Raw genomic sequence first — 72089 nt, forward strand, 5'->3', positions numbered from 1 at the left:
CCCTGCTGTGTATACTGCTAAAGACATTTATGTATCTCCTGGACATGAGAGGCAGGGGCAGAGAGGAGGAGGGGGGGAAAGAAAAAAAAGAGGGAAAAAACTGCAGAAGGAAAGTGTGAAAGAACAGGCGAAGGGGAAACAGTAAAGACAGAGAGAGGATGAGGGGGTGAGCACAGTGGAAGGTAGATGTTCCACTCTCCTGCTCAGTTCTGCCTTAATGCTGATGTTTATTGGAACTGTCAGTCCTGCTGCGGCACAGTGGCACACACATGCACACACTCACGCATGCATAGAGAGATCTAAGACGTGCCTGTACTCTTTAGCACTTAATACACACACACATAAATATGTGAATACTTTAGCTATATGAATATATATAAGCACACGTGTGTTTTATGCATACTTGTCACATATGAAAGCATACAGACACATAGAGGGATGCCGATAGTCTAGAAAGTAGTGGCAAACAAAGACGTCAGCTCTATCAGAACTTCAATGTGGATGCACACCGAACATTGAGAAAGAAAGTTGATGTTTTGGTGTGTGTGTGCATGTGTGTGTCTGAATTGCATTATTTTAAAGGTTTTTGCTGCAGTTAGTTGTGCCTATCTAATCATATGCAAAGGTGTTGTATGTTTTTAAATGTTGAAAAGTTGTTTAAAAATATATGCTCATTAAAAAAAATCTAATTACGTATCTAAAATGAAAAAAAAAAAACACCTCATTATTAGCGCAATATAAATGTTAATATTCATAGCTATGGACTTTCAAGAGCATGAGCTTCCAGCACAACAAAATTAAGCGTATTTACTTACCAGCTCATAATTTATCTAAATGCCTCCGTTTCCTCTTCTCCATCTGCCATATTGCAGCTGTTTCACATATTTATGTTTCCAGATTTCATCTTGAATTTGTCATATTTAATTACCGTGTTGATAAACATTATTAGAGTGAGTTAGGGACAAAAATAGCAGCAATTATTCTTCATAATATAATTTTTGTTATATGACCAATATCGCATTCTGGAAGATAATCTACTTTGTTAGACACACATTTAATTTCGCTTATGATGATTATTGAAGCAACGCATTCATAATTAGGCAAGTTTTTCTTTCTACTTGCTAAGCTGACATTGTGGTGAAAGGGATAAAGTTTTCATCAGACAGGGATGACTCCATGTTTGCGGGACTATCGGCACACAAAGCTCTTGTAGTCGTTTTCATGCATCTTGGCATTTGCTGCTGCAACGAGTCAATTTTCCCCCACAGGGATTAATAAAGTTTCATCTTATCTAAACCTTTGAGCACCACGGGATTTTCAGTGTGGTGACTGGAAACCAACTGGTGCCTTCAAACACATGGAGACAGACAGTAATTTGACATCCGGATTATTTTCCCTGGATCTGTAGAGCAGTTTTGTGAGGATATCTTACAAATAATTATGTAACTTTTTAATCTTCTTATGCCCTGCAAGTCTGCCCAGAGTTTAGCTTATCAAGCAGCATATAAACAAACATCATATGACAAGGACCTCTTGTGGTTGTGTGAATGACTGCTGTCCCTGAGAGGTAAAAGCTTGAGCATTTTTAGTCTTGAGGCAGCTAAACACCGCACATGGACAAAAATAAAAACATAACATGCACAAAGCTTCATTGTTCAATTATTCCACTGATGCAGCAGGATGGCTGGCAAAGTGGCCAAATGTGAAAATGCATGCTGGTAATTTAGATTGCATCATAAACTGCAGAAGTTTAGGCTTTACATTAGAAAACAGTAACTCTGCACACTCATGACATTCTTCTTTGCCAAAGAAAAAAAATCATGTGCCCCTTTAAAGTCACTGATCTGTTACACAAACCTAACTTCCTGGGCTGCCCTTCTTCACCTTACCTATAAGAAATGTCATGCTTCCACTAATGCAGAACCATGCAATTTGTTGTCTGCTGTGGGGCAAGGAGGAAGGGCAAGTGTTCCTGTTTCTATTGATAGTGACAGAGAAACAGCAGGAAATGAAGAGAGAAAGAACGACAAGCAGAAATTGTGACTGTTCAATGCATCCAAGGACATTGTGGTTCATGGTCAAGGCCAGCATGACAACCTACTTGTAATCCATGTTAACTATTAGCTGTTAACTATGAGAAAAAAACACTGATACAAAGCATCAACCATGGCATAATTGTTCCCTAACCATAATCAACTAGTTTTACATTTATGGCATTTTGAAAATTAAGAGCATGGTGTTATTTATTTTTCAAAAATGCCACCTCGGATATGCTACATTAACAGGCATACACAGAGTGGCATGAGCCCTCTCTGTTATAATACACACCATAAGTCATTATCCGGCCAGCTTGGCTGTGTCTCTCTCTCTCTCCTCCTCCCGCTCTCGCTCCATTACTTGCTCCTGCTTCTTAAAGACGGGCTAAATGTGACATCAGTACCGTCTCCCCATCCCAGAGCCAATTTAATGTCTCTGCATGGTGCAACACCTGCCTATCTGGTCAACTGTTACTTCCCATTAGTCAGCTCATTCCCTCCACTGTAAGAAACCATGTGAAAACCTAAATGTGTATGCAAATGTCTTACTTTCCTCTCAAACTCATGAGATTGAAATGCATACCAAATATTACATGGAAATACCATATAAGACAGCACAGGCACACACCTCGAGGTAAAAAATAAATAAATAAAACATATTACAGTGCATTTCACATGGACAGAAAACATAAAAACACCAATAAATACACTTTCATACTATGTGCAACGTGAATCCTCACATACACACTCACATGCAAACATTCATGAGCATGCAGACCTCGTTTTCCAGCTTTGATTCCAACTGCGAGACATCAGAACATTGCATGAATAAACCAATAAACAGCAAAAGAGGGATTAAAAAAAAGAAAGTAAAGGGAAGGCAGTGATAGAGCGAGAGTGACTAACTGAAGGGAGAGAGAGACAGAGAAATAAAGCGGTAACAGTTAACAGAGTGAGAGAGAGAGATGTTGAGGAGAAGGCTCCTGACATCACTCGTCTCCGTTGGTTTTCAGAGGCGAGACAGCTGGACAGACTGCTTATGCAGCAATACCCTTCTGTGTCGGACTCTCTTCTCTCTTTCTCTCCTTATCCCCAACACACACATTCACACAAACACTGTCTGCTGCCTACCCCCCAAACCTTCCTCCTCCTCTTTACTTATCCACACCTCGTCTACCTCTTTAAAACCGCCTCTCTTCCCATTTCCCTATTCCCGGCTCGTCTCCTCTATTGTTTGCGTGTCTTCCTTCTCTCCCCAATTCTTGTCTTCCTCATCCTCACCTCTAGCAACCTTACCTTCTACTATTTACTCTCTTGTTCCCCTTTTCTCCTCTTCACTCAATCAAAGCTCTCAGCCTCTCAGTATTTCACTGCTTTTTGGGGTTCTTATATTTCCCTTCTCACCTCATCCTCATTGTTTTTCCTGTACTCTTGACTCCCCCTGCTTCTCTCCTCACCTCACCCAGCTGCACTGCCTCTCATCGCACTCTCTCCCTGCTCATCTCATCTTCTGTAGATGCATCTCTTCATGTTCTCTGAAGGAAGTGATGATGAGGATAGACCCCGCAAGTGACCCAGCTGCATCATTCCTCCACCAGTAGGCAGAGAAATCATTTCACATAGAAAAGAAGCATATGTAGAGATGTTTAATCACTACAGTCAGGTTGTTTTAACCTTTTCTGTCTTGTATGGGCAGGAACATCACTGTTTTTGATACTTGCCTAAGCAGCCATCTAAACCCAAAGGCACGTTATTTTGAAGCGTTATCTAAATTCTGTAATGTCAATGGTCACCTGGGGATAAAAACTCTTTTTTGAGTTATCTTACCATGTCTGTCATGTTACTAAAGTTTAACACAGCATTTCCTGTTTCCTCTTGTAAATTATAGGAGCTTTGAGGTGTAGGCTTGTTGCTGTTCCAGGTTGCTGATTGACAAGGTGTAGTTATTCAGGTCAAATCAGCATAACAGTGTAGCACATTAACTGCTCACACGTCTAAAAATTCTCTGCAATTCCAAGATTCAGCCAGAGGCGTAAAGAGTTTAAATGTTAAAATGCTGCACCCCATTTTACAGGGTAACTCATGGCTGAGTTTGGTGCAAAAGTCCCCCAGTCAGCTCGTGACATTTGCAGCATGACATTTCTCCCATTTTAACCACAGACTGTACATAAAAGATGGGTGTAGCTACCATGACATCACCCGCCAGGTTGTGAAGTTCTGTTACGGATCGTTAACTTCTGGGTTAATTTTAGATGGGCTGAGTGAAAAAACTGAATAAACATGAGCCTGCTTTTTTAAATAATTGATACGATAATTTACAACCTGAGCATATTGTTCAGTTAAATAAGACCTGAAACTATTAATTAAAATGATAAGGTCAGAAAGTAAGTTAACTGAGGTCATAAATCCAAGGAACCTTTTCCCATAGGCTTCTGTACAATCAGAATTCTTTATGCTATTGAAGCAGTCTCCCCCTACTGGACATTAGAAAGAATGCAGGTTATTTTTCAAACAACTTTGATAATCACAACACTGACTAATGTGAAGTATTATTTTTTGTGAAGAGGTTGTCCAGGAGTGTGTCCTGCTGTTATTTCCATTTCAACATTTCAATCTGTAGCACACTGCATTTCACTTCTGCTTTGAAAAGTGCCATTCAAAACAGGTATAAACACTTTAGACATTTATACAACACTACATACAAACAACTTTATCCGGAGAATGCCGGTTTTTCTCTGAGGTCCCGCCACTTATTTTAAATGCTGCAGCAACAATGAAAAAAATGACACTTTCTCTCAATTCATTGAAAAGGCTTTAAATATTACAATATGTTCTAGAGCTGACTTTAGGGCTCTCTTGTTTATCCACAAAACACTGAACGGCTTTGCACAGCACGCCTGAAAGCTAAATTGCTGAATTGAAATCGATGAAATTTCAGGCAGCCTGAAAAAAAATCCCATTACGGCTTTAACAATGGCCACAGCATTAGTCAATGAAAGAGGCATGTGCAAACTTCCCTGTTTGTTGAAATATTGATTGCTGCAATTTTTCTTTAATTTTCACTAGAAGATGTTTTTAAATGAAGTTTTCCTTGCTGGTAATCTCCCATCTGTTAATACAAGTCAAAGTCAACCTGCAAACTGGGGATTTCTGGGATCTGTTGCAGAAATCAAATTAGTGTATTTGCAGTATAGTATATGTTAAAATAAACTTATGGAACTCAATAGCAGGAGATGGTAATGTGATGTAGACATTTCTATAAATTTAAAAATGCATCAGTCACTCAAAAACTTTTCTGCGCTCCTTTAAAGCTGCGTGGTACACTTTTAGAAAATATATGGAGAAAGTTGGTGAAAGGGTTTTCTGAGTGAGGTGTTTAGAGGAGGAAGACTGAATTCCTGAACACAGCTTGAAAAAGAAGGTGCCGTATTTGCCTGTAGTAGTGCTACCTTCCCCTCCTTCCTATTTACAATATAAAGAATATTTCTGGTTCACTATCAGTTCATTTTCTCTGTGTCTATATGTCTGTGCATTTTTCCCCTCTCTTTTTTGGATAGGGGAAGATAATTGAATGAAATTACCAGCCATTTGCAAATCAAGCAGGTTTCATTCCAAAGTGAGATATCTGGCATTTGAAAAATAGTCGTACCTTTCAGGAAATAATTGCTTGCATGACAGCAAAGTATATTTGGGTGGAACTATTTTCAATCATTTCTGTGTAACCATGATACCTTTCCCACTTCCAAAAGTTATGTATGAGAACAGAAGAATCCTTTATTGTAAACTGACACAAGATATCCCAAAAATAAATAAAACCACTGCAATTATTACTATTTCCTTTTGTTCTTTTTGTAAATACGCTTGCAGCTTCACTGAGATTTAGGAGTTTTGCAATTCATTTTTTTTCCTGTCACATTCATTGTCCTTGGAAACATCTAGATGATCCTGATTTTGATCCAGCAGTTTTCTACAGTCAGCTGAATCTGCTGCGTTTGTGCTTCTGACGTTTTCTCCTTCGTCTCTGAAGATTTGAACCTTGTCAGATCTCAGGGCAGGCGATGACCTTGGCTTTGTCATTGAGATATGCTGACAAAGTCTAAGCTAGTAGTAAAATGGATTTTACTGGTATCGAAGCCGGAGACGTTTTGTGTTCCAAGTAATCTGCAGGTGTCCTTCAGAAATTTTGTGTATCTCATGAAATCAACAAACCACAGCTTTAATCAATATTTCTTTAATCACACAAATACTTGTCTTTCAAAGTGTGACTCATATTGAAACCATGAAAGAAAATTCAAACCCAACTGTTCTGTTTTTTGGGGGAGGGTTTTAGATTTGTGATGCTTTTACTTTACTGTTTGGGTACTCATAGCACTGAATAAAGAGTAGACCTAAAATGGGATAGAACAGGGATGCAGAGGTTGAACTCCATCAGGTGGGGCCTTTCTGTGTCGCATTTGCTCTTGCTGTACTTAAGTCGGTTCTCTGCAGGTACTCCTGTTTCCTCCCATAATCACAGTCCCGCAGACGTGCATGGGTAAGGCTAACTGGCAATTCTAATTTGGCCACATACGTAAATGTGAAAGTGCAGGGTGGTATCGGTATGCTTATCCCTGCAATAGATTGGCTACCCCACCTTTCACGACAGATGGATGGATGGAAGTAAAACGCAAGAGAACACTGAAGTTCTGTACACCAAGCAGACACAAACACGGCTAAGAATTGCTGCACTGCATCTGCTTGATATCAAAACAGATGTTCACAAACAAGCTGTCAAATTACCTTAAAAACCGATAATATGTCAGTAATTAGTACCTGTTTCTGCTGCCCTCAGCAAGCCCAAAAATCTGTTATTAAATATCTGAATGAGGTGCTCAGTTTTTTTTACTTAGAAAGGTTAGGTGCCAGATTTAACCATATACACTCTTTTAAATCCCATGAACACAACTCCTACAACAACTACGACAATGATATAATCTCTACAGCTCATTACAGTTTTAGTGTTTAAGGATAAACTGTTGGGCGGATGAAAGGTGAAATATATTCCCTCACTGCAGTGTTGTAGATCCCACACGTTAACCCCCACACAGGCTGTTTTCACAGTAATTGATTCAGACATGCTAATCTTTTAACCCATGTCACTAACTCGGGCTGTATTTGAAGTTATGCTGACATAAGAAGGGAATGCATTACTTTTACGCTACGCATTGTCCAACTCTATTATGTTAATAACTTGCTACTCTGTGCTCTGGAGGTGAGCATGTGCATGTGTCTGGTGTGTCTGTACACGCAGAGGGTACAGGCTGCAAGCCTGGCATTATATTTAAATTTTAGCTTGTCATTTTGGATTTGTCGTAAATCTACCTGCAGAATACATTGTTTCTCTGCTGCTGTGCGCACGCATGTGTGTTGGTGGATTTGAGAGTTTAATTTTAGCAAGCGCACAAGGACATTTGGAGCGATTACATGAAACAAAGGACATCAACAATGGCTCAACGTATTGATTGCTACCATTATAGACACGCATACCATATGCCAAGCTACCTGATTAACCACTATGGCTGATTAACAACGTTTCTCCTTTTGTGGAATTTTATTGTCGGTGCCGTTGTTTTTGTTTGCATTTGTCATCCAGGACACAACAAAATCCCAGCTCGGGTAGTATTACTATTGTTCCTTCTTACTTTTTGTGTCCCTTTTTTTGTCACTCTTTCCATCTCGCTCTCATTCCCTGCACTGCAGTGCAAAGATGTCCACGCAGCTGCGAGAATTTTTAATGAAGGCAGCTTTGGATAATACAGCCTCACCCAGGGGACCACTTGTTTGGAAATAATTATCTCTTACAGCTGGCAGAGAGAGAAAGGGACAGAGTTAAAGAAAGAAAAGAGAAATGTGTGAACGGGAATTGTAAGGGGGAGGGGGGGCGAAGGGTCTCTTCATCTAAATGTAGGCACATGCCCGCACTGAGATAGTTGAGAGAGAACAAACAGTAAAGAGAGAGTTGAAACTCTGCTCCACTTGCTTAAATTGGCTTGTGCAATTATTAATATCCTGTATTTACAGTGAGCACTCACCTTTGTCTCATACACGCAGGAATGCACAGAGTTAAAAAGCTCTAATGGAAGCCGAGCTTAGCTAAATTCAGCTGTGTCTGAGCACGCAAAGCTGGGCTGATGAAAACAAAACAATAACAGTGTAAGGATTTGTGATTACATTAGAAATGGTGCGGTTGCATGTTGGAAACGGAGCTGAAGAGGTTTTATCTTTGTGTAGCTTCTCTGTGCGGCTGGTTATTATATTTAACCCTCCTGACTTCAGTGTGTGTGTGATAGCACGCTACATTTGCTTTATCTATTGCCGGTTGCCAAACACAAATACAGCCACAGCATGCCACATCAATCCCCTGCTGCTGGTTCCGTTACCCTAAATCATCTAAACACACATGCACGCACACACACACACACACACACCGTCATGTAAACACCCACTGATGCAATAGCATGCCAATACCTAGAGTCGCCCCACCCTTCCCCTCTTTACATTTTATCGCCTTCAGCACAGTTTTCTCTTTTATCTTGTTTTTCCTTTTTCCGTTTCCGGCCCGTGAGTGTCTTTTTTTTTTTCCAGGAGCCTTATAAAGCTGACAAAGCCAATAAAGAGTCTTTAGGTGAGATGGGTCAATGCTACAGTTTCATCTCTACACAAAGACACCTTCAAACACAGAGCAGGGGGGGAAGAAGAGGTCAGAGGGGTGGAGAGGACACCTGCCAGAGACGAAAGCAGGGGATGACTGAAAGAGAGGGGAGAATGAGGAGAATATTGAGGAAGATATCATGTGATAAAAAGCGATAACGCCAAGGACGAGAGGGAGAGCCTGGGCTGCAGAGGCAAAATGGCAGGACAACAGGAGCAGGTGAATAAAGACATGATTATGATAAACCAACAGGATGAGCACACACAGCTCACTCTCCCCTCCCTTCTCTGTGCATCATCTCTTTCCTGTGACCAGCCGTTAATTTATGACACGATAGCCGCGGCCATGTGCCCGAGAGCCGCACATAAATCTACCTCATCATTGTTAAACACAAGGGCACATCAAGGGTACCGCCTTCAGTGCACTGCAAAAAAAAATGTTCACCTCAACAAGTCACTAAAGACCTTCTTTTTCTTAGAACTGGTCAGAAGCTCTGCCACTGGGTTGATGAAAATGAATGTAATCCCAGCGTGATTTCAGTATCTTCAAAAAAAAAAGATTTGAAAAAAAAACAACTTTTTATTGGGTTTTTTGAAAGAACAAAGAAAGGCAGCCACTCCACTAGAATAATTAAATTATTATACCTGAACATTTTGGCAGGTTTTCCGCGTTTGAAGAAAAACATCAAATGCATAAAGCAGAAACAATTAGCTGATCAAAAAAGAATTAATTGGCATCCTTTTTTAGATAATCAGCTGATATATAATGTTTAAAGCAATGCAAATCATTCATTTTTCAAGCCTCTTAACTGTGAACATTTGATGATTTTACACTATGTTAAATATTTTGTCCCCCATTTTTTGCCATTTAAAGTTTGAGAAAAAACTTTAACTTTTTTGTATTTTTAAGGTGTAGTTTGCATTAAATGGACTGGATTGATATACTTTTATAGCACTTTTCTGCTCTTACTGAGGACTCCAAGTGCTTTCACACTACAGGCCACATTCATTCATTCACAAGCCTTTAAGCACTTTTTGCCTATCATACCCACACTCACACTTCAGTGGCTGCATCAGTTGCAATCTAGAGTTCAGTATCTTTGCCCAAAGACACAGTGACATGCAGACTAGAAGAAATGGGGACACAACCACTGACCTTCCTGTTAGTAGACAATCAGCTCTACCTCCTGAGTGAAAGCAGCCACTAAAAATGCGTTTTGACAGGACAGAGACCAGATCGAAGGGCGTCTGAGGGTGTGCTTATGTCGAGAGTTATACCAAAACGGCATTTCTTTAATGCCGTGATGTTTTATGACCTAAAATTCCAAACACTATTAAATAAGTTAAACTGAGATGACAACAAAATCCTAGAAAAACAAAACCGAGGCTCTTTGAAAGACAGGAACACAACAGCACCAAGGTTACTCAGCCTTGGTAAAGGAGTGAGATCAGACCAAAGAGGGAAGACAAAGTGGATTATGGGAACAGGAAAGATCAGTTGGTCTGATAAGCTTATTGTCTTCCCCTTCAGCGCAGTACACACTGCACCACAGCAGGAAACTAACAAAGGCAAGCCAGAGGCACTACATTCAAACACACTTCGTCGTATCACAAGGCAGTATTGATTCATCTACATACACACACGCACACCACACAGAGACATCATACAAATATGCAATCATACAGCAAGCATACAGCAGCCCACACACACACACAAAGTCATTTACATTTGATCGTGTATGTTGGAGAAACAAAAAGGCAATACCACCGCGGGCATCAGGAAGGCTTATACTATCCACAAAAAAAACAGAAGAAAAAAAAGCTTCCACTTCAGGCTCAGTGTGATAGTCAACACTATCATCACAGTTACACGGACTCTCAGTCTCAAGAGTAATATACAATACTCCCTGTCTTCCATTTTCCGCTCATGCCTCTGTATCGCTTCCAAAAGGCTCATGTCTATATGGTCTCCTCAGTACAGATAATCCAAGCATGTACATGTAATTAAATGTGCACATTAATCACTCACATACTACACAGATGCTCTTCGTCTTACCCCACTTTTCTCTTCCTCATCATCATCAACCCCCATCCATTCTGTCTCCATGTGAGGGATCCCTAATTGAGGCATCTCTCCTGAAAAAAAAAAATTTAAATTAAAAAAGAAAAAATCTTTGCCACATAGACAAATGGGGATTAAATTCTAAACAATCAACCAGCCTTTGGAAGAAAAGGCTCCCACAGGGCACACCTCATCCCATCTAATGCAATTTCTTAGATGTTCAAGCGTTAAATAAATAAATAAACTCCACTCTGTATGTGCTGTAATTAATTTAGAAGCGAATAGAAAATGAAATTACTGCTGGATCACAACCAACACAGAGGGGGAGCACTTTACATTGAGATGATGAAGGAAGTTTCATGTTCATGGACATGTGATGATGTACGTTATCAGGATGAGTGTGAGAGGCTGAGGTCCAATCAACCGACCGACTGCAGTGCTTGGTTTTGACTGTTGACAATTATCATGTAAATTCCCCTGCCTGTAACATTTGTCTGACAAATTGAACATTTGCACATTTATTGCTTGTTATAATCGAAATATTCCACATATCTTCCTGACAATAGATGGAAAGTTTGAGATGTATTAGCTGTTCTAATATTGTGGTGGTGCAATAGGCACTGGCATCTCTGTCTGACTTCGAGCTTTGAGTTGAGCTCTCAAGGCCTGTGTGGAGTTTACATGTTGTCTCCTTGTGCTTTTCTGTGTTTCCTCTGAGTGTTTTTTTTTCCTCTAAGGTTGAATGCTGATTCTAAATTGTGTGGTATGATGGACCTGTCCAGGAGGTCACTCTCTCTCTGCCCCGTGACAGCTGGGACAGGCTCCAGCCCTCTCCGAGTTCTATTAACCAATCATTTCTGAGCTTTTGGTTACATAAGGTTAAACAATCTGTGTGTGCAGCAAAAGACAAATTACATTTGCAAATCCAATCCTGAATCTTGTGGAAAAATAAATGAAATTGTACCCTTTTCCCCCCCATTTTACGGCATTGTAAACAATGACCAGCAGACAGAGCAAAAGGTTTTGGCTTAAATATTCACTAAACGGCAAAACAGATAAGCACAATATCAAACATAGTGCTGATTGATGTTTAAGTTCCACTGTTTTTTTTAAACACCGGCACAGTTAATTTGTTGCTGCAAAGAACCACGCAATTTAGCGCGAAGTCACAAAATAAGAGATTATATTCGGCTATGGCTAATTTGCTAACAATGCAGGCACTGAAGAGCATATATAAATAGACGTGTACATTAAATATAGGCTTACAGTGGCAGTCTGGCAGAAAGAGTCATTATAATAAAAACAGACTTTAGTAATTGACAGGCTCCAGTGCAAGTTATTGCATTCTGTAGCATTCGTATACAGACAACTTACATCAATTCAAGGGAATCCCTGACTGTTGCCGCTAATATTTTTGATATGGCAGCAGAGATTTAAAAATTAGGTGGCTTGGTAATGTGCACGTTTTTAATCACGTTTGTCCGGCATTCCGAGAAACTGGAAATATCTCACTCTTCTAACAGGCAGCCTTACATCTTTGCGATGTCTTTGCCATAAATGCAAACAGTTCAAGCACAAAAAAAATAAGACTTTTTCTCATATTGAAAAATATGAACTCAGTAAATTAGGTTGCACACTTGATTTCTCCCTAGATTTTGAACATTAAGAAAGGAACTCCCAGAAATGCAAATGCAAACGCATCAGTAACACAAATGAAGACTCCACACTTCTTACAATTTTGTCTCTGTGCTCTCTTTTTAAATACCAACAGTACTATTTTTTAACCCCAAAAACCCAGTTTGCTTTGGTGTATCATGTTAGCAAATCTAGCTCTTGACATTTTGAAATAGTGGTTAATATTTCTAGAGGATATGTGCACAGACCGTTCTACAACAAATAAATGCAGAAGTTGAAGTTCTGCAGGTTTATTTTTGACCTTAGAACATGATCACTTCATGATAAGTGTTGTGACCTTTCTTATATTATATGTATAATAAGATTTTGATGTAAAATTCAGCAACTGCTATTACTGTTATTGTATGTTTGCCATTCTAATACTTAAAAGAACATTCAGTTCTAATTAAGAGCTTACTAAACACATGAAAAAAGCGATGGGCGATGCTTTTAAAGACGTTGCGATGAAAGCTTTTAAACAGGATTTGTGACATTTCATTTAGAGCATTTCTTAGTTGCTTATTTGAATGCTTCCTTATTGCCATTTGAAAAAAGCAATATGCTTGGCGGCTATGTTTTACAGTGTTTTGACTTACCAATTTAATTGTCCTCGTGATGTCTGCTAGCCTTTCATACAAGAGTGCATATCAGCGTCAGCATCATGCAGAAAACCCTCACCGATGATTTTCCATTTGATTTACCACAGCTGATTGATGGTGTTGCCCCAGATGAGAAGGGGAATGAAAAATGTGTTTGGATTTTTTATTTATTTATTTTACGGCCGTTGGAAAGAGAGACAAACATGTCATCATCTTTTTGTATGTCATGCAAGTGCTCATTCACCCGACACCCACACACACACCGTCTGTCAAACGCACACCTACATATGTTGCTTGTGTCTTAATGGATGAAATGAGGGGAGGGCCTCGTTTGCCAAAGTGTCGGCAGTGGACCGATTGCGGCGAGGTGATGAATGGCTGATCGAGGCTCTGCAGGGGTGCAGAGGAAACAATTAGTGCCATGTTGATCTCTCCTCGTCTCCTCCACCCTACATCCATCCTTCACGGCCCTGTTCTCCTCCTTGCTTTCAAGATTTGCTTCTAGATTTCTTTGTCAGGCAGTCATTACCAGCGGTGAAAATGTGGCCACGACTGTTGTCATCGTCTAGCGAGTCTGTCTGTGTGTCTGTGTCTGGACAAATGTACCATAGTAGAAATTAGCATAAAGGAGTCAGGTAGTCAAAAGATTTTGTAAGTACAGTGAACTGATGCAGTCACCAGGTCTTCTGAACAGTAGAGGCAATCAAAATGTGCAACATTTTCTCAATAAGAGGAACGAGACAAAATGCTGAATAGTGCCACATAATATAAGACACCTAATGAGCCAAGGTCTGATCCATGAATACTCAGTAATAATGAAGTAATGACTACTGAGTACCTATGTAATCGTGTAATGAGGTAGTAATGACACAGTACCCGTGGGTCAGAATGTCAACATGTTAATGGGTGTCACAGTTGGAGAGATCCCATTACAACATCACTATCTGCCTCCCAGTTCCTTTAACTAAATCATTTTAGCATCTCTCTCTTGCTCTCTTCCTCCCTCTCCTTCTTCAGCTAGCTCACCGTTTTTTTTATACTTCAGTGAAGTTGCACCTTTAATGCCATTACTATTAATATGCATCTTGAGGGAAGAGAGGGACAGGCATAAATGAATAACGATGGAAATAGGGAACAGGTGGATGAGTGCTGGTGAGAGGACAATTAAGTATCTCATCCCGGTGATGCCAGCATCGTTAATGTTAGCTGCTGGTGAAGTCAGAGGGAGAGGAGGAGGAGGAAACGAGAAATGGGGACAAGTGAACAATAAATGAATTAGAAATATAAAGAAAGATGAAGAGCTGAGGCGGTTGGAGAAGCAGACCAGCCTCAATTTTTAAAGTCCGAGCTCAACATTTACAGTTTCAATGTGAGAAGTCGGTGAAAAAAACGAATCTCAGCAATGTCCTATGACATCCTTAGGAAAGAAAATTGAAGCTGATCAAAAAGTGAATCGGAGTCACCTTCAATTAATCCTCTCTGGTTACAGCAATAATGCTTCATGTACAGAAGGAAGCTTTGCATCTTTTTTTGGGAGGCCGTCAGAGCCAAAAAAGTTTCACTTTATAAATATTATCAGCAGCAACTCCTTTGAAGTGTAATCACACTTTTAAGTATTTAGTTCTCGTCACCACTGTGACTATAAGCAGGATTTCTGAGTGTCTGTGTGTGTTTTCAGCACCTGGCCCTCACATGGTGAGAGCGAGCTTATTTCTCAACTGGAAACAGCAAAAATGCATCGTAACTTAATCATATTGCAAATTGGAAACCAGGTTGATTAGACACCAGAAGCGTGCTGAGATCTAGGCTGAGTTAAGAGTGATGTGTAAATGTTACTGCAAACACTCTGAAAGAGAACCGCCACAACTTTTATGGAGGAGAGACCATGGTGCACATTCAGACAAAAACACATTCAGACATTTCATCAGACGACCAAAAAAGGGGTGCATGTCAGAATGAGGCTTTGCATTTCTACAATGCTATCACAAGGACAAACTCCACAGTCAGACGAAACAAAGGGGCTATTTTCCTGTTTTATTATGTAAAAACTTTAGAATTTAAATATTTTGTAAATATTTTCACCTTCTTAAATTTTTGGAGTCCTATTTCTTATTATTGCATGCCACTGTCTGTGTACTTTGTAGCTTTTTACTGTTTTTCTGTATTGTTTTCATTAACACAGCTTTGGTCACTAGAGTCCTCCTTCATTGTTATTTATTAGTCTAGTTTACTGATCAATCAATATGATGACAAGAGGTCAACCTGATAAAACACACATCAAACTATTTTAAATGGTCTGTTGTGTTGTGTGTGTGACTGTCGATTATTATTTAAATCAGGTTATTGCAGTTTTACATTTAGTTACATTTTAAAAACATACCTGGTTTTGACAGCAATGCTTAAGTACTAGTGTGGATACTGGAGCTCATATGTTGCACAGGACACACAATATAAAGTGTTATCTGTCCCACAACAAGGTCAGGCTGATGAATGGCCACTGTTCTCTAAAGTACAAGGCAGCACTGATCTGTTTATGTCACCCCACGACTCAGTGGAAAACAATCAGTACGTATGTGTGCATGCACAAGTACGTACCAATTATTATACATATAAATACAAGGTTTTGCATAGTATCTAAACACACGTTTAAACTAACGTATTAATGTTCTTTGTGTATTAGAGTCACGAGCGTGTGTGCTTGTAAACATGCGGACAATAACCACAGCAGGTGTCAGAGGATCCCTGCTTTGTACTTACAGTGCACAGGCAGATAAATCGCTCACACCGAGTCACCGATCATCACTGCAAATAGGTCATGACATAAACAGGCTAAAGAGGGAGGATGGGAGCCACAGAGACCGCCCCATAACTGAAAATTTAAAAGTCTTATAGCAGCAGGAGGAAATCAGCAGCTCATCGGGTTCATGGGTGCCTCAAAGTTTAATGTGAGGTGAGACACTGGAACTAATTCCTGTTTGAATTGGGGACATTGGTCTGATAATTACAACAGTGAATAAAAACGGCCTCACAGTCGAATCTTCAGCACATTATTGTTTAGTGATAAATAATTTGTGGTCTTAGAAGTTTTCGTCCGGCTGAGGGGTCCTTGAGAAGAAATATCGATTTGCTGTTTTGTATACTCCTCTAAATGAGATCCTTCATCAAAGTCTAACATTTTCACTGAAATAAGCATTGAACAAAGACTAGCCTGACCTCTGAACGTTCAGACTTAGATACCTCTGTACTTAACTTCTTCAGATTTTGCACAAATGTTCATTTGTACCAAAAGATTTTTTTTATATACAGTTAAAGGTCAAGTTTGCTCTGATCGTCCCATTTTTGTGAATGTGATATCAGGAACGTCTGGAGTGAATTTTATTACATCTTACGCCAACGTCCTCATGGATTCAAGGAGGAACTGATTAGAATTCATTTGCCAAAGGTCAACGTTAATGTGAGCTCACAAAACATAGTTTTGGCAATAATTAGAAGATAATTATGATGAAATATCACACAAATATCTGTTAGAAAAAAAACTCAGATATAAAAAAGTATGCACACACATGGATTTAAATTGCAATTTGACTGGTTTGAAGAGATTATAATTTCATATATATGAACAATGCATAGGGACGTTTGGCGGATTTAAGCTTAAACCTTACTCTTTGTTACAATGTCGTTTATGCCTCTTTTTGATAAAATCTCTGCGGTTTTGAATGAAACTGTATGAATAGTTTTCCGAGGTAGACGCTACGGTTTTCTGTTTTTTTTTTATCATAAGCCCTATAATCTTTGTTAAATGTTTTAACGCGACATGCAAGATTGAAATGGAAGTAGGTTAAACGAGAGGCAGACTCGGAGAGAGGGAGGCCCGCCATAATGAGAATCATGCCCTAATTCATTTCAGTCAGGTAGTTAATTCAATGCAATTCACCACACTTATCTGAAGAGCTTTAGAAGAATATGGTAGATATAAAATTTCATTCCGCTCACAAAATGAAAACGGCAGGATGGCAGGAAAAAAAAGACTAAAGGAAGAAATATTAAAACAAAACAAAACAAAAGACAGAAAATAACCTAGATTTTAAAGCAGGGTTTCATTTCAACACTCTGGTCCACTTATTATACAAATTACTTTTCATTGTCACTGGTTGGAGTTTTTGTGAGTATGTGCTTGTCACTCGTTCAGTTTTATTGCCCCACATCGGAGAGAGTGGCACAGAGAAAAGAAAACCCACACAAACATTGTGTCTCCTATCTTTTTCAGACTTTGTAGATTAAAGAGAAAAAAAAACTCTGGACTTGGCCATAGAAATCCATACCCGATGAATACGCAGCAAAGGTTAGGATGGTTTATAACACTCAGTTGGACTATTAGGCTTGTTTCCAGCAGCTTCCACTGGCACTAATGTGTCTGGATGAAATTGGCTGTAAAAGCAAAATAACCATGTGAAGCTACGGTCGTGGCAATGGCATGATTTGTATTATTTTATTTTATTTATCATAAAAGCATATTAGGTAAACTGTTAAGGCATATTTTATAGGGTCTCATTTTCAATTTCATGTTTAGTTACCTTGAAGGCATTATCAGATCTACAAGTTATTAGGGGCAATAAGCTTATTAGCTAAGTGGAGTTTAAGTAAAATGCATAAATGAATTCCAACAGCACTGTAAGGTTAAAGTAGAGAGCTTCAGATATACAGTTTCATAGCAGTTCCTTAAGAATGCTGAAAATTGTTTTGTTTCAGCTTTGAATTTCCTTTATTTCAGAACATAAAATCATATAACACAGCACAGCAAAAAAGAAGAAGTTTTGAACCATATTTAAAGGATGGATATAGCCTCTGGGTCTCATAAAAGTGTCTTAAATCAGAATTATTTGTAATGGCCATCAAGGGGCAACTTCTGTGGTTGCAAAAAGACTTCTAGCTGTATGGAAGTCTACAGGGAAATGACCCCTAGCTTACTTTCTCTGTGACCTCAGTAAATACTTTCCTGAAAGCTTTAGTTGCTAGTTACTGGTCATACTGAAAGTCAGTTTTGTAAATTGTGCTCATTCTAAGTGTCAGAAGCATGATCAATGGATGCTTTAGCAAGCGAGCATGAGGTTTCGCAGTCAGAGCCATCCCTGGTTTGTAACATCTGATGTCAAACCATCAGCATGGGGGCAGTATAAACCCTCAACTCGAGGTTTCATAATAGGATTTTCGCAAACCAGTAGGTGGCGTCACTGTGGCCATGTCCATCTTTTAATCCGTCTGTGGTTTCAACGTCTAACTGCCGATTCCCAGCTTTGCAGAAAATGAAGATTTTACTCGCAATGGTGTAAGCTGATTTAGTTTTTAATTTCAGGCCAGGATGTTAGTGTTGGTTCCATCATACAACAGTTTCCACTGCTTTTGCTTCAAAAGGTGGTTGTTTTGATAATGTCTTGCTTGTTCTATCTTATAAAAAGACTTTTTTAACCCTTTTATGCATAGTGGTCACTACAGTGCACAGCTATTCAAAAGCTGTTTTCTTGTATTTGTTTCAGTGTTCGTGGTATACTTGCGCATAAACCACTACGTTGGACACTAATATGTCACTCCATACCCTGCCACCCACTGGTCGTTTAGTGTTACTACAGATATATGACGCGTTTCATCGTAATTATTGTTATTTAAACCTGTTGTGCATGAATTATGACATCCTCAGTCAGGATTTTTCTTGAGTATTTTTATTCATCTTTTCATGCCTAAAGATGAATAAAAATCCTGATTGAGGTTGTCATAATTCATACATTAAAGGGTTAAACTAAGAAGCATGCAAGAAACATCCACCTTATCATTTTCGTTCCAAGTACACATACAAATTAAACCAGGCTTCCTATGTAGTGACTCATACAAGAAATAGAACACTTGTGTGTACATTTGTCATAAGTATTTTTTTTTAAATTAAGAAGTCTTGCATATCTTATAAATCTTTGCATTTTAAAGCCTGAAAAACTTTCAAACACATATACGAAAACACTGAATTTTAGGTTTCAAAGCTGACTGAGCTGGGTGTTCGTTAATGAAAGAGCTACAGAAGTGCTTGTAGAAAAAGCTCTCCGGACTTGTGCAGCCATTATACAGAGCCCTTCTGGAAATATAGAGAGGGAGAGAGGGGCTTGAATGGGCACTTGTCAAGGTAATGTGTAGGAGTGGGGTGCGCGTACCCGTATGTGTGCAAATACAGGCTACAGAGTGAATGAGTGAGTCAATGAGCGTGTGAGAATCACAGAGATAGATAGACAGCAGGGAGAGGGTAATCTGTGGGTAATCTTCACGAGAGTGCTGACCGAGGTCCCAAATGTTCCACCTTTCTCTGTGTGTGTGTTGCAATGAGAGTGTTTGTATATGTGCATATATATATATATATATATATATATATATATATATGGGTCATTTTACTCACTGCTTACCATATTGATCACCTGCACGTGTTTGTAACTGGCCCTGTGTCCCTGCGTGTGTGTTCTAGGCTGTGTTATATATATGTGTGTGTGTGTGTGTGTGTGTGTGTGTGTGTGTGTGTATCTGGTACCACCCAGTGTGGTTGCTGGGAGGGTTGCTGACAGTGACAGAGAAGCAGGACATTGGGTAATGGAGTTTGTACCAGTTGAGAGTGCATCACACTGACAGATGCTAGTCCCTTCGGACACTGTGGGAGAGGAAGTGCTCATTCACTCTCATTGCCACCTCATGGGAGGGCCCAGTGTACCACTACACACACACACACACACACACAGATACAGATAGAGACAGTGATAGGTTATACACATAGCCAGCAGAGAGAGAGAAGAGCTAGATGAACAAACACACCTATTTTTGACAAAAAGACACATATTGTACTGTGCACTACACATTACAGATAGTTATAGATAACTACATTTAGTTACATGTGAGGACATTGTATGAAATCAAATTAGCTCGACCCAATTACATAAAAACATATCTTAAGTTATTCCAATATACTAGGCTTGGTGATCTTTTTGTTTTTCTGTGTTGCCATATAAAACCATGGAGGTGAGTCAAATATAATTTGTAGTGAAAAAAGCAGGGAAATTTCCTCTAGTCTAATATTGAAGGCAATATTTTAAACACACTCAGCACCATAAAAATATATTCACTGCTGTTCTATAAGAGTGGAACCTTAAGTAATGAATAAAATCTAAACTATCTGCAGGGGTTTCTATCAGGGCATTTCACAGAGGAAATATAGTAGGAGAAACTGTAGGAAGTACTTGCAAGAATTACACTTTCTCCTGTGATCATCAATAGTGTGTCTACAAAGACAAAGCTGCACCCATGCAGTTTCACTCTTCCACTTGTGCCACGCAGCATGTTATACGGTGAGCAGAAAATGCTGTGTCAACCAAGTGTCAAAGATTTTGCTTATGGTTTGACTTGGCTTCCAGTATGTTGCCAGATGTACTGGAAACTTCCTACTGGTCCATAATTGCAATTTAAGGAATTTACATCACATAATCTTTTATAAATACTAGAAAAATAGGGAAAGAAACATAGTATCTTTAGAAATTTAAAAAGGAGAATTAACAATGTTATAACAGAGTAGATGTTGTTACGTTTATATAAAGAAAAGGATGTTGTTTATGATTTCAGCCTTTATGGTAAGAGTTAAGTGCCTGTTTGCTGTACCTTGTTTATCGCGGGAGTTAGGTGAAATCCGCAAAGTAGTCAGCTTTTTTTTTTTACTATTACTATAGATGTTTTAAGGCTGTAAAACCCCTCACTACACGCTTTATAAATTTTTCTCAGACAGCATGAACATTTTCACTGATCGTGGACTTCAGGAAGACCAGGAAACACTTGACCCCTGTTTCAATCCAGGGGGTCAGTGTTGACATTGTGGAGGACTATAAATACCTTGGAGTACACATTGACAATAAACTGGACTGGGCTAAAAAACACCACAGCACTTTACAGGAAGGGCCAGAGTCGTCTCTATTTTTTGAGGCGACTGAGGTCCTTCAACATCTGCCAGAAAATGCTCAGGATTTTCTATGAGTCTGTTGTGGCCAGTGCGATCCTCTATGCTGTTGTATGCTGGGGGAGCAGGCTGAGGGTCGCAGATGCCAACAGACTTAATAAACTAATCCGTAAGGCCAGTAATGTTGTGGGGATGGAGCTGGATTCCCTCAAGGTGGTGTCGGAGAGGCGGATGCTGTCCAAGATAAAGACAATGTTGGATAACACCTACCAACCCACTCCATGACATGCTGGTCAGTCACAGGAGCTCGTTCAGTGAGAGACTGAGATTACCGAAAAGCACCACTGAACGACACAGGAAATCTTTCCTGCCTGTGGCCATCTCCCTGTACAGCGCATCCACTTAACACACTGGTTACTGCTACAACTACACGTTTCTTTTCCAGCTATTTATTTATGAGTGACTTATGTATGTATATATATGTATATATTGTACTATTCTTAGTTAGCATATTGTCTGTCTTGTCTTAATGTTGGTTTATAATGGAGCACTGTAACAAAAAATAATTTCCCCCAGGGATTAATAAAGTATTCTGATTCTGATTCACACTTTTCTCTCTTGTTTAAACACTCAAAGTTCAAACCGTCATAGAAAAATAAGTCCAGTATTATAGAATGAAACCAAAGATCAAAGCCTGTTTTCAGGTCCAGAACATGGGAATAGAGCATCTGCGAGGGAATTCAACATTAATGAATCAATGGTACAGAAGTGGAGGAAGCAAGAAGAATGAGTTGAGTAAAGTTTGACTTATCTGACTGTTTTGTTTTGCTTAGTGCACCTTATAATCCGGTGCGCCTTATGGTCTGAAAAATACAGTAACTTCTACCTTCCTTTAGCATGTCCAAAAGTCCAACTTTTTGTGCGATGGTTAGCATCTTCCTCTGCCTTTTGGGTGCTACCACAGGTGCCTTTGACGGTGCAAAACGTTTCGTCGACATTGTTTTGTTTGTTGGGGAGAAAACTTACAAACATACAGTATAGCACTTCAGACTCACACTGCTAGCGATGAAAGATTTATGTATGTTTGACAAGCTGAACGCATTCTGTACTGTACAGGATACACGGCACAAGATTGATTGACAATGGTCTACAGCCAGGACGCAGAACACAATGCACTGTAAAAAAATAAAAATTTTAAATAAAATTAAAAAAAAAAAAAGCATGCAAAATTGCACAAAAAAAAAAAAAATCAGCGAAACAGCAAGGCCGCGAAAGGTGAACCGCGTTATAGTGAGGGACCACTGTATTTTAACCAACCACCTTATTAGTTGCAACTTTGTAGCACTTGCCTCTTTTGCCTTGAGGACTGCTTCAGCTCTTCATGGCATAGATTCAACAAGGTGGTGGAAACATTCCTCAGAGACTTTGGTCCATTGGACATCATAGCATCACACAGTTGCTGCAGATTTGTCAGCTGCACATCCATGATGCCAATTTCACCACAAACGTGCTTTGATTGAGATCTGGTGACTGTTAGGCCAACTCATGGTTGTGTTCAAGAAACCAGTTTGCAATGATTTGAAGCATCAGAAGATGAGTACACTACAGTAGCTGATCAAGAGATGAACACGGTCAGCAACAATACTCCAGTAGGCCTTTTAAACACCACTGTGGTGTATAAATGTGTTTCCATTAGTACCTACTGTACAATTTTGGTGAGCCTGCACAAACTGTAACCTCAGTTTCCTGCTCTTCTGCCTTCAGAGATGCTCTTCTGCATAACTTGGTTATAATGAGTGGTTATTTGTTGCCTGTTGCCTCTTTATAGGGTCAAAGAGGTCTTATTGTTCTCTTCTGAATTCTTACATCAACAAGTTACCCAGAGAACTGCCACTCACTAAAGTCTTTTCTCTTTTTCGGGCCATTCCTTGTAAACCCCAGAGGTGGCTCTGTGGGAAAATCCCAGTAGATCAGCAGTTTCTGAAACATGTCTGGCACCAACAACCGTGCCATGTTCAAAATCACTTAAATGACCTTTCTTCCCTATTCTGATGCTCAGTTTGAACTTCAGTAGATCATCTCGACCATGTCTACATGTCTAAATGCATTGAGGGTTTTCTGTAATAAAGCCACCTTGTTAGAACCTGTGGAGTCCACCTTTAAAAAGTTAACAGTTTTGTTTAGTGAAGCATCCACAGAAGCCAGAGAGTAGCTTTAAAACCATAAAGATGCTCCAATGGGTCAAAAATATCAGCTGAACCCATTCATACCAAGACCCATTATCACAAACAGCAACTCTGGTAAGTGTACTCCATGAAAGCTCTTTCTCTCTCACACATTCACACACGTTTGCAAACACTAATGCACATACATTCAATCACATGGAGTATTATAGCACCTAAATGCTTGTAGACAGGTGCATTAGAAAGGCAAGATTTGACTGAAGTCACCTCCCAGGAATGTAATGGAAGTGTGATCTGATGAGATTGAAAGTAGAAACACAGCACAAATCCTTTATTATACTCATATTTTACACTGCAGTTTGGGCTTTATCTTTCATCTGTGCCCCAATTTCTTTCTTATATCCCTCCTTTTCTTACACTACTTGGTCTTGGTTGTATCATTTTTTTTCCCCTGCCGTTTCATAAGTCATTTTGCAAGAGCAGGTGTTTTGTACAGTTTTAGTGCAATCAGCAACTCCTCACTTTGCATTAAACAAGAGATTTTATCAAAAAAAACTGCAGAAAATAGAAGATGAATTGCTATTCTAGGGATGGCGTATTAAATGTGGTCATTTCTGGAGCCCCTTCTTTTTTTTCTTTTTTTTTCATTTCAATCTCCCCAATTTTCTTGAAGAGCTGTATCACTAAATTAATCTTACATAACCGGCTCTTATCTGGACTCGGGGCTTAAAGCTCTTATCCAATTACAAATTTATCCAGCCCACACTGACGGACTACCTCAGCTTGAGGACATTATTACAAACGCAAGTGGAGGACACTCATTTTCTCTGTCTGTATCATGCCACTTTCTTGCTTTCTTTTAATATACAGATGTTATCAATGCTTTATACCCACATAGACAGAAAAGAAAGTGCTACAGACACACACTAAGTCAACACAGCAGGGAAACACTTGTTGTCTCTATTCATTTATCCCTATCTCCACTTCATCCAATGAAAAGATATCTATTGTTTATATCAGCAAAGACACGTGGAGAGGGTATGGTCTTAGCGCTCTGGATGAGACTAATCTCAACAACAGGGCCCCATTCTCTCTGTCTCCTTTCAGCTTCATCTTCTTCTTCTTCTTGCGTGGCTTTTAGAGTAGACACAGCCATGTTTTAAAATAAATGATATGAGCACTGAAGATAACACTAAAGACACACAACATCATCTGAAACAACTTTACACAAAAGAAGCGTGCTCCTTCTTGTCCTCATTATCTATCCTTCTTTCAACAGAGAGACAAATATATGCATTACATCCCATGGAGTCCATATTCTGAGAAACCATGTCTTCTGAATGATCACAACCCAGCTAACAACAACAGAAAGATATTATTTCATGTCATTTTATCACACTGTTTCCATATAAAAGGATGAAACTATACACCACAAACTCTGCCAGAGAAAAAAATTACCATAATATTTTCACTTGGCTAGATGTGAAGCGATTTCACACAGGCAGTGGCAACATAGAATGGAGTTTTACCAGTGTGTCAGTTTATAAAAGCAAAATCCTGCAGTCCAACTTTTATGGCCGAATTGCAGTGCGTGTATAGTTGAGGCAGAGTGTGCGTTTTCTATTTCCTATCAGCTGCAGCACCAGTGGTGTTTAACGGTCTGAAAGTAGCCTAAAGAGCCTAAAGATTAAATATACAGATAGAGCCGCTCAGACTTGCTGCCCCCAGCCTGCTGACAGCCAGCTGCCAGTCATTTCCCAGCCCCGGGGAGTCTGACTGTATACACTTTTCACCAAGTTGAGTCGAGTGTCATCAGGAGGTGATGCTTTGTTCACAAAAGCTTTGACGTGTATAGTTTCTAAATGTTTTGATAGCTGAAACATTTCCACTTGCTAAGATACAGGCGTTACAACCTGTTGAGCATGTTTTGAAAATGTAAAACACACAGATAAAACTTTAGTTTTACCACATTTACCACATCACATTTTAACACTAACCTTTATTCATTTGGGGGGGGGTTATCCTATAAAACTCTTTTAAAAAGAATGAAGTATACTAATTTAAATTTGTTTGGCCGATATTAACTTAATGAATACTTTCCAGGATGAATATTACAATATAACATTTTCAGTCCAGTGGATTGAAGCTCTGCATGTACCTGTTGCTAAAAATACATTATACAATTGGAGCTCCAAATATTAGCCAAGCAACCACTGACCAAAATGCTGAGCATAGGAATAAAATACATGACAAAACAAAAGTATTAATAAGACACCAACACAGTTTAAAATAATAATTACACATGTAAATTAATATAAGGTTGATATAAGGTATACATAAGGGAAACACAAAGAACTGAGTCGCTATTCAAAAACTTTAGACACTCCTATTCACATATATAGGTCCAAGAAATCTGCCAGGAATGGTGATCTTATTTTCAGAATTGATTGGTCAGTAGGCAGTGATTTCATAGCTATTGTTCTTTAACATAACCTGCTCTAGAGCCAACTAGTTAAGAAGTAAACCATTTTTTTTTAGTACAGAAAACCCAGTATTAGCCCTAAATTGACCTGAATAAGCCCAAATCCTGCTTTATATTACAGGCCTCGGGAGACTTGTTCATAGAAGGTCGAGAGCTGACTTGTAGAAAGGTAACAGTTGCTGTTTTTGTTGGCACACACGTTAAACTATAAGGTGGCTTAAGTGTACCCTACTACAAGAACATTCCTCCTTATATATGGAGATATTAACAGGCCTGCGTGTAAACTAATTAAATATTTACATATATTATTTAGAAATCACACACAATTAAAGAAAAGCTCAGACTGGACCAACATTACTTAGCTTTTTTTAAAATTTCTTAACTGGTGACCAATTGTATGCAAGTATTTGGACTCCAAGTCAACTTTATAGCATTGTGCAAGAATGTCTGGTTTATATAATGCATCATATGTAACAACATTAACTTTCAACTTAGTTTCTCTCCATCTTGAATGATTCTTGGATTAATTTCTTTATTATTTGATATTTTATCCATTCAACATTCATGAAGGAATTTGTATACTGGTCCTTGAAAGTCACAAAAAAAATCCATCCACTTTCCTAAATGCTTGTCCAATTCAGGGCCTGAGCCTGTCCTAGCTGATTGGCAGGGTACACCATGGACAGGTCACCAGGCTATAGCAGGGCTAACACACAGCTAGATAAAACAGTCACACTCATATTCAGTGCTTACAGTTAAAGTCCCATATCGCCTGACAAAAGTCTACATAAAAGCTGTGTGGCAAAAACAAGGAAATAACAATAATATAATAGAAACTGTACTGATGGGAGGAGGATTAGATGAAGTGAATGAAAGGTGGAGGGATTTTTTCCTGTGATAAACTCAGTGAAACTGATATCACATCTCACACAAGCCCACAACACACCCGTCTTTTCTTCTCCACCTGCCCTTTCTGTTGCTCCATCTGCCAAAGAATAGTACGGGATATGAGGCCAGAAGAGCTAAACAAAAAAAGAAAAAAAAACCCACACACACACATTGTGTTTGTCGTGTGGCTTACACATACACACGCGGGTATCAAGCAAATCAGATAACATTCACACCACAGAAAGTCATCATAAATGCAGCCAATCATTTCTATCAGAGACATAAAATGGGTGACAGATTATCTCACTCTTTCAATTCAATTATAGTTGTTTTCTTTTGCCTTTTGTGGCTTTTGAAGTCTATGGAGGACAAAATATCAATAAAAGAGAAGAAAGTTGATTAAAGGAAACTGTCTATATAAAAAAGAATATGAAACATTATTTCGTCTACATTATTTAAAGTGTTAGAGTCACAATATGTACATAATCCATACTTTATGTCCAAAATGAACACACGCGTACAAATAATGGTATAATAGTAATAATAGTACACAGAGACATCTAAAACACACTAACACAAGGCCAATTAGGCGAGTCAAGCATAAAACATATTCAGACTTCACAACACAAAAAGGTCGGTCACACGGTCACACAGACACACACACACACACACAAACAGACAGGCTTCCCAACAGGAGCAGGAGCCCCCCTGTAATGTGATTCTGTCTCGATTAAAATAGTGGGAATTGGATCTGAGGTAAAAGGCCACGTCAAGAGAGAACAAATGGGAACGGCGGCACACGGAGGAAGATGAACGACTGTCTGGGAGATAGAGAGATGAGATGGAGGGAGAGAGAAATGATAGGATGGGAGAGAAAAGCCAGAACGAGTGGGGTGCTACGGGTTCTATATTAAACCATTACAAAAGGGCTCCTTCCTCATTTCTGTCACCCCCTTCTCCCTCACATAGGATGATAGCACTGACCTCCATGTTGAAAGGGTAAGTCAGGAGCTGACAGTGTAGCTGGACATCCACCTTCCTCATTATCATCTGCAACTTTTTGCATTTGTCTTCTTTTCTTATACGTGCTTTTATTTGGCTTAACGTTCGCTGCTTTGCATATACACAACTTCGCCTGCATTTTCTCAGATTCCTCCTTCTTATGCTTCAGATATTTTGTACCTATTTCAAAGTATTCCTCCATCTTCCTCTCCCTCGTGCCCCCATGCTTGGAATTTAAGCAGTTTTCATGCATGAAACCTGGAAAATGTAGTGAGGAATATTTCAGGTGAACATTAAATGAACAAATGATGAAAAAATGTGTTACCATATTTCTTTTTTTCATAAAAATGTGGAGTACAAGCTTGTACACATATCGGTAGAAGATGACCCAGGGCCTCATTTATACAAATATCCTGTTTCACATAACTCAACTTTAAATCCTTCCCAAATATGTGTTTATACTTACACAAAAAGTAAAGAAATCAGTGTTTAGTCAATTATTTTTTTGTTGTAATGATGCTTCTTGGTAATAAATCTTATGGTTGGAAAGTTTTGGCAGGGCTTACCAGAGGCTTGGATGCTTATATATTGCAATGATCTTATCATCTTAGATACAACTTGATTTACACATCAAATAAACTATAAATAATGACTCCTAACTCTCCTGAAAGTTAGCCCAATGCTTTGCATGGCCGCCCTGCTGCATTTGGCGTGCATGGCTGATTGAGAAATGTCCTTAAATTGCACTTTGGGTAAAATTCCTTAGAGTAAGTTAATGAGTTTTAATTCGTTAAACTTGTTAATGAATTTGGCAACTCCACCCTGCCTAATGCAACTACAGAGGATTTTACATTTGCTAGAGCATTGATTGATACACCCATGAGTGCATGACAAAGGCCACTAACATCATTGTGAAGTTTGCAGATGACACAGCATTTGTGAAATTGATTCAACAAGGTGATGAGACAGCTACAGGGGGGAGGCAACTGCCCTCGAAATGTGGTGCAAAAGCAACCATCTATACCTCAATGTTTCCAAGACAAAAGAGGTCTTTGTAGATTACAGGTTGAGGGCAGCCTTAGGGACACCAAAGAGCCTTCTGATAGGTGGTTTCACCACTTAGTATGATAACTGCACCAGTGAAGATTTTAAGGACCTTGAGAGAGTGGTGCAAACGGCTCAGCACACAGCGATGGGGAAGGCCATGAGAATTTTAAAGGACCTATCCCATCTACACAACAGCCTGCTCTCCCTGATGCCATCTGCTATTTGATATAGAATCCAAACACCGCACACCAGCAGACTAAGGAATGTTATTTTTTTCTCCCCTTACGGGCTATAAAACTATTGAATAAATAACAAGTGCACATAACACATGAGCAATACATACTGCACATGTGCACGTCATCTCTGTGTATTACCTTCTTTATGTATGCAGCATTACCTTTTGTAATACTTTTAATCCATTTGTTTCCTGCATTAACAGTAATTTTAGCTGCTGTTTTTAATTTTTGTTTTTTTTTTATATTGTTGCACATCATGTTGGAGCCTTTCAGTTTAAGTATTTCAATTGTATTTTTATAACCAGACTGACTTTTAACATCTTGAATCTTGAATCCACTTAATAGCTTACTCTCAATACTGCAGCTCGCCGCTATTATATTTAGAGCCATTAATCATACCAAAGATCAATAGAAAAATGAGGTTTTTTTTCAATAACAAACTTGAAACAACCATTAAAAGCAGAGCACCAAGTAACACTGGGTCTTTTTTTTTAATGTTGATAATTCTCATGAAATGGACATTGATTTTCACTTTTCTGGCTTCTCCTGGTCACAGATTTTCTCCTGCATTTACCCAAATTGCCCCTCTTCTTCTTCCTTTGGGTCCTTCGTGTTTGAATGTCCTTGTTGGTGACAACTGTGAGCTCCTTGATTTCATGTTATTTTTCTCTTTGTTCTGCAATTTCAATGCAAGTTATCCTACACACACCAACATCTACTGGAAGAAGGATTGCTCCCCAGTTGCGCTTCATGAGCAACAATCACTCTGTGAGGTCCTTCTCCAAATTGTCCACTCCAAGGACAACAGGCGCCGTACAGACCACACTTTTTATGATATAATAAACAAAAAAGATTTGACACTCTCAGTCCTTCAGCCCTCTTATTTCTATTTACACTTTTTCCCCTCCCTTTGGTATCCTTTTTTATAAAACAAGCAGGTTTTCATCTCAAATTTGTTTTCTACACTCAATTATACAATATTTCTACACACATGGAGTATATCTTAATGCTCAGGCTGAATGCAGATACAGCGATAGCAACAAACAGTATATCTCCATGTTTTGTGCTAATCCAGACGCTATATGACAATATGCACTGTCTCTCCTCTGTAGATATAATATGTAATCTGTGTGGAGCACGACACAGCCTGCAGCTTTCATGTGTCTGTGTTGTTTAGCCATTTCCAATTTGTGTAAAAGTCACGAAAAGAAGATGTGCAGAGAAGATCTCATCATCTCCAAAGTGAAATGAGGGAATAGGCTCAGTTTGAAATGTCTGATTACATTTAATACCACATACTGCTGGTGAAATTTAGCAACTTGTCTGTTTACTTACCATCACTTTACCAGACTTGAAAAAGTATCTAAAATAACTGTCAGTCTCAGTGTGAGAGTTTAAAGCCCATGTATCTGTTTGTATAACGGTGTAACGTGAAAGTAAATGATCGCAGTACTATGATCATCGTATTAGGAAAAGTTTTTGTTTGTTTGTTTTTTGGTGCATATTAGCCTTGCTTCAGTCTGTTTTCAGAAGAACACTGATCTGAACACTGATCTTTTCAATATATTCATCAAAACACTGCATGTTTTACTACTGCTGACATGAAGACACCAAGCTGTGATCTGTACCCTGATACCTTATCAGGCTAAAATGCATTGTAATATGAGGTGTACTGTGATAAGAATACAATCTGATCTAGTTGCTGACATTGAAATGGGATCTCAGCCAGTGAGCTGCACGCAAATGCAATTTACTGCAGTGTACTGTGTTCATATCTGTGAGGAATTGCTGCCCATCCTGTATAAGTTGCTCTAAAATAAAGTTTGTAAACCAAATTACCTGCTACGCTTTATTTTATGCAACAAAAGTGATGATGTGATATAGTTTGTCTTGCATGTATGCACATTTTGATGCTATTATGTCACACTGAAAGAAAAATCGATCATATTTATTTGCATTGCTAATGTCACACTCATTCCCTAATTTCCCACGTTTTTCAAATTACACCACAAAGTTCAGTGTTTTCCCACGTTCTCCGGCACGCCACATAAAAGCCTCTTCTGCTCTGATGTCGCTATCAGCAGGATTTGTTTCAGTTTTAATACAATTACACTGTTGAAAGATGAAAAGGGTTTCTGAAGTGATAGTATTAAAAGCTATGGTTGAGTTTCCACAGGACTGAAGCACAAAGGTTAGGTTTAAGAAAACATTTTACTCTTATTATTGTCAGCTTTAAACCAGGACCTGAATTTTTTTTGAAGACTCAGTCTGGTCAGGTTTGTGCAATATGTGCAGCATATCATGTAATAATGTGATAATGATTGAAAGAAAGTGTGACTGTTGTTTTCATTATGCTCTATAGGTTATTTTTCCTTTGTAGTTCTTCAAGTGCATGCTACTTGTCTTTAAATACCTTTGAGTTGAGAGTTGATTTGAATATGATTTGGTCTTGAATTGCTAGTTGTTGTTGTTTTTTTATGATGACCGAGTCCTACAGGGAGAAAATTGACTAGTGTTTTGTTGACCCATCTACTGACCCCAATCACCTCCTTATGCAGACATTGCCATTCTAACAAGCCAATCTGATGTCTTCCTATCAGCATTTGTATAGCAAATGTCTCATCTTTTTGCTGTCTTGACCAGCAGATCTCTAGACTTTCTGAAGGTCTTACATCATTGCAATATATAAGCTCTTTGACCTATTTTCTGTCCAGTTCTTGTACCTGGCCTTTTTCAGAAGAATGCTTTGTTGTTTGTTTAGCCACTTAATTTTGGCCTGTTTATCATTCAAACAATGAAAAAAGAGCCCAACTCAACAGATATACATAAAATGTGTTTACACATAACTGACAAATTAGCAAAGAACCAAATGTATCTTTGAGCACTTAAAATAACAGAGGAAACTGGACAACGCCCATTTCCAATTTTCCTAGCAAAGCATAAAGAAAGATAGGGTGGCTCAAGAGTTTTGCACAGTACTTTACTAAACAATAGTTTGCTACTACTTAGTAAACAGCTTAAACACCTTAATGTTTAGACAATATATCTAAAATTAAATGTGCAGTGATTATTAATGGCACAGCATCATTTACAATGACAAAGTCATACTTAACTTGATAAATGTTAGGCAGGCAGTAATCATGGTATGAAGTATGACAGGCTGTTTGCACAGACCTAGCCTGCATTGCAGAGGGGTCCCTGGGGTGATACTGGGCAGAGAAAAGTGATATGTGATGAATCCGTTGTTAAAAGGTCAATACAAAATATCAGCTGGCCAGATTGCTTGCATTGATTTGAAGGGGAATGTTTTGCAGAGAGGCATTTGGCAGCGGCCAGAGAAAGGCACTAGTGATGAAATACTTTGCTGAAAGGCCACACTGACAATGATATAGATTTCCAAGAATAAAACAGCCATAAATGAAACTTTCCGGGGAAAGAAGGCGGTCACATTACATGACCATTATGTCCGCGGTATGTAATGTGACCAGCAAGGGCCCCGTGTGCATTAGATCAGTGGTTTATAACCTTTTTGGCTCATAAAACAAGAGCTGTCTACTTCTGAGCTTTCATTATGGGTTTCATAACACTTGACAATTCGACTCTAACTTTTAACTTGATCTTCGTGACTTTAAAGTCTCAGCTAAAGAGAGACATTTAAGTCACAAAGTATTGAAGCAGGTCAACATTTTTTGGTTTTGTCATTTTTGTCATCTAATCCCTTTTGATTTGCTGCTTGCTACTTGTTTTATTTCATCCTCATCATTGTGTAAGAGTAGTTTTGTTTTCAAAGCTATATTTTAACTATGAACCCCTAATGGGCTCACTGCCTGCAAAAGGTACCGTAGGAGTTGGGGCAATCTATGTCAGGCAGTAGTCAGCAGAACCTGAAACTAACTTGTGCAACATGGGACGGCACCTCACGTCTCTCCCCCTTGAAATTTTGAGATTTTGTTTTTCTTTTCTACAGAGCATAACAGCTCAACCTAACATCCTAACACTGCTAGTCCAGGTTAAATAAATGCCAACATAACCCCTTCCCTAATAAACCATTATTAAATGTAGTATTTAGTGCCAGATGATAACTATAATCCATGCAGCACATACAGTATACTGCAGAAATGTATTCTATGCTGGGTATCCCATGGAAAAAGGGAAAAAAATCCACTACCCTACTCTTAATTTTGATTTCGGGGTTTGAGCATGTCTCAGCCGGTAGTGCTATGAATTTAAAATGGAAATTTTACTCTTGCACTGCTTTTACATGCATATAGGTTTTGATATTGGCGTATGTATGTGTCTTGGCATGCACTGAGGCATGTGTGAAAATGTGCGGGAGCATATGAGAAAGGAGAGTAAGAGAGAGAATGAATAAGAATGAATCGGTGTTGACCCCTGGACCACCAGAGCGGCTGATGAAATTTCTCTAGAGATGAATATTGTTTTGAATATAGCCAACTGTGAGATGGCTTAAAGACACACATGGCCGGGCTACTTCTCTCTCACACACACCTTCAGTGCACTTACAGAGCATACCTGTGAAAGAAACGGTCCAATCTCACATGAGAAAAACATGAAAGCTGAATTCATAGACTAGAAAGAGAAATTCAAAGAGAAAAATTGAGAAGCTAAGAAGGGGGTAAAAGAGAGAAGCAAGTAATGTATATAGAGAGAAAAGAAATATGTATATGAGGAGGGAAAAAATGAAACAGTCATCCAAAATGAAAAGAGAGGCAAGGACATGCACTGAAGAGGGTGAAATAGAGTGCAGCTTATTTGAATGGCTCTCAGTTTCAAGTCTTTGACTCTCTTTCCCCTGGTTCTGCTTTGACTGTGCCTGAGCCTACTAATGTATCGATCTGGGACAGGAGCTGACTGAGAAGAGTATGGAGTCATTTAAAGTTTATTCTGACTCGCTCCCACGAAGTAAGCGCTAGACGCGACAGCTTTAACTTAGTAGTTCTTTCCCACTCGCTGTCTGATTTTTCACAATTTTCCTTTCTTTTTCTTCCCTTCTCCTTTCTCTTTGTTTGTTTTAGATGCACTTGTCACTTCATCTTCAGTGATCTGACATTATGAGACCACAGTGGGCGTCCTGCTTTGGCCTGAAAATGTCCTTACAAGTCTCCTGCGGCTCTGTTTATTTTCAAACTGCAGGCTCTTTGCATTTTCTTCCTTTGTCTTTCCACAGCTCGTGTCTTCATATGCATTCCCACTTTCTTTTTCACAAAAAAGAAATAAAGCTCTCAAATCAGGTCATGGAGCTCAAAAATGAGTAATTTATGTCAGTGTCGTCATGATATCACGCTTTTATCATGGAAGCTAAGCTAATTAGTCAATTAGTAGAAATTTTTAAAGCCAAGTAATATATGATATTTCTTAATGTTAGATTTGCTGATTTCGTCATACATTAAATTAAATTGGATATCTTTTGGTTGCTGTTTCTTACTTTGGCAGCATAAGGACTGCTACAACCATCACCTTAGGCTTTGTAAATTAGAATAGATCGTGTTTCACCCTTTTTTCTATTATTCAAGATTATAATCAGCACAGTTTGGCCCTTAGCGGCAAAAATCTCCACTTGAATAGTAAACATAGCCCCTTACAAAACACTGTTACAACCCAGTGTTCCTTAAGTATTAATATCAACTTAGTGTAATCCTATTAAATGCAGCCTATTACAGCTCATGCAGTTAGGCTTAAAGCTTCAGTGGGCAAGATTTTCACCCTGCATGGAAAAAAAACATCAATCAACAGGAACTAAAGCTCAATTATTTTTTTATATAAGATTTTCATTTCTAAAGCCTTTTGCTCATCCGTGACAATGTGGACAGTGCGGCAGACAACACCTGTTTTGTTGAAGCAGATTTCAGTGACTGTTTCAGGTTATAGAAATTGTATTACATGTAACTGCTAACATGTCATCCATCCAATCCATACTCTGCAGTCCATCTTGGGGACAGAAACACTCTCAGGATTGCAGAGGCATAAAGAGAACATCACAGAGACAATAGGAACCATGGCAGGGAATCATCGTTCTGTGTTTTGATGCTATCTCGGTGAACAATGAAGCATTTCCTCCCCTGAGGCTCGGTGGTGAGATACTATGAGAAACGACAGGACTAATGCCGAGAACATCCCCAAAGGATGGCGAAGAAGACAAACGTGTTGGTCTGCTAATGGAAGCGTTTTATACAACAGCACAATAACACACACACACACACCTAATAGACTTGGCTGATAAGTGGAACAATAAATGAAATAATTTCTTTCCTGCCAAATCCTAAAATAAACACGCAGAAAAAACCCATCCAGCAAACTCCTGTGTATCTAGAACAATAGTAAATGGACTGCATTTAAATAGCCCTGATTAGACAAATTGCTTTACAGATGGCTTTTAATTCACACTGAGAAACTCGTACGCTGAGGGTGGTGGTGCTGTGATGCCAGGTAAACAAACATATGGACAAGGAGGATCTGGGGATTGACCAGCAATCCTGCGAGAACTGGAAAGTATGCTTTGCTTTCAGAATCTTAGCCAGATACTCTTATATTACTTATAATTACAACTTATACTTATATATTACTGATACTTACAATGTAACCTTATTTAAGTAAAATGCATGATTAGTTTATTAATGTATCCGTATTTTTTTGTTAAAACAAGGGGGTAATCAGCTCTGTATTGATCGGCTGGTTCCTCTCCAGGAGTATATGATTCTTGAAATACAGTGGGGCAAAAAAGTATTTAGTCAGCCACCAATTGTGCAAGTTCCCCCACCTAAAATGATGACAGAGGTCAGTAATTTGCACCAGAGGTACACTTCAACTGTGAGAGACAGAATGTGAAAAAAAAAATCCATGAATCCACATGGTAGGATTTGTAAAGAATTTATTCGTAAATCAGGGTGGAAAATAAGTATTTGGTTAATAACAAAAATACAACTCAATACTTTGTAACATAACCTTTGTTGGCAATAACAGAGGTCAAACGTTTACTATAGGTCTTTACCAGGTTTGCACACACAGTAGCTGGTATTTTGGCCCATTCCTCCATGCAGATCTTCTCGAGAGCAGTGATGTTTTGGGGCTGTCGGCGAGCAACACGGACTTTCAACTCCCGCCACAGATTTTCTATGGGGTTGAGGTCTGGAGACTGGCTAGGCCACTCCAGGACTTTCAAATGCTTCTTACGGAGCCACTCCTGTTGTTGCCCGGGCGGTGTGTTTTGGATCATTGTCATGTTGGAAGACCCAGCCTCGTTTCATCTTCAAAGTTCTCACTGATGGAAGGAGGTTTTGGCTCAAAATCTCACGATACATGGCCCCATTCATTCTGTCCTTAACACGGATCAGTCGTCCTGTCCCCTTGGCAGAAAAACAGCCCCATAGCATGATGTTTCCACCCCCATGCTTCACAGTAGGTATGGTGTTCTTGGGATGCAACTCAGTATTCTTCTTCCTCCAAACACGACGAGTTGAGTTTATACCAAAAAGTTCTACTTTGGTTTCATCTGACCACATGACATTCTCCCAATCCTCTGCTGTATCATCCATGTGCTCTCTGGCAAACTTCAGACGGGCCTGGACATGCACTGGCTTCAGCAGCGGAACACGTCTGGCACTGCGGGATTTGATTCCCTGCCATTGTAGTGTGTTACTGATGGTGGCCTTTGTTACTGTGGTCCCAGCTCTCTGCAGGTCATTCACCAGGTCCCCCCATGTGGTTCTGGGATCTTTGCTCACCGTTCTCATGATCATTTTGACCCCACAGGATGAGATCTTGCGTGGAGCCCCAGATCGAGGGAGATTATCAGTGGTCTTGTATGTCTTCCATTTTCTGATGATTGCTCCCACAGTTGATTTTTTCACACCAAGCTGCTTGCCTATTGTAGATTCACTCTTCCCAGTCTGGTGCAGGTCTACAATACTTTTCCTGGTGTCCTTCGAAAGCTCTTTGGTCTTGGCCATGGCGGAGTTTGGAGTCTGACTGTTTGAGGCTGTGGACAGGTGTCTTTTATACAGATGATGAGTTCAAACAGGTGCCATTCATACAGGTAATGAGTGGGGGCCAGAAAAGCTTCTTACAGAAGACGTTACAGGTCTGTGAGAGCCAGAGATTTTCCTTGTTTGAGGTGACCAAATACTTATTTTCCACCCTGATTTACGAATAAATTCTTTACAAATCCTACCATGTGGATTCATGGATTTTTTTTTCACATTCTGTCTCTCACAGTTGGAGTGTACCTCTGGTGCAAATTACTGACCTCTGTCATCATTTTAAGTGGGGGAACTTGCACAATCGGTGGCTGACTAAATACTTTTTTGCCCCACTGTATGTTTATAGACTTTCTCTCTGTTTGAATCACGAAAAAAAAGGTTATTTTTTTTCCAGAAATTACGATCCACTACCTTGCCAAAGTAGTCAGCAGAATTTAATATACCAGCACATTAACTATTTCAATAAAACTTGGTAAAGCTGCAGGATTATCGTAATCATGTCGATCAGCTCTGAGATTCACTGTTTTTATTGCACTGTCATACAAAAAAATCTCAACACTTCTTTCATATCTCATACACATCTGTACAAATGTCTGCATCAAAATAAAATTAGTCTGCATTATTCATCTGAATTCAGTGGAGCTCTTTGTCATAGACACTGGATTTTTGCCTGAGTTTTGAGTTTTTGTATTTTTGCTTTTATGTTTTGTGGTGTTTAAACAACTCAAAAGGACTTAATTTTCTTTGTTACAGACATTTCCTGGCTGGTTTCTTTACAATTACTTTCTCAGTTTAATCGTTAGGATTAATTTTAGCCATTCCACCTTTTGCAATCTAGTTTCTGTTTGTGGTTAGAGTTTATCTTTAACTCCTATGAGTTTCCCTTTATCCTGCCTCCCGCGTGTCCCTTTGTATCTTGTTGTTAAGTCTGTCTTTATTTTATGTTTTCTTGCTGTGTCTTATTTTGAAAGCTGTTGTCTTCTGTGTCTTGTTCCTGATTTTACTTCTTCTGTAATTAATTTCAGCTGTCTTTAGTTCCCCATCTGTTTCCTCTTCCCTCGTTAGCACTTTTTTATTTAAACCTTCAGTTTGCTTCTGTTCTTTGTTGTGTTGTACCACTTATTTGTTTCCTGTTCCTTCCCATCATGCATACCTTGTGCCTTGTTTAGTTTTTGCTTCACTGCATTTGGGTTCACAGACTTTCACACTCCAAAAGATGACACTATTAGAAGAAAAATGTTTTTTACATTTACATTGCGCTACATCCTGTTAATTAAGCTTTAGAAATAAATCTTTGCAAACTAAATGTATCTCCAGAAGCAACATAACATATTTTGCTCTATTTATTCTACCTGCATGATGGATATGAATAAAACTTAGCAAAAGCAGTCTCAGCTGCGCGATCCCTTTCCTTTTTCCCTATGATCTTTGCATACAGTGTAGGTATTTCCACTTTGGAAAAATAAATGTGTGAGGGAATCGCATATCTTTTCTCCATTAAGCTGACCATTTTCCTGAAGCCTTCATTACTTAGCATGTTTATCGGACATGCGTTTGGCCAAATGGATGCATCTGCGTTGGTGATTTCAGTGCATATTTGTGAGCTGGATGGATTCACTGATGCGCCGTACAGGCTCACTTTTATGGATGTCCTATCCTGTGTCTAAATAAGTCAGTTATATTGCTTTGCAGTGAATGTCACAGCACTAACATGAGCCTTAAATCCAAAGTATTCCCAAACAATGGATGATGATCCATTTCAAGGGACAAGCTCCTTCTGGGTATCTATATTGGATATCTTTTAAGGTACTGTTTTTTTCCAGAGTAATCAATGAAACTTTTACAGTTTATTCCAGTATGTTGAACTGGACAGCTATCACTGGGACATGACATGCAGGTGCGACACCAGGCAGCAACTTTGGGAGCGCTTGATTTGCTTGTGCTTTGGGTTTTACTGGCAGAGTATAAACTTAATAATCACAACCATAACCTGCACAATATATAATGTTCAAGATTATTTTGGTCAATGTTTGCTACTATGAATACACACTGACTTTTGAAACATCGTGCACTTGCTGAAAATCTTTTCTCTAATTATTATTTTAACGCTGGTTTGTGTTGTTACTTCTCGCACCTTTTGAAGCATGTGTGTTTCAATACAGCTGAAGTGCTTTTACCTTTCTTATTGCCTTTCTTTCATCTTGGTTGTGACTTGAATCTGCACGCCACGTGGTTTAGGAGGGTGAAGGCCCACACACTTGTAAAACTAAGGGATGTCCTGGATTCACATCACAAGAGAAAATAAGATCATCAATGCAAAAAAAGAATGCAGCACAATAATCTTCTGTCACAATTATTCTGCTGTTAGTGAGAATAAACAAAGCCGAAATAAGAAGCCGAACACGCCAGCGGTTTGCAAAATGCAGAATCAGGTCTTTTTGTCCCCTTGATGAATATGTAGTACCACTAAAAAAATGACACTCCTGACACATGTTTCATTCATCCCGCATCTATGGCACTGATACAATACATCAAGTCGTCTTATCTCAGCTTTATATTACCTGCATGCCGCTACATGCATCCTGTACTTCACTGTTTAACTGCTGTGAACACTACCACTTTTGTCCTGTTACTCTTCCTCCTTGTGTGTCACTGCTGGCAGGAGATAAAGTGGAAGTGACACTTGTGTGGGTAAGATGATATTTATGTGGTATGTGGGGGTCATTTATTAAAAGAAAAATGGCTTATTACTGGCCCTGTATGATGACTTGATTTATCATCTCCTCAGCTTTTTACCTATAAAAATCCTCTCCCTGTAAAACAACTGGGATTCACTTGTTTCTCTTCCCCACGTAATAAATCTATACATTTTTTCAGACTTTCACCTCCCTCAGACACACCGCTGATTAACTCAGAGGACAAATTACAGCCTTGTATCTATTAGTGCCGTCCAGGTGCTCTGCCCTATTGAACGACCAGAACTAAAAAGGTCTGCAAAATACACCACACCGCCAAGCCCCTTAGATTTAGATGGAGTTTCTTTATGCACCAGAGGACAAAGGAGCATGACTGACTGGAGATTACATCATTTTGGTTTCGCACCAGCTATCTGCCCTGCACTCAGGTTTGTCGGCAGATTTACGATCTATTCATATTATTCTGACTGGTCGCTCTCTCTGTCCTTCTAAAATAAATTATTGTACACAGGGAGTTCATTTAATTTGTGCCATGCTGAGTCCCCAGTCAAATTAAACGGAGTGTTTACTAAGGATAAATGCAAAATGGCCCCTACACAAAAGACCTACAAACTGTAGGAGCTTTGGCAGTAAATTAATCTAAAAGGAAACAGTGTGAACTCCGCTTCCTCTCAGTTGGGGATTTGTTAGGACAAAACAGTTACTTTCTCTTTCTCTGATGAAAGAAATAGAAAGACTGCTATCCAATATGAAGCCACAAACAGTACACATAATAGCTGAAACATTTAACAACTCTGTCCTACTGATCTCTTAAGCAAGATCCTCTCACTTAAACAATAAATTGCATCACTTGTAGCTGCCCTTGAAAGACGCACATCAGTATGTTCTGGTCTTCTATCAGCAGCACATCATTTGGCACTGCTGAGAAAAACTATAAAACATTGCACTCTCTGAAGAGCACACATTGTGACCGAGGTCATCATCACAGTAAAAAGAAAGCAAACGTTCAAAGACAAAACAGCCAACTCACTGTCAAAGTCCAGCCTTTTTATGTTGTATAGCAATCTCATCCCTTTTACTCTCTTATTCCCTACAGACAAAAATTAGGATTCTTCCGGCTGCTGGAGAGCTTTGTCTCTTGAACTTCAACAAAAGTCATGTTATTGGTCATTTGCTGAAATGAATAATGTCATTTTTCCTGGAAGAACAATTTCCCCCCACGGGAGAGTGATCTATGTAGCATCTCCTATTAAAGCATACATTTTAAACTATGAATGAAAAAAAAGTCAAGGTGGTTGTCTTGACTTACAAAACTACTTTTGTAAAAACACATTAAAGCACAGGATGCTGCAAACCATTCTAACAATATGTGGGCTAAAAAAGATGATGGCTAGAAATCCACTCACCATCTGTTCATTTTCATTGTCCTCCATCTCTTTGGTCTGAGCTGGAAAGGGGCTTTTCAAGATGGAGTTATATAACTTTAGGAGTATGTCTAGCAGACTGTCAGGCTGTGCAGTGAAGGGAGACAGCTGCTGATTTCAGGTAAGGTATTTGAACTTGTGATTTAACAGTGACATTGAGTTATGATTTTACACTGAATTGTTTGCAGTAAGCCAGTGACTACAATGCTTGAAAATTAGGCATTTTATTACACAGTTATGCATACATGTAATATTTATATTACACTGTACAACCGCAGATAATGTACAGTCCTGTGAAAACTCTCGTTTAAGGTACATTCTTACTACTTCCACAGGAATTAAGAGGGTAAGTTGATTAAATGATCATCAGCATGTGTTACGGCTATGTTAAATGTTCATGATGGCACAATTAGAAAAAAAACTGAGTGTGGCAAGGTTGACAGGGAAAAGCATATTCTCTTTAAAATAAAAATAAAAATCCCAAAACTTCTGGTTCTTCCCCAGTGACAGATGAGAGCACAGTGGAGATGTTTGGCCAAAATGCACAGTGTCAAACCAAACACAGCATATCAGCACAAAAACCTCATACCAGCTGTGGGGGTGATGGTTCCAGCTTGTTTTGCAGCCACAGGACCCGGACACATTGGAGTCAGTGAGTCAACCACAAACCCCTCTGTTTACCAAAGTAAACTAGAGTCAAATGTGAGGCCATCTGTCCAAAAGCTAATGCTTGGCCAAAACTGGCTCATGCAACAGGACAACCAGACCAGAATCAGAATACTTGAATATTTGATAGGTCCCAGGGGAGAATTGTTTTCCTACAGATGTTCAATTAAAATACAAATATAAAAGATAGAAATTTTAACCTCTCCATTTTAAAATAAATGAAATTAAGGCACTCAAAGTGCAATGTTATATTAAATATTCCAGTGTTAAACAATACTATGTATAATGTGGACAAAATATTGCAAGTTAAAAAATAGTCCATGTATCACTGGGAGGAGTTTTAAAGTTTGACTTCCACAGGTAGGAAGGATTTCCTGTGGTGTGGGGCATCGTGGTGGAATGAGTCTTTTGTTGAACGTGCTCCTGTGGCTGTCCAGCATGAGATAAAAAGGGTGTGAAGGATTGTCCAATATTGTCCGTAACTTGGACAGAATCCTTCTTTCCGAAACCTCTGTCAGCGAGTCAAGCTGCTCTAACACTACATTACTGCCCTTGCAGATCAGTTTATTACATTTTTTGGTATCTGCTACCCTCAGTTTGCTGCCTGAGCACACCACAGTGATGACCATCATCTTCCAGGTATTAAAGGACAATGCAAATCTACCAGGCTGGAACAGAAAAGATTCAAGATGTTGCAAAGGCCCAGTTAAAGCCCAGAAGTCAACAAAATTAAATGCTGTGGTGGTACCTTAAGAGATCTTTGGATAAATGAATCCCCACAAACCCTCAATGAACTGAAGCAGGGATTTAAAAAAAGAGCAAGGCACAATTCCTCCACAGTGATGGGAGAGACTGATAAAGTTCTCTCACATGTGGAGCTCAAAGTTTGCTGTTGTGTCAGTCCTGTATCCAAAGATGACTATTTAATGAATTCTGTCATGTCAAAAACTACAACTAATGCAGTATGAAATGATGTCATAATAAATTCTTACTACCATTACTTTATATCAAAAACACACGCACACATATAGAATTGATGGAGGTGAACTTGCAAAACAGATCTTTTGGCATTTAAAAAAAATGTAGTTGACGTTCAGCAGAAGAAAGCTTGTTATCATGGCCAGATATTGAAACAATTCATCATGATCGTCATACAGCTTACTTATCCTTCATTAGATTCATGCTACACAGTCTGCCTTGGATAAACTTAAAAGACTGGTGAACTTTTATAGCACATCCTAATAACCTTGTACAATAAATTTACTAAAATTTGAATACTTAATAAGATGGTGAATGGACTTGACTTCCATAGAACTTTTTAAATCTTTACAGTTTACAGTTTTCCTCTCTTGTTCACATGATCACACACCACTGGTGACAAAGCTTCCACGCAGAGTGCTCGAGTACCCGCAGGATAAAAGTGGTTCTATTCAGATATTAAAGGGAAAATAATATTCATTAAGTGTAACTATCTTGGGTGGCATCTTCTAATTAAATTGGTCACAAGGAGACACGGATCAAGATGTGTTTACCATCTCGACACAGTAGTTTCTGGAAAAAGCTAAAAGTACCTGACAATCATATTAAGAGTAATCGAAGTGTCTGACCTCACAGTTTGAGTTTTCTTGGCGCAAGCAATGCTACTTAGCTGGCTTACATTTTTTAATTACATAAACCTACTAATTAAATAAACCTACTAACTCCTTTCTGAGAAAAAGTTTTTGAAGCTGGCAGTGAAGGACAAATCATAAAAATATTCACATTAAGAACATGACATTTACACAGGCATCACACACACACCATATAAAACATAATTAAATATTTGGGTTCATTCACCTGAATGTCACATGAGCTAATGAACACATCACAAAAAGTTTAAAATCCAATTAGATGGAAGATATCTTCATGAGTACTATCAAACTAATTGACAGACCTCAAGCAACACACTCTCACGCCTATTACACATGAAATCACTATTATTTAAAACACACACAGACACAGACAAGGTTGTTAACACCCCAATAAATATGACATGAAACAATGCCTGTCAGTAATTGGTGACTTTGGGCCGTTTTACAGCATCTGACTTACACTATTGCCTGCTTTTGGTTTTAATAATCAGCTAATATCCACAGTCTATGCTGTTCCAGATCCGAAACAATTTCCTTCCCTCCACTGAGTCCCAAATTAAATAAAATTTTCAAGTCTGGTCTCCTGGTCTAACCTCTACAGACCTCTCCTTGCTTCTTTGTACTTCCTGCATGATGCAGCCTTCCCTGCCATCTGCTCCAACTCACTACTAGATAGTAATCAGCTGACAGCTCCTCTCGCTACCTTAATTTCCAAGACATACGGTCACAGGTCAGATAATAAGACAACAAAAGGCTGATCATTTGACTTTGTTCTAAGATTATCTGGTACCTTGCAGATTTATGACCCACCTAATGCTTAAACGTGATATTTATTACATACAAGCCACGTCTGCCACAGAAGTCCAATAAGAAAAGACTGCTCTGGTTTAGCTCAGTGCAGTAAGCTATTCCTCCCATCCAACCCTCCCCACGTTTCTCCATAGTATCCCATGTGAGCACTGATGTTTTACAGGAGAACTATAGAGTCCCCTTCCAGGATCCTACCCAGAGGTCCCAAGAAGGGCAGGCATTCTGATAACAGTCAGAGATTTATCTTCTGTGACTCAGTCATAGAGGTGGCTATCTGGCTCTCAGAGTAAAGATCAAATCACAAGGGCACACAAATTCATAAAGGTGGAGCCTGGCAGCCATTAAATTTTAAAAATTCTGATGGTTCTCACATTGCTGAAAATAAGAACCTGGCAACAAGTAGATGTCAAAACAGACAAAAACACACTGTAAATTATATTTAGTACTAAATGTTTATAATCATCAGTATTAGATGCCAAGACATTTATCACTTTAAAAAACCTCTGAAAAGCCTTTGGCTGGATGTTGCCATTGAAAGGAGGCCACACACAGAGAGCAAGAAGGCCACCAGCTCCTCAAGGATCTGGAGGCAAAAAGGTCAATAATGTACCTCAACTTGCATTAATATAAAGTGAAAGTTGACAAACTCAGCAAGGTTGCAGCATCTTAGAAAGATAACCATGACAAGCTGACTGTACTGCTCAAGACAGAAAGGGGGAAAAAATGGACTAGCGGGCGGATCCGGTCTATTTAGATGCTTTGAAAAAGTCCAGCGACTTCTAGCAGGAGGTGAACAACCTGAGTAGTTGAAGGATCAGCTAAAGCAGAGAGACAACAAGCCTGAAGCCAGAGAAGAGAAGTCTCTATGCCAATCTCAATGAAAAGCTTCAAACTGACGAGGCCTTGATGAACAAATATAGCAAAACAGCACACTGCAGGAGATGCTGAAAGTGGTGGCCCAGAAAGAGAAACCTGAGCAACAAAAGACAGCTCTGAAGGAAGATAATGAAAAACTGACGAGACAAAAGAAAGAAACCATGAAAAAACTGCAGGAAGAAAACAAAGGAAAATAAAGAACTGACGGAGGGAAAGAAAGACCTACACACAGAGGTATCTGATAAGGATAAAGAAAGTCCGGAAAAGCGAGAAACCGAACAGTCAAATAAAGAATCAAAGGAAGTGCAAAAAGAACTGAAAGAAAAGAAAATGGAAGACGCAAAAATAGAGGAAAACACGAAACTCTTGAAGAAAGAGTTTTTGAAGGCTAAATAATCGGATGAAACAGTGCAAAAAAGTACAGAAAGAGCTGAAAAGCAAAAAAAAGGAGGAAAGAAGGTGAAAGAGTAGATAGAGAAAGTGAAAAAGAAGAGGCGCTACTTGAGTTGACTACAAAAGAAAAAATGTGACCATAACAGAAAGCTGGATTTCATCACCTTTTTCTTTTCTTTCTCTCCTCTTTTTTCTTCCTCTCTGTCATCGACATTCCTTTAACCTCCCACCAACCCTCCTGCTCCCCGACCCAGCTGTTACCCTTCTTCCTCCTCATTCCTCCATCACCCCTCTACCCTCCCTCTCACCCCCCTCTCTTTTCTGTCACCCCATCAAGTCAAATAAAATCATAATAATAATCCTTAACATAAAACAAAAATAAAAACAAAACACTCAAAATCATTTGAAATTATTACATATTTAATAAACAAACTATTAATATCTGCATGTGTTTGCCTCCCTGATTAAACAGAATTAACACTGTGGCCGTTGGTGGTTGTGGAAAATGCTGGTGGTTATGATTTAAAAAGGAGTAAAGGTCTGAAAGTCATTACTGTACAAAATAAATATATAAATTGTGGCAATCAAACAATTAATTACTTGCTTATTTCACTGTATGATTTTTTTTTGAGTGGATAGAATATTTTTTTACCTTGCTGACTTGAATTCATGTGGTGGGGAAAGAAAAACAGACCAGTCGTCCATATTTGAGGAGCGGAGATACAACGATGACTTTCACTGTTAAAGGTTTATTAAAGGCCAGAGGAAGCAGCACCTTCTCCCAAATCCAAAACACATCTACAGAATCAGATTAAACTACTGCATCTACAGTTCAAATGAGGATAGCGCACGTGCAGGTGCTATTTCATTGGTGGCGAAACAGCAGGGAGCTAACATTTGTTAAGCTAGCAACTGAAAAGGTGAATGAATACTTGGACCTGCATTAGGTAAGACCAATTGTTCAGGTTCTGCCACCAAACAGTCAGCATAAATGATCATTAGCCTGTTTTTACTGGTAAGTTGATGATATGACGCCCTCGCTCTTCCTGTGAATATAGCAGCGGTTATGTTCTCAAGATATTTTATAATCAGCATAGCTGCGCTTGTAGTGTTTGTGTACTTTGTTCTATCAGATCGCTGTTGGCTTTATCCACACACAAAAATACCTGTTTGACAGACGTTTGCTGAAGACTAAGGAGAAGGTGTGGTGTTGTTATTGCTGTCAGCTTTGATAGTAAATTTCTACACTTTTATTGTTTTATTGTTAACATTTATTGTGTGGCTTTGAGAGCTCAATCACTGGATATGTGCATAACCTCTATTTTTCTGTATATTTTCTTTGAAGATTGCTCTTTCAGAGACCAATATTCTTCTTAATGTATTTTACTCATCTTTAAGACCACAATTTTTAAATGATGCACTTAACATTTTATAGCGGATACAATTTATACAGTTCTTACTTATATGGCTACTGAGGATGCTATCCAGCTTATAGTGCCATTTTCACAGCACTGTGTGTGTAAAACTAATTCTCACAGCTAAGCTGGATTTTAACTTTGTTGTTGACTATGTGTTCATACTTAAAAGCAGTCTGCCTCATCCTTCTGGGCTACATAGACAGAAGCCACAAGCCAAAACACCTTGATCAGTTAATAAGGTTGGTTCTGTTTACCTTTAAGTGTTGCTGGAGTTCATGCATTCCTACTGGACAGAAGACCACTTCTCCTTCAAGGTTTGACCTCTTGTGCATTCTGTGAAAGATGCTGCGTGACCTCACTGACATAAAACTATATGTTGGTGTCACAGCTGGGATGGGCAGTGTGTTTGAGAAGCAGACCCAAAAGCACGAGGGACAGAATTGAAGTTAAACAAAAAGCAGGCCTTTTATTCTGGCTGTTAGAAAACGTAGGTACAAAATGGCAATGGTGAAAACTAAATTATAATCTAAACTGGGAAAGCTAAAGCTAGACATGGAAAACACACAAACATAAACATGAACCTGAGAAAACTAAGACTTGAGATGACATGAATTTAAAGAACATGAGGTGCGCTAAACAGACGACCTGACAATTAACAGAGGAAGACAGAGGACAAATACACAGAAGGGTAATGAGGGTAGTAGAAACACCTGGGGAAACACAGCTGACACAAATGAACCTGACGCCACAGGGGAAGCAAAACTAAACACACTGAACATGGAAACACAAGACTTTCAAAATAAAACAGGAAACATGAAGAGACGTAGACATGATAACACAATCTTGACAATATGAAACATGCAGACAAGAAACACATGACAGACTGGGGAGACACGGAACACAGGGAGAGACACATGAGAACAGATAAGGGATAATTAAACATTAAACTAAGAGGACAAGATAGACTAACACAGAAGACAGGAAAAGACCCACAAACACGGAGACATAGGTGAAACATAAACTAGACTAAAACTCGGCTAAACTCTAACTAAATAATAGCACAAGAACTTACCATTACTGCAATGCCAGCTGGTATGGCTTTTTTACCCACCAGTCTGGCTGATTAGATATATTGATTAAAAAAAGGAAAAAGGAAACAAACATGTTATCTGCCTCGAAAACCACTGTGCTCCACATGTTTTGCATAAACGGTAGAAAAATACAGGCCAGCTGGCCAAATCAGATCTTTCATCAAGTGAAATATTTTATGCCAAAATATTGAAATAATGTCTCATAAATATACTTCAGGTAACAAAATACTGCATACACACACACACACACACACACTGACATCCCTCCATGCATTCACAAAGTTCTACTCATTGCTTATTAATGCTTTCAGACAACCTTAGTAACTGGAGAGCTATTTCGGGGGCAGAATGATCTTCAAATCATCTGCCAGCGAGCCAATCTCTCCCTGTGCTCATCACTCTCCTACCCGATTCTCATCACTTTTTCTCCCCCTGCTCATCACTTCTTTCCTGAGAGCAGGAGGCTGGCTACAGCCAGGGCACGACAGGTTGGAGGGCGTGTGTGTGTGTAAGAGAGAGAAAGAGACAGAAAGAGTGCACTGTGTGGTTAGATAATGCTAGGTCATGTTTTCCTGACACTGTGCAGTCAAAGGGCGTCCTCTATAGGTCACTCGACTAACTACATCCTGCCAAGGGTCAAAAAGGTCAAAGAAAACCTTATAGATTAAAAAAAAATCTGCAAATTGTCCAGTCTGACTCCTGCATTTCTGCCTATATATATCTTCCAGTTAGAGATTTATTTTGGGAGATAGATCCTCTGCGGAACAATATAATTGTCCAAAGCTCATTTTCTCTCTCTTTTACCTTGTACTTGGTTGTTATTCAAAAAAATCTTTTTCATTTTAGACAGCTCCTCAAAGGAAAGATTTAACGTTTCCTTCCTGCAGCTACTGATCATCTTTGAGACACTGATCCTGACACTAATCCTTATGACTGACAGTGAAAATGAGGCAAAAAAGGGAACATAAACAGATGGATATGTAAAAATTGCATTCACAAGGCATAGAAACAGGAGGATGAGGTGCAGCAGTGATAGAGAAACGAAATGAGCCGGATGAAAAGAGAGAAATTAGACGTTTGTTTTTCAGGACACTTCTGCTGTTGCATAAGCTATTCTGTCAAATCACATAAACAACCTAAAACGAGGAAAGACGTAAAGGACAAAAGAAGCTGGACTAGAAAGAAATGGAAGAAATAAAGTAGCTTAAAGGGGGGAAGGCGAAGAGCAAACCAAAGAGTGTTTAATGAAAGTCAAATTCTATCCGTTTCAAAGAACACCGTCCCCTTAAGTTTCGTTTACACCTCCCTGCAGCTACTGTACCACTGCACCATCAACACTGCATCATCATCGCACACTCCCTATCTTTCAGTCACACACACACACACAAACTCATAACTGTCAAGCTGCTTACCTGCTGAGCCTTTCACAATGAGAAACTATAGCGCTGCAACAAAAACAAAAATACCGATGAGCATATGATCCCATCCCATCCTGCTTGAGTTCGTTTTTACCCTCCCTTGATTTGTGAAATAGAGTTTACCCGACTTTGAAGTGACAGCAAAAAAAAAAACTTTTCACAGTATCTTGCAAGATACTGAAAGTTCATAAAGAGCTACATGTAATTTCAGTAATATCATGTTTGTATTTGTTATACGTCGTTATTTTAAATTAATGACATCACACTACAAAGTTCACAGTGCTTTCATACAATGTAATAGAGACTGAGCTCATACAGTGCTGTGGAGAATTCTTTAGCCACAAAATACACATAAAAAGAAAAGAAAATGTAGAAGAAACATCTGTTGGAGATTTGGGGACACTAGCAGTCATGGATTGACCTCTCCAGAGACTTAAAAACTGTATGCGATCATCTTGACACAAAACAAAACAAAAAGCAGCCAACATCCAATGAAGAGCTTTGAATGTCCTTCAGGTAGCCTGCAGAACTACTCTAACATAAAGAAATTACAAGGCAGCCATGCTAACTACAACTTTCAACCCATTAGAATTGGACAATCCCTGTTTTTATGGCAAAATAAGAAAAGTGGGGTGACTTGAGACTTTTGCATAGTAATGAAAACTCGTATGATAGTACTATTCATACTTCTTAAATAATCTCACTTCTAAATAAGGTGAAAAAATAGCAGATTTTGTTGGAAGAAGTGAGTATTCATTTGAATGAAGTGAATAACATTTTTAATAGTTTATGGAAAGAATATGCTGCCGGTAAAAGCTGAAACAGCACTAAACTCTAATGTGACTTTTGCCTCTCAGAAAATGCAAGCGCAACAGAATAGTTTAAAAATGAAGACAGCAGAATCCTACAGAAGCCAAAAAGTGACTGATATCCCATGGGACAAGCAGCAACACTTATTCTTTGCCCACCTGTAGCCAGTGTTGGGACTAACGCGTTATTAAGTAACGCGTTACAGTAACTACGTTATTATTGTGGTAACGAGCACGGTAACTAGTTATTATGCCAAAATCAGGAACGCGTTACTCGTTACTGGGATTTAGATAGGCTCGTTATTCGTTACTTCGTGTGGTGGCTATCGCGGAGCTTCCACAGATTCAGTAACATTAGCAAGTGGTGGTATCGTCCACTTTGCGCCAGAAAGAGGAAACCACCGGATGTCGCGTTAAACAACAGCAGCACGTTTGATCAGCTGTTGTTAGAATTTATTTAATATTAATTTCTAGTATCAGCTGATGTTTGCTGGAGCCACAGCTGTAAACCTGCTGGTCATGATATCGTTTTGTATATCTGGTGAGTGGGAAACCAGATGAAACCAGATGTCCTTACTGAATCATCAGAGCTGAACAGGTGATGGAGAAACAGGTTTACCTTTTGGGTGACATGAATGAGTTGAAGGGAAGTTATGAACTGTTTCTGAGAGATAAATAACACCAGGATCCTTTTCTATGTAGCTGACAGCTGGTAACTGTGTAACAAAGTGTTGCCAGGGGGCCAGGTAGGGCATTAACAGGGAAAGGGGGGCACAAAGAAATACTTTCTTGTTCTCATTTCAAATGTCTAGCTTTTAATAAATAATTATCTGAGTCTTACAACAAACGATTGATAGATTGATACATATATACCATCAAGACAGTGTACATCACTGTCACAACAGTGTTTGTTTTCATTCAAAGCCTTTATGATATTTGCTATAATGGCGGGCCGGTCTCTAGTCAAAATGCCCGGGCTGATTTTTTGTCCCAGTCCAGCCCTGTATGCAGCTCATCTGCAGCCTGTTACCTACATCTTCCTATTCAGAAGGCAGAATTTCTGAGTTCTGAGTACAATCGAAAGCACCACGACTGCAGTTTTTGTGTTGGATGTAAAAAGCGCACATGACGCTGTGACGTAGGCTAGAATCATGGCAGCGGTCAACGGCGGTCCAGGCGTGGGATTTCTCTCGTGGAAATATGCACATTATTTTTTCCTTTGGTAGGTGGCACAGTGCACTTGTGGCAAGTAAGCAAGCTAGAAGACTGGCACTCTTGCTGGGTATCCAGTTAGCAACACATTAACAAGAGAAGTCTGAGTAAAACCAAAGTTACTTTCCCTAGTAACTAGTTACTTTGAAAGTAACGAGTAACTTGAAGTAACTGAGTTACTTTTGATGGAAGTAACTAGTAATGTAACTAAGTTACTAATTTAAAGTAACTTACCCAACACTGCCTGTAGCCTAGGTTGCACTGGCCTGTCATGTTTGATGCAATGCAGAAAAATTGGGGAAGCTGAAGTACCGATCGCTGTGTCAGAATCAGCTACAATGCTCATCAAATGAAGTGGCAATCATAATCTTTTGTGAGAAAGAAAGTCTCACCATCTTCATGATTAGCCCCAATCATCCAGGCCAAAGTACAGGAGCACTCATAGCTATTTGACAATGACCTCCAGTGATTACTGAGATAAAAGTTGACTTTTGTGGCCATGAGACAGATCTTTGGTCCTTCACTGCAAGTTTTTTTGTCACGCAAGTCAGAGCAAAACTTTTCTGTGGGTATGTGGTGAGGGTCACACTGATTTAAAATAAAAGAACATAAGAATTCAGCATACTATTTTATATATTTAGTCTGCAGCAAAGAACAGCTTCGGCAGATTCAGCTCCACTGGAAGGCAAAGTTACTGAGATGCATTTTAGCCCCCACCTATGTTGACAATCTCAGGACAGCAGAACTCGTGAAAAAAGCATGTAGTGTGATTGCAGTGCCTACGTCCAGCTGAGCAGCACATCTCTCCACCTTTTCAAGCAGGCATGGACACAGTTTATTAAACAGTGCCCAGGCACAGCACACAGCAATCAAACCAGTCACAGAAACTGGACTTTGGAGGTCAATTACACTGAGTAAGAGTACAGCGATAGTGCACTGTTAGTAGGGCCTCAGAGAAAGGGTGAAGAGTTCATACACCCATTGGGAGCTTGGAGTAGAACATCTCTTCCTTGTGGTGAAAAGGAGCCAGCTGAGGTGGTTCGGGCATCCAGATGCCTTCTGGGTGCCTCATCTTGGAAATGTTCTGCCAAGCTGGGAAAAGAGCCCGAGGCAGAGCCAGAACTCAGTGGAGAGATTATACAGTATGTCTCATATGTCCTGGGAGATGCCTAGGATATCCCAGGATGAACAAAATGTTGCTTGGAAAAAGAACAACTGGAACACCCTGTTTAGCCTGCTGCCACCACAACCACCATGACTTCAGATAAGTGTAAGAAAAGAAATCGATGGATATACATCATATGATGCACACTGAAAGTATTAGGAATAATGATTCTCTTCTGTCTGCGAGGAAACTCCTATATATTATAGTAAATTACGCTGGCGATGTATAAGACTGGGCCCATTTGAATTTGGCTTAACTACATTGTCTTGATTTATGTTTACAGTTTTTTTGTTTTTCTTCTTGTAAATCATTGTGAGAACACTGCAGACATAAAACGAAACTGTTTATGCTCCATTGAATCACATCATTCCACATTATGTCACATAACGTACAGAAACTGAGTAGTATCGCTTCAGCTTAAAATGTCATTTTTCTGTGTATCATGTGTATCATGACATCCTCACAAGGAAACGCACTCGAATGCATTCTGTAATAGGAAAAAACAGAAGCTAGTTTTAGCTAGTTGCTGTACAAAGCCTGCAACTCAAACACACACATACACAAACTTATTTTGCTCTGACCATAAAATTCTTAAATATGCAACAAGTACAAGCATGTAAAGCCCAATTAGCTTTCTGCATGAAGTAGAAAAAAGATCTCACTAACGACCTAATTAGACCGTGGGTCACGTTAAAAAAGAAAAATCTTAGTTAATTACAAGCACATCTTCTGTGTAGCATGATCTGAGTGGAGTCCTGGAAACCCTTCTAATGCTATCAATGCTGACCCGCTAACCTGCTATTCTTTGGAGGACTACATTACAGCACATCTAGTAAAGAGGGTGTCAATTTGCCAAGCACAACTGTTTTCCCTCACCCTATGCCCTTTTGTTTTGTAGCATTAAAAGTAGAAACCAAAATCTGAACAAGTCAAGCAGCAAAACATGGTTATTTTAGAAACATAGCCATAATTTTGTTATGTACTGCATCTTTTTTCACTATAGCTCTTAATTCAATATTGAAGATCCCTTTAGTCTTATTATTTCATTTGAACGACTGAAATGCCAACTGAAAGCAGCTTTTTCAGTTTTAACAATGACTTTGCCTTGCGAAAATATTTGAGCTGATAAATTCTGTCAAAAGAATTAAAAATCAATTTCCATTCATCTGGAAAGAAAATTACAATTTGAATCATTGCAAACTCCGTACTTGTCACAAGGGAACGATGAAGTGAAGTTTAACAAGAGTTGCTATGGTATCTAAAGTTGCAGCGCATAAAGTGAGGTCAAATATAGTAAAACAGAAGTGGGGCCTCACTACAGGTTTGAACAACAAGAGACTTCAAACTGACATCACAGAGAGCTCTGAATTCAGCAGCACCGTCCACAAAAAGTGTTTAGAGCAATCTGAAGCCTGACCTTATTACTCACAGGGTTCATTCGTACATACACCAGATTTATTTTAGCCTTGTTTATTTAAAAATCATCGCTGTAACAGTATATATGACAGAAATTAAAATTGAAAGTATAACAAATGCTATGTTAAAATAGTTTTAGTATTGAAGTTTGAGCTTGAGTAAACCAGGTGGAAACTATCACATGCCTCAGTCTCACAGTGACACTCATGAGCAGTCACAATCAATTTACAAACAGGCCTTCAGCCCTTCGCTCACTGTCAGCGTGACACAAGAGGTATGAAAGCACTGCTGACTACCTGTTGCTTTTCTCTTTCTTCATCCCGCTCTTCCTCCTGACTTCTTCCTCATCAAACCCAATTCACAGGAAATTGGTCATTCCAGTGCTACCTTTTGAAGCCTGTGATTAACAAGCTATTTGGCCTCCAGTCAGAGAGAAAGAATGGGACAAGGGGAAAAATCAGAGAGGCAAAAGCACATAAGAGATTTCTGATATATGTCTGCCTATGGCTCACTTCAGTCACATTTCTACAGATTTACAATGTCTTAGCTCTATGAGGGCAAGACCTCTGGTATTTAGTTTTGTTCGCTAGGAAGCAGCTTCACTGCCAGATCTAAAAGGGCACTGCAGGGCAACAATAATCCAGAGCAAGAGAGCGAGCTGTGCTGTGAAAGAGTCGACAAAATGAAAAACAAGAGCAAGGCTCTCAAAAGACAGGGACAAAAGAGCTTTCCTCCTGCTGCCTGTTCCTCTGACACGACTAATAAATCACCTTTACACCATCCATCAAGTGCGAGACTCACATGATCGATCAGGATGCCTTCAAACTGAGGTAAAACATAGATACAGAGGTCAGGCTCTGTCATGTATGCAGCAGAGCACATAAGCAGAACGTATACATATAGACAACAGTTAAAAAGCCAACTTAACAACTGGTTGTGAAATTGAGCTGAGTTCAATGTCAACATCCACACTCACGCTTGATTATTGCCAGACCTGTTGAACCAAGAAGTCACTTAAATAGAACCTCACCACCAAAGCGAAGCAGGTTAAGAAATCTAAAAAAGCAGCACATCATGTTACAATCTACAGAAACTCAAGAACTGCTGAGAAACAAAGTCGTCTGTCAGCCTGGAAAGGGTTACAAAGTCATTTCTAAGGTTATGGGATGCCAGCAAGTCAGAGTGAGAGCCATTATCCTCAAGAAGAGAAAACTTGTAACAGGGGTCAACCTTCCCAAGAGTGCCCAGCTGTTCAAAATTACTCCAAGAGTGAATCAGCGACTCATCCAAGAGGTCACAAAAGAACCAAGAATAACACCGAAGAACTCCAGGCCTCACTTGCCTCAGTTAAGGTCAGAGTTCATGATTCAACAAAAAGAAAGAGACTGGGCAAAAATGGCATCTATGGGAGAGTTACAAGGAGAAAACCACTGACGACCAAAAAGAACAGAAATGCTCGTCTCACACTTGCAAAAACATCTCGACTTTTGGGAAAATATTCTGTTGACTGAGGAGACAAAATTCAAACATTTTAAAAGGTTTGAGTATCATTACAGCTGTGATGGTGTGAGGCAGCTTTGTTGCTTCATGATCTGAATAACTTGCTGTGATTAATGGAAACATGAATTCTGATCTCTAAAGAAGAATGTCCATCAGTTCATGCTCTGAAGCTCAAGAGCACTTGAGCACACTTGAAAATGATCTGATTTGGAGTGGCCTAGTCAAAGTCTGGACTTAAATCAAATTGAGATGCTTTGGCAAGACCTTAAACAGGCCAATAATCCTCAAAAACCCTCAATGTGGCTAAAACAATTCTCCAAAGAGTGGGCCGAAATTCCTCCACAGCGATTTGAAAGACTCATTCATTCAATCATTGTGAACACTTGACTGCAGTTTTGCTGCCAAGAGCAACACAACCAGTTACCAGGTTCAGAATGCAATTATTTCTCACATAGGCCAGGTAGGTTTGGATAGATTTTTTTCCCCTTAATGACTTAAATCATTATTTAAAAACTGCACTTCATGTTTACTCGGGGTTATCTTTGTTTGATGATTTAACAAATTATGTGTGACAAATATTTCCCCCCAAAAAAGAAAGAAATAGAGATGAAACACAGTACTGCAAGTCTTTTTCATGAGATTTTTAGCATAAGAAAAGTTCTGCTCTTCGTCATTCTGGGTCCCACTCCATCTTTTTTTAATATTGTGCTGGAGAAGACAATACTCACCACCTCTGCTGCAACAATTTGGGGAACGCACACTTGGGAAGAAAACATCAATCAAAGGGGGAAAAAAATCTTTGATTCAAAACCAAAATACTCAAACAAATTACTCTCCTTATAGCAACATCTCTGGTGTCTCTTTATCACAAAGCACAAGACACAAGCACCAAAGTCTTTTCCTGTTTTCTGACATTTACTATTCTTATGCTGTCCTGGTGGCCAAGAGGTTCTAACACAGAGATAACAGTCAATCTAGATTTACTCTTGTTGAAATTTTAATATAAACTCTCAGTGCCCCCGAGTTCCCTTTGTTATGATTCAGTGTTATGGATATTTTGTGTACTGTGTTTTTTGTCTGCCACACCAGAGGGTGGCATAGTTTGTGTCCTGTGTTATTGCTGCTATGTGAGTTCCAGGTGGAGGCTGACCATTGGTGCAGGACTGGGAGAGGCCGGCTATAAATGAGGACCCTTCTCAACCGGCACGCCCCCCACCTACTTCCTGTTCCCAACGAACTGTGCATGTGGCTGCGTGTGAATTTGTATTCTGGAAGCTTTTGCCGTGTTGTAAATAGTTTGTTGTAAATAGATGTAAATAGTTGTCAATATTTTTTTTTACTCCGTAGCTGTAGGGGTGAGAAGCCATTTTTCTTTGGAAACCTTTTCTCCTATTTTTTGGTTAGCGAGGCAGGTAAGAGAGCTGTAATTTTCTTTTGGGGTTTTCTGTGTAGGTAAGCCAGCTGCATCTCATTTCTAGAGTTTTTGTTTGTTGTTTTGGCCATGCTCACCCTGATGCCCGCTACCTTTTGGGACTTAATAAACTGACTGGCTGTTGCAAAATCCAGGGCAGTTGTTTTTTTGGTTCGTCTTCCTTGAGAGCAGGGAGTGTGGGGGCATTTTCCTTTTTTTTTAATTTTCCTTATGTTGCACGCCGGTTTTCCCTGGGCTGGGGTGTAACACCTTATATTGGTTATACATTCAAATGAAACCAATCCTTATGTTATCAAAAAACAGTCAATTGCATTCTATAAACAGATGCAGTCTGTATCCACAAACACATGTGACTAGAAAACTGGGAAGCAACTGTGATGCACGTGTGTTATAGCTTTTTGAATATCTAACATATCAGCAAAGTCCAAACAAAAAAGCAGCTTTGGCCCCATTATTTATGATATAGTTATTACAATATAAAATGTTAACCCTAATAACCCAAATCCTATCATAGCAGCTAGGCTAGTGATAGCCTAAACTAAAACTAAACCATAACTAAAGTTAGTTAAAGCAGAGGTTGGTAAGCAGTATTTCAGTGATGCAAGGTGATGTTTTCTTCAGTGCATATGTAAATTACCTTAAGATAAAAAAAATATCAGTGGTTAAAATTAATAGTTATCATTATTCCAGCTCCAGCTTTTCCCCTTTATTGCCTTTCTTTTTTTTTTTTTCTTTTTTTTCAAATAAATGCTTCCTGAACCAAAACCTGTGAAATGCTTGATTTGTGCAAAGCTACGCCCGAAGCTCAGCTAACTGGATAATGACATCACTGTTTTTAAATGGTTTTGGAAATCGGCTGTAGGCCTACATCTTAAACAGCATTTACAAGACAACAAGACTTTTTCCTGATGAAGAAAGTGAAACAGCCACAGCTTTAGACAAACAAGAGCTGGTATAGAACTTTACTTTTTATTGTTTTTAGCACTCAGGTTGACTTCAGCTCTTTGTATGGTAGAACTTTGATGGCGGATGGACCAACAACAGCATGAGCAGGAGCAGCGTGCAGACAGATTGTACCACATATTTTGTACACTGCCTCCATCAAGAACCAGCCTCTCGGCAGGTAGATGGGTAGTGTGTGACTGCACTCAGAGTGCCTTTGCACTGCACCCACCCAAGCATAAAACAAACATAAGCTGTGACACTGAAGGGCAAATGCAACCAGCTTCTGTAAATACTTAAATATTTATTAAATACACAATATCTACCTAACCTGGCCTGAAGTGAAAAGAGACAGAAACTATTCGTTTTATTTATTTTATTTTTTACAAAAAGCTTTAAAAGGGTCTGAATCACTGTGACTATTATTTTAAATTACTCCAATACTTTTAAGGCAGTAAAAAACTGTGGGTTCAATGAATCTGTTGTTGCAAGCAGTGCTGGCTGTAGTAACTTGTACAAAGTAAATCATACAAAAACATCAGGTTACATTTTTCTGTAACACAGTATTGTAATGTAACTACATTCATAAAGTTTGGAAATTAATCATGAAAGGAGACAAATGTAACACTAAAGTGCCTGAAACAAACCCTGTAGCTAGCAAAACATGAACTCTTTGCAAGCATCTGCAAACCCATGCATGCTAACGCAAAGCTAGTAGCGATGAACCCCAGACCCAGAGAGATGTCAAGTAGCCATATCTTGATTTTTGACACGTAATAAAAGCAGAGACAAACAGTCGAATTTGTAGCATTGAAGCCTCCACTTCACCTGTTTCTACAGGAGAATCTCACTGGCCACAACATTTATCTGTGTGCTCTTTAGATTGTTAATACTGATGCACTAAAACAATACACGTCTCACTTGCTGTCAGATATGATCGAAATCCCTTTCCTCGCGGCGATACGTAGTCACTTTGAGACTACCCCCTTAAAAAAAAATGTGGACTTTTTTTCCCAATTGTGACCTTTTTGATTTTCTAATGAAAACCAACCGAACATTCTCCTCTCGAGCATCATTCTCCCTGCGGCAAAAGGATAAGAGAAGGTTGAGCAGAAGGAGAAGACGGAGCAACACTTTGGTGGCCTCGATGGATGTCGCCTTCAAACGCCACATATACCCATCGAGGCAAAAGTGCTGAGAAACATGAGAGACTTTTATTTTTAACGCAGCCTTCCCTAATCTAATTACCTCAGCAATTAGACTGCAGTGACATGAAAATGAACTCGCAGAAGGCATTGCGGGAGTTGTGACATGCTCTGTTTGCCTTGGCCAGCCCAAAGACGGGGAAAAAAAGCTTCTGAGAGTTGGCATAAAATTTCATCAGTTTTTCCGCCTGTGGCAAGTGTGTGGCCAGTGCCTGTGTCCATGCCAGTAAGTGTCTGCTAAAAAAAGGACATATCGGCGTGTCTTTATGTTCATGTCTCCTCTCTGGTATTTGAGATGAGTGATCTGCTATGAGCTAAAAAGAGTAATGTTCTTCCAGCGCAAGTGACAGTTTTTGGCTCGGTTTCACAGCTAGTCACAGTCTCCATCAGGAGACATCGAGTCACATTGTGCCATCATAAACAAGGCTTTTAGGAACAGATCCATACCTCCTCAGTGTTGTGAGTCACATGGTTGGACACTAGCCTGTGCTTGTTGGCAAAAGAAAGAGTCACACACAGATGGAGAGATGAGAGGCAGCACACGGATCGGTTTAAGTACAGGCGTGGACAAACAAGGTAGAGCAATGAGCAGCAAAGATTGGAGAGATAATAAGAAAGAACTAGAAAAAAAATAGATATCGACTTCAAACCCAAACAAAATATAGAAATACTGCATTTCTTTCATCTTCTGCCGCATGTATATGTATGCGTTTGCATGTTTGTAAGTGTGCATCGACCCATCTCTTTACCACCCAGTCTCTCAGAGTGTGTCTCACTTCAAAGTCAAACCAAAACTGATTTATTAGGTACTTCAGCTGACAGGATATTATAGCTGCTCGTTAGCATAATGGTAAAGATCCAGATCACACACACATATATATGTATATATATATACATACACACAAAGACGTGCATTTAAAAAAGAACAACTGATTTGTTGTTCAGTTGACAACATTGGCTGTCAAGCAACTTAAAAGACATTCTCCCTGATGGATGTGTTGTGTTGAGGCAAAAATGAAGTTATTTTCAGATACAGTGGGCTGTTAACCAATTAGAAGGTAGGTGGTTTAATCCCCACTTCCTCCAGTCCTTATGTCCATCCACATGTCCCGATTCATCATCATCTCATTGGCATGAGATGGTAGTAGACACGAGCGCTGCATGCATAGAATAATGTATGAGTGAATGTGTGTGTTCGGCTAATTGGAGATCCTATTTGACCATAGGTGTGATTGTGAGCGTAAATTGTTGGCTGTCTCTCTGTGTTGGCCCTGAAGAACTACCCAGGGTGTACCCTGGCAGCTGGGATAGTTTCCAGCCCCCCGTCGACAATGAAATGGATAAGCAGTTAAGAAAATAGATGAATGTGTGTGTGATTGGATGAATGTGGTGTACAGTGTAAAAAGCAGTTTAAGTTGCCAAGAAAGTAAAATACTTTACTGTTCGTGGCAATTTACCATTTACACAGTAATCACCAAACCTACAATACACACAATGCACATACAGAGTGCAGTATGTATGCACTGTGTTAGATCACAACTACTGACAAGACGTGAAAAATACTAAAAGCTGCAAAACTCTCTGTACAGCACATAGCTTTCACGCTGTGCTATCACGCTGTGTTACACTGAATCTTCTCTATGAAGTAAATGTAAATTCAAATACACAAAACAGGAAATTGCTTACAAAAGGCATAATTTGCGGTCTCACCTGCCCATTTGTTGTTCTTAGGAAATTTGGTGGCTATCATGACACTCAGTGCTCAGTATATGTCTACATAAAACACACACACACGTTTTGGTCTACAGTAGTATTTTTTTAGACTGCAGAAACCTTGATAACAGATACTGTCGGCATTTGTACGTGGACTGTGTGCACTTCACAAAAGAGCTACTGCTGACTTTAAGCAAGGAAGACATATCTGAGGAATATCAAGGAAAATCTTAATATAAGGAGCTCATTGTACTTGCAAAACCGAGGTATGGAGAACACAAAAACTCTTTGTTGTCAGTCAGTAAATAACATATTCATGCGGAAAGAAAATGCTTATAATGCACACACTCACCCTTTTTCTTTAGATTTTCCTTTTTGTAAGAAGATCACATATCTTATCAGTATTGTTCCTCCTTTGGCACGCTATAAGTAAACAGGTGGTTAGGCAGACATTTTCTGTACTGTCTTTTTAAAGTGATATACAGCATGTAATCTGTAGGGCTAAAATTCATATTTTTATTCCATCTTATCTCATCTGCAACCGTTGACAGTGGGCTATATATCAAAGATTTGACGCCACGTTAAAATATGCAAACTACACCATTATTTCAAACTGCATGTGGAGACATAAAAACTCATCTGAGGATAAAATCTAAAAAAAAAAAAACAAAACTTAAACTCTGTTTCATGCTGGCATATGCCCAGGTTCTCACTGAACATTGGCTTCTAGGTATTGTAAATGCTGGGGCAATTTTTCATCAGCCCGAAATGAATTCCACTGGCCTGACTACAAAGCAATAAAAGCATGTTAAACTTAGATTCTCTGTCGGTCTGCACCATCAAACATGAGCAGACACAGCAACAACAAAAGATTAGAGATCAAAACTGGTACCAGAGCAATAAATCAGCTGGAAAACTCCTGTACCTGGCATACCGGAGGGACAAATGTCCCCTGAAAACAGCACTCTTGGCCTTGATAGGTTACTGTGCTATCCCACAAAATGTTGCTGCGCCACAGCCCCGCGTGCCGCGTACTGTTTCATATTCAATGAGTCTGTGGTGAGTTTTCTCGAATGCATTCCATCACCTCAATCACTGCTTCCTCCATCTTTTAATTAAATCAATGTCACCCTCCTTCTCTCTACCTCTGTCTGTCTGTCTCCTCTTCTTTCGTTCTCATTCTTTTCCATCGCTCTCTCTCTCCCGCTCTCAATCTCTCTCGCCCGCTCTCTGGCCCGTGTTACTCCCCTGCCGCAGTTGATTGATGATGAGAAAAATCTCCCAAGGACAGGCGCCTTGTTAAAGACAGGCCAGTGTGTTCTGTCTGTTGGCACCAACAGAGATGAGTGAGGGGAGGGAGAGTTGAGGGGATTACTAAGACAGGATCGCCCTGATATCCAGCTGCTCCACTTCTACTTTTCCTTTCATTTCCCGATTTTATCTTTTGCCATAAATTCTCGCTTCCTGCTCTTCCTTGTATTTTCTTTTATGGTCTTATCTTGATTTTATACCCTACAACTCTGCAGCTTCACCGCAAGGTCCTTTTTTGGGGGAACTCCACTGAGAAGAGGATAGTCACCAGAAGGGCTGCTGGATGGGGGTGATAGCCGTCAGGTGGGGGAGGATGGAAATGGGGTAAAACAGGAAGATGGTGGTGAGGGGTGGGGAGTCTGAGTCCCCTTTGAGATCCCCAAGAGGGGGGGGCATTCCAGAGAGAGACAAGCGGCGGTCTGATTAATGACAGGGAAGTCGTCGAATTCATCACTGCCCTACATCAGCCCAGGGAGAATAGCTGTTTGTTGCCAAGACTGGTGGTTTTTCTGCCTCTAGATGTTTTTTTTCCCTCTCTCTAGTTTTTCTGAAATTAATGTACAATGAGACAAACAGAACCAGAATACATTGAGGAAAATAGCAAATGAATGAAAAAGAAAAGAAAAAGAATAAATCTAATTCTTGAAAGTTTTTTTTTTATTGGCTCCATATAAAACAAAAGGACAGATAACAACAGAGGGAGATGGAGGAGGAAAGATAAAGGCACAAAAGGCACAGGGAAGGAAAAATGAAATCAGGGCCCAAACGTTTAGCTGACTGATTGGCTTGAATCTGAAAAATTATTTACTTAACTGTGTTTCTTTTTTAAGCTTCTAAATGTGCTGTTTTTGCTGCTTCCGTGCCTGCCTAGGGAGAGAATGAATATGTTTAATCGACAATGAAAATCAACTGATTACTGCCTCGGACCAAAGCAAGAAAGCATCAAAAGCATCAACTGCATTGGAAACAAGAGCACTCAGAGAGCGTGACTCCCGCTGAAGGACAAGGACTAAACTAAACATTTTATTACAACATGCTGATGTCAGCCTGTTTTTATTTTCTAAATCATGTGACCCTGACCTTTGACCTATAACCTTGATGTATTACATACTGAAATCTTTTGTTTTTTTATCTTTATGATTTGAGCTGAATTGACTGAATCCTTTAGCTTCTATAAGCTATAAAAATGTAAGATTTGAAGATATATTTGTGCAGTGTGTGATTTTGCAAAACTTTATGGCTTCACTGTGATGCGATAGTGGTAATAAGAAAATAAGATGTGCTGTACAGCTCTCTCCATGTCCTTTCATATGATATTTTACATGACTTTTGAACTTGGGTGCTAACCAACATGGTCCCTGAAACCTAATAATGTTTTGAAGTTTGAAGATGATCCATAAATAAATGTGGGCAATATCAAGTTTTTATTGATTTTCACACTTGGTGTGACCTTGACCTTGCCCCTATTTTCACAAAAACTAAATCAACTGTCACACAAAATTTGAAAATGATATCTTGAAAACTGTAGATGCTACATTGCTAACAACCACACAGACAGACAAACAAACAGAACTGATTACATTTGCGCTCCTTCCAGGGCTTAAACATGAAATACGGGAATATCGTAGAGCCAATGAGATGTTTCTGTCAACAAATTGTTGGGTCCCCAAAAAACACATTACCAGATTTGCAAACAGGTGTTTATCCAGACAGATTTCAGGGATTCTCCAAATATATTACACTTCCAGGAAGAAAAGCAGTGACCGCTCGGTGCCAGGTTTCCAGCACTTGAGCAAATTATGATAAAGTGGTGGCTTCCGTGGAAAACCACAGGGCTTGTTGTGAAATCCATGAGCTGAGAGTAAAAAGCTTTGTTTTCATTTACAGGCAAAATTCAGTGACTGTCAGAATAAACCTGCAGCACTCAGTTTACATGGTCAAGAGAGGCAGATCATTATCTTACCTTATGCATGTAAAGGCAAGGTTTCTCAAGTACATGCAGTCATTTCAGTAGTCTACAACTGAAAGACATTGTGACTGTTATTGTTTGGATCCTTCTACACATTTCCACAATGAGTGTGAAAAAAGGTAATTATGAACTGAGATTAAGATCAGTCAGAAGTCCTTTAATCCCACAAAACTGTTGTTACAGCGTATGCTCCCTAGACTTGCTGAAGACATTAAAAGTACTGTGAATTCAGTAAAAAAAGAAAAACTTCCTGGCCTTGAATTTGTTCAGCCATGTGTATTTCCCTCTACTGCAACCACTGCCATCTAGTTTACAGTTGTTCCCTATCCTCCTACTCTTTTCCTCCCTCTTCCTCTTCATTTTCAGTCCTCTTTTTCTCTACTTCCTCTCCTCTTCCTCCCTCCCCAAGCCCTCCACAGACTCATACAACATTTATGACTGTCTGGAACATACGCTTGCAGCAGAAAACTGAAGGGCATATATCGCTGTCTTCATACCAATACTAACACCGCCTAACAGCCTTTTTGTTGTCTGATTTTCTTTTTCACCGGACAGAATTACACCAACTCTCTGGAGGCAGTGACCTGCTTCAAACTCGTGCTGGAGAAAATGCAGTTTGGAGTCGGAGACAAATTTTCCTGCTTCCCATGTAAATGTAAGCCTGAATACTTTTTATTTGCCGTGAATCCCAGATAGAAGAAAAAACATGACGGGCAGCAGCGCAGCACATCAGTGCAATCTCTAACCGTACTTTTTATTAGTTTGCTCTTATTTTTTGCATCCCCAGTAAAGTTTGAATTCTCAGAGACTCGTTAAAGAAGGGATGGACATTTCAAGCAAACACAGTTCAATTTTACTTTGAAATATTCAACTATAAAACTGACCTCAAACAACCGTGCGCAGTAGTAGACGTGTGACGTACTAGTTTTACCTAAAGCAGGTTTAACACACACAGGATATCTTCCTGTTAGCTGGTTTTCTTTAGCCTAACATCAGGAGGCCGTGGTCACAAGAAGATGTTTATCAACTTGATAATTAAAACAAGGTTCATCAAATTAGGTGCTAGCACATTCAGATGAAAAGGGTGGCATTTGCAACATTGACCAGTCACAAACATAACTGTAGATGTTTACTGGCAGCAGAACGGCTGATAAAACTAAGATAGTGGAGAAATGTCTTAGTTTTATCTTAGAAATATCTTAGAAATTGAAGAGGTTAAACATGTAATGCAGACCGAAAACAACGCAGTGGCTGCACACAGAGTGGCAGAGTGTGAGTGTGTGTGAGAGGAAAAGTGTAACGTTAAACATGCTGTACAAATGTATGTGTGCTATACATGCTTTGGCACCACTGATTAAACCATTAAAAGTGAGAAAACAGCATTTATTGATTTATGGCATTACATATGATACACTAGCTTTACATAATTATTGCTGTAGCTGTTTGTTTTTTGTTTGCACTGGTAAACACCAGTTTCCACCACAAGAAAGAAAAAGGTGAGTATTACAGGATGTATGGACCTCTAAAGATCTTTAAAGAGACGTCTTCGTTACCCAACAGACAAACTGCCCGAAAGAATTCAAAAAAGGTAAAAAAAAAACCTGTTTCAGAATTTCATTCAGAATAATACAATAAACATGCCTTGAGCAGCTATTTATGCAACAAAAGAAGAGTTGTTTTAGTTATTCATTTATTTGTTTGCATAGCAATCAAAAGAGCCATAGGCTGAGAAGATGTGCACTGAATCATTTTCATAAAAGAAGACTGAGATTGAAGCCGTGCTCTTTTTTTCCTAGCAGAAAAGGCTTTTGTCACTCGCATCACATCTCTGCGCTGTTTCCTGGAAATTCCAGCGCATACTTGGAAAAGTCAAACTTTGAAAACTACAAGCAGCCCGAGAGGCAGTTACAGAATGCAAATGTATTGAATCAGTCAGATCAAAACTGAAGTCTGATAGATTTCTTCAACTTTAAACACTATGAAGATATTGAAGGCCTGCGGTACCACGGGGCACCAGGTGTGCGAGAGAACGGCTGAGCAGCTTTAGCTCCTTGCAGAAGTGTGGAAAGACTGAAGTAACTAACCTCAGTGGGCAATTTTTACAACGACCATTTTATTGGACCTCACACTCTTTTTATGTGGTGCAGAGCCATAATAGACCGCTACTGAAGTCCTAAGTGAGCGCACTGGTGGTGCCGAAATGGAGTTTAAGGAGATTCCACCAGTTCATATTTCAGAGCTTCTTTTGATTTCACGCCTTTGCTCTGCCCATTACCTTCAATCATCTGCGTTAATAATGAAATAGGTGGTTTTCTTTTGTTGCTAATCTATCTTATTTGCTATTCAGCCACTTAAGGCCATTTCACTAGAACTCATATTAGAATACTGGGCCCAGTGGGCATTAATATTGGATGAAGTGGGAATATAATAATGTGAGCTCCCCTCACTGGAGGCAAATCATTCTCAGTGCCTTTCTCTCCTTCTTTGCGGCAATATATATGGAGGAATATTAATTACTGTCGAAGCATTATGGTTATTATTATGATTTCACATTATGCAGGGGCAATCTGTGGTGCGATGCTAAACAGGTACAAGCTACTTAAGATGATGAGAGGAAATGAAAGCGGGTTACAAAAAAGAAAAAGCTCTTTCTAAGACCTGCTACTTTTCTTTCTCACACTTTCTCTGGTTGTTTTACTTGCGTCAATTTTCTCCACTTCCTGTCCTCCTTCTCTGCATGGACCTACTGGCAACACTGTTTTTTTCCTCCTCGACCTCTTCCCACCTCTCACTCTTTGACCATCCCTCTCTCACTCCCTCTTTCCCAAAGGCACAGTGGATCAGAGGGTTTTAGGTGATAAATACCCTGGACCGAGGGCTCACCAGCCACCGATTCCTGCCACTTTACTGTGTCACATTGTGGCCGAGGCCTCATTAAAAAGGCATTAGCCTCCTCTTGGTCCCATGATGGAGGCTGGCTCTGCCACTGCCGCAGGGATCTATTTAAAAGTGGCAGCAGGAACGGATAAGGACGAGAGCGATAGGGAAACCGAGAGCAAGACACAGAGAAAGAGAGATGGCAATGTAATGAAGGCAGGATTTGCCTATAGAGAGGGAGCAAGAGGCATCAATCCCGTGTCTTAGGATGAGCCGAGGTCCAGGAGTCCGAGTAGGCGAAAGAGGAGGAAGCAGAGATAACTAGCTGGAACAAGTCCACTTACTTGTCCCCTGTGACTTCGTGTGCTTTCAGAATTTAATTGATACTGGCCAATTAAAGCTGCTCAGTTTTCACCTTGAGGAGGTCAAGAGAGGTGAAGTCAGGGGTTGAGAACAGGATGAAGGGGGTGTCGGGGGATGATGACAATGAGAGGAGTGAGGTGAAGAGTGCAGAGCGAAAACACAGGAGTAAGCGTTTGCTGAACATCATTAGTAAATAAGTAGTCTAGAGGTGAAGATGGAGAGGGAGGGAAAGTGGGAAAAGAGGGCAGGAAAGGAAGACGAATAAGGAAAACTGTGTCGGTGGATATAAAAAGAATGTTTGGGAATTAGGATAAATCGAGGGCGCTATAGGGAAAACCATCAGACATTACATCATCTACATATATCAAATATTGCAAAATAGATTTAATGTGAGGTGTGCAAATATTCCTGAATTCCCTCATTTGGATAAGGTACTCTCTAATCTCTAGCCTAAAGCTCATCTCTCTGACCTTCAGACTGTGCAGATACAAGTCGACATAATATAGACGGATGTCAAAGAAAGACTTCAAGGCCACCCATTATGTTACAGAGCAATGCGCCTCTCCTCTTCTAATCCTTTCTCTAAAGTTGAATAAACCATAAATGACACCATGACCACATGAGTGATGCTATGAGAGACATTTTAACAGCCCCAGCTGTAGCCTTTACAATCAGTAACCTAAACACAGCAATTTGTTTGATTGTACCCCATTAGAGTTGGATAGAGCTACCCGGTGGATTAAATACAAGGCAAGAAAGTCAAATAGAAGACTTTTAGCCTTAGAAGTACATTTCTGGGGGGGGTTTCTTTTCTTTTTTCATTTGGCACATCATAAAACTACTAGACTTGTGCCTGACGATGCTAACCGCAGCACTGCACAACCACTGTGCCTGTTTTTACACCGACTCCTACTCGAGGAGCTGCTCACAACGATGAACCCAGAGAGAATCAGTGTCTGAGGCTGAAGTTCCTCTTGGCAATACTAAGCCTTGCACTGTAGGCTTTTCGCATTTCTCTGTTTTGTGCCTCTTCATCTCATCTCATCTCATCTCCATTCCCCTGTATCTGAGCTGGAAATGTATCTCAGTAAAGCATCTTGTAGGATGTCTCAATCCCTAAAATGCTCTCTCGGAAAGAGAGCGAAGCCTTGCCTGTTAAAACACACTTCTGCAATACAGAACCCTTTGACAGGAGAACGACTCTACAAATAAGAGTTTCCTTTTTATTGTTTTATTAGTTATATTAAAGTTGTATTAAGGCTATATTAAATATGATCAAACGCATGAACAAAAACTTCTGTATACCATTTGTGAGTGTATGTATGCATGACTTCCTTTGGTTTATTAATGTTGTGCTCCGTTTTGTGTCGGTAGTACTAATAGTAGTGATACTATTATGTGATTTGTGCAGTAATGTCACGTGTGATCCTCATGTAGGGGCATTTGTGTGCATTTAGGGAAGTCCACTTAAACTAGTTAGTAAGAACTGTATGTGGTGACCTATAGTTAAACACTCATGGTGTCCTGTGGTGACTCAAGCTTGTGTGCAAGGTTGCCTCTTGCTTCAGCTGCTGATTGGTCTGTTGGGGTAACTTGATTTGTGGCTGCTGCACGCCACACTTTTTTTTTTGTTGCAGCTTTTCTCATTTTGTTTTTCAGCTCTGGGAGAGGACCAGAAAAGACTCAAGAGGGGCTTATTCTTAATTTATTTCGGGCTCCTAGAGGAACACTTTTGAGGTGGGAGGTGTTATTCCCTCTCTATAACCCCTACTCTCCTTGCAGCGGCAGCGCAAAAGTCTTTGGGTGTTGTTTGGACTTAATTGTCGATTGTCTGTTTCAGCTTAGAAGTGAGACACAGGATCTTGCCAGACCACATCATGCTCTCCTGGCTGTCATTCTGTGAGCTGAAAATGTTTTAAAAACATAAAATAAAAATGTCACTTTACTGCCATAACAGGTGTTAGTTATTAAAAGCAAAGGAAATAAGATATGACCAAATAGAAAATAACATTAACTGTATAATGCACCAGACCATAAGGGAAAAATGGCACAAATATAAGGAATTACAACACCATTAGACAACAATGCCGTACCTTTTTATGGTTAAAGTAAAAATTGCCTTAATGAGATAGTTGTGTCACAGAAGTATGGCTAAAGTGGGCTTGCAGATTAAGACTGACAGTGGAAGGTTTCATTAAAAATCATAAATGAAGCCACATACAACTTTGTTGTAACACCTCCTTGCTGACAGCTTCTTGATTCTGTTAATTTGAATTATTTTCTTGATATAATTGCTATCACCACAAATCCACTTTGTGAATTTCATTCAAATTATTTATTGAGGTTTCAGGGTACAGCTTAGCTAAACAGGTCAAGAAGGCCGTGAGGCTTATCTTACAGCCCAGCACTGAGTCTGCCCTGGGCCATTTGTTGAGCGTCTTCCCCTCTCCTGTCTCCCTGCCTTCCTGCCATGTCCTCAGCTGTTCCCATCATGATTGAGGTGAAAAAGTCATGTGCACATTGCTCAAGCGTTGTCACTACCACGCTAGTGACCTAAGGAACCTTAAGGAGGTTTTTGTCAGCCTGTTGTGGAATACATGTTTTTCCCTAGCAATGGGTATTTGCCAGGGGGTCACTGACCAGTCTTTTGGCCCGTGTGCTGGGACTTTAGCAGTCATTTTCGGTTGTTGCCAGATAGTCGCAGACCCTTATTCACTTGATCCTACGTTGTCACCATGACTGTCACCCATCCAAAAGGCAGACAAGTTAGCGTCACATATCTACACATATCTGCAAAAGTTTGATAGAAGTTGTCATAACTCTGTTATATTAATCTGACAGAGATCATAAAATACCAGGTTTAACTGACCTTGCATCAATTATTCGCTTGGAGTGATAAAAGTCCCAAAAATATGAAATATTTTGACAAGCAGATAAGCAGATCAAACTTTAGGTGGACTGCAGCAAACAGAGAGAAAGTAACAGACAGGCAATCCAGCAGTATGCCTCCTCATCTATTGACAGAGCAGATTCCTATCAAATTGCCCTCTGCCCTCTGTAAGGAAGGAAGAATAAATGAGCAGATAGCTGTCACCACCAACACCTGCGTGTCTGTCCATCCACTGACAGGCTGAATAAGAAAGATGCGGTGTGTGTGTGTGTGTGTGTGTGTGTGTGTGTGTGTGTGTGTGTGTGTGTGTGTTTGCATGTGTAGGCAGCTCAATGAAAGAGGATAAGGTCAGACAGGCAAGCATTACTCAGATGCAGAAGAATGTAATAGCAGACCAAAAGGAGAAGATCAGATAGAGAGGATTCAGGTGGAAGGAAGTGGATAAATCTGTGATTTTTTTTAGTGTCATTTTCTTCTTTTGAACTGTAACAGACAGATGGGCTGTCTGAGGTAATTTTGCAGGAAATAAAGTCTTTGTTCAGATGAAGAAGAAGACAATCTGATGTGAGGAAGGCTGCGTTGAGCCTTGTAGGGTACTGGACTGCTGTACAATGATAACCAATATGCTTGAATAATTCAGAGGATGGACAGGCAGCAAAGTTAAAGAAATAACAAAACTCAGCAGACAAACGGAAAGAATATACTTTGTAATGATGCAAATCAATACAGTGGAAAGACAGACTTTTGTTGTTTCTCCTCTCTAAGCCCTTTTGTGATGTTAGGCAGTTTGTTTACTTGTTCTTGTTCTGGTATGTATGGCCTTGTTTTTGTGGCTATTGTCTTGTTTTTGTGTTTTATGACAGTTAATGAGTCTTCAAGCATTTGGTGCCTATTGTTTTTCCAGATACTGTCATAAAAGAGGCAAAAGCAGAGACGAGATGGTATATTTTTTCTGTATCTGTGCACAGTGGAAACCCCTTGAGAAAACGATTTCCTGCGATTCACATCTGTTGTTTATCAAGTCGCATTAGTATAATGAAGTTAAAGTTTTATTATTGTACAAAAAATGTAACTATAGCAATGAATCTTCATACTTTGGTTGCAAATTTTCATGCAACTCCCACAATCTGTTATGCTTTCTCGAGGAACTCCAACAACCCATGCTTTGTGCTTGTACTCTGTGCTCCTGACTGACTAATACTTTGAACTGGGGATGTCATGCTCTTCCGGATCTAGGCCAGATCAGTCCACACAGTCCTTTGTGTCTATGTAGTTTAAGTAATTGGTTGAGGTCTGGGCTGCCTCTCTTTATAAAAATACAAGACTTATAAATCTGTGCAACAAGAAAAAACGTCAGCATATGGATCAGTAATCATTATGAGCCAAAACTCAGACTACAAACTGCTTTGCCCACACACTTCCTTTATGATTTCAAAAGATAACTAAGATAGTCATTTCAAGCACACAGCTGTGTCCCTGTGAGCAGAAACTCCAGCTACCCACTGTTCAAAGTACTGTTTATGAGGGCCAGCCAATCAGAAAAAAGCTGGCTTACACTGAGAGGAGGTAAAACTGTTTGTTTCAGGATAAAAGGAGGAGAATGAACCAAGGGGCTTCACCGTCCAGAATGATAAATAAAGGTTATTAAGAATGAGTTTCAGATTGAGAAAGAACTGAGGGATTGCTCTAATGCCCAATATAAAGTGAATAAAGATTATTCTGAACTGTGAATCATGCAAAGCTACTGTAAATATGCTAGTAGAGTCCAAGTGTCGTGATTTGTGTGGATGTGGACCCCAACTCCAGACTCAAACACTGACAAGCAAATTTAAATTAAAGCATACCTTTAAAGGAACTTCCAGGAAACCACAAGAGCCAAGAATAAATGCACTTCTCACAGGGTGGAAGTAAATTAAATTTTTCTGTTAGTCTTATTAGTTTGGTTTTACTGTTGCATGTTTTTACGTTTCTTGCATGCCTTTATTTTGAAAAGT

The sequence above is a fragment of the Perissodus microlepis genome, chromosome 22, assembly GCF_051167445.1.
Source record: "Perissodus microlepis isolate ML-2025 ecotype Zambia chromosome 22, ASM5116744v1, whole genome shotgun sequence".
Classification (NCBI taxonomy): domain Eukaryota; kingdom Metazoa; phylum Chordata; class Actinopteri; order Cichliformes; family Cichlidae; genus Perissodus; species Perissodus microlepis.